The sequence below is a fragment of the Tiliqua scincoides genome, chromosome 7, assembly GCF_035046505.1.
Source record: "Tiliqua scincoides isolate rTilSci1 chromosome 7, rTilSci1.hap2, whole genome shotgun sequence".
Lineage (NCBI taxonomy): Eukaryota > Metazoa > Chordata > Lepidosauria > Squamata > Scincidae > Tiliqua > Tiliqua scincoides.
In genome coordinates this window covers 67680150-67752238 of record NC_089827.1, presented here as the reverse complement: position 1 = coordinate 67752238, position 72089 = coordinate 67680150, and the positions used below count along the sequence as shown (strand labels likewise).

General features: G+C 44.2%; 2 pseudogenes; one reads left to right on the top strand and one right to left on the bottom strand.

The window, feature by feature from the left end:
• Nucleotides 1-15151: 15151 nt before the first annotated feature.
• On the bottom strand, nt 15152-15268 carry LOC136657803 (5S ribosomal RNA; annotated as a pseudogene).
• Nucleotides 15269-36220: 20952 nt separating this feature from the next.
• LOC136657916 (5S ribosomal RNA) lies at nt 36221-36339 on the top strand (annotated as a pseudogene).
• Nucleotides 36340-72089: the final 35750 nt, after the last annotated feature.

Below are 72089 nucleotides of genomic sequence, written 5' to 3'. Positions count from 1 at the left end.
GGGTGCAAAGCACTAAGTTTTGCAGGGAGCCTCACCGTAGCATGCAAGTGGCCCCTCCCCCTCCCCTTTGGAGCCATTTCAGGGGGTGGGAGCAAACAGAGGCATACAGGGAGCAAAACAGAGCTGAATGTCAGGATCAGCTCCAAAGGGGAGGGCGCTTGCATGCTGCGGTGAGGGTTCCTGCAAAACTTAATGCTTTGCACCCCCTCTAGATATGCCACTGCAACCAACAGAATTATTAGGAAAATGAGTGACACTCGTTTCAGAAATCAATTACAGTATTTTTCGCTCCATAAGATGCACTTCCCCCCCCCAAAAAAAAAAGTGGGGGGGGAGTGTGTGCGTCTTATGGAGCGAATACTGCAAAAAAGAGTGCACGTTATGTTATGCTTCATGCCAGTTTATGCTCACATTCACCCTAAGGAGGGGGGGGATCTTCATGCCAGTTTATGCTCACATTCACCCTAAGAAGGTGGGGGGGATCTTCATGCCAGTTTATGCTCACATTCACCCTAAGGAGGGGGGTGGATCTTCATGCCAGTTTATGCTCACATTCACCCTAAGAAGGGGGGGATCTTCATGCCAGGATGGATGGATGAAAATGGAATAAGAATATGGGTTGGAAAGGTGTGGTCCAAACGTCCTGGAGGACTTCTGAAAAAATGGGTGAAAACATAATGAGATTCAGTAAAGGAGAAGATCCTTGTACAGTCATTCAAAAAATGTGGCATTAGCAATGCCTTAGATGGAAGTGAAGATGGTATCTTATATGAAGACAGCAAAGAAAGTGATGTCAGTGATTGTGAGCAAATGAGCTTCATAAATTCTGACTCTAGCGATGATGAGTTCTTGGGGTTTCCAGAAAACTAGAGTACTCAAACCTTTAAGTCTCCATTTGTTAATGACAGTGATAATGGTTCTTAATGCCACTGTTGACTGCTGTTCACTTTACATGGTTCAAATGTTATTCTGTTTATTAAATATTTTATTACACTATTTGGTTCAGAATATTTTTTTCCTGTTTTCCTCCTCTAAAAAATAGGTGCATCTTATGGTCAGGTGCGTCTTATGGAGCGAAAAATGCGGTAATTCCTGGCAAAATGATTACTTCTGAAGTTCCATAATTATTGTTTCTCTGTGGGAATAAACATCATACATAGCTGAATCTCACACACTGTTTTTCTGCTTCAAAAAGAGATGGTTTTTGTTGCCATTGTTTTTTCAACCATCAAAAGGAGATGGTTATGTTGCCATTGATGGAAAACTGTCATTTCTGCCATGTAAAAGAGCAACCTGCTGTTCAAGACAATCACCTTTGTTGCACTGCCGGTAGATGCTAATTAGCATGAAGCGAGAGTGAATAAAAGCAACATATTGACAGTGCAACAAAAAGAGAGGAAATTCATTCTTGGCATTACACATGGGTCAGTCAAAAGTAGAGCTATACATACTCATCGTGACTAACACTTAGCTAGTATCATTAAATGGCCAAACACTAAACTGAACTGCTTTACCAAGCTTGTGCAATTTTCCAGGTGCATACTAATAGCTGCTACGTACTTAATTAAGAACCCAATTCTATACTTACCTCCTGCTGGCAGCACTCCTCTTCCTTTGGCACTGACTGTCATAAAGCACTCAGCAGCAGTTGTAAAAGATGCTCTGAACCTAAGACAGATAATGCTGGATCCTATCTACAGAGCAATCCAGACTTACCTTTAAGCCGGCACAAATCCCTTGCGCCATCCTCCAGGTGTTGCGAACATGCCATAAAGCATGTTTGCACAACCTTGGGAATCAAGGAAGCTGGCACAAGGGTGCACACTGCCCTCCACACACCAGTTGAGGTGGGTTCACACTGGCTGAGGGTGGCTGATGTAGGGGGTTGGTGAGAGTAGGACAGGAGTGTTTCGGGGGCAGGGGAGGGTGAGAAGAGGGTGGCTGCTGGGCAGTCCGGGCCCAGGAGGGGGATGGGACCGCCCTCTAGCATTTTGGCCAGGCATCTGGCATTTTGGCATCTAGGTCGCATTTAGGCGACCTAGAGCACCTGTTTAGGTTGTACAGAACCTGGAGTAAGGGGAATTAATCCCTCTTGCCCTGGGCTGAACCACCAGCAGCCCCAACACTGCACTGGATACGAGGGAGGCCAGCTGGCCTCCCCATTCTAGCACAGGTTAGAATTGGGCTGCCCACCATCTACAGCAGGTACACCTAACTCAAAACCCCCCAGCATGTGGGCCACTATGTCAGGCAACAGTGGTAACCACCCAGCTCCCCTACTAATCAACGTGTGTCACAACCTGACAGAAAGCTACCTTCAATCAAAGACAGAGATAGATTATCAAGGTCAACCCCAAAGGATCAAGTCAGCTAGACTGTACCAAGTCTTGTTGTTCTGTACCAAGTATGTTGTCACATACACATAGCTTAGAGAAAAAACAAACCCAAAAATGCATGTAAACAGTATGGTCAAATGCCCAGTGTGGTGGAGTGGTTAGAGCATTGGATTTAGTCTCGGGAGACCTGGGTTCAGATCCCGGTTCAGCCATGAAATTTATTGGATGTCAACAGGCTAGTAACTATCTCTCAGCTTAACCCACTTCTCAGAGCTTTTATGAATAAAAAAAGTAGAAGAGCCATTACAGCAGCCAGTGCTCTGTGACAAATAATTTTTGTTTAAATAATGAAGAATATTCAAGTTGTGATGCTTAACTACATAAGATCAGCACTGTGACAATTCACAACAACTGCAGTGCGTGATGGCAAAAGCTTTCTAGTCATATTAGTGTAATATTTCACCCTATCAAGGCTGCTATGCAGAGTTTTAAGTGTGTTAATAAAGAAACTTTGCAAAAAACTATTTCATTTTTATTGTTTATCCAAGGATTTATAGACCGTCATATTGTTCTGTACAACATAAATAACCATTAATGCAGCTATCAAGTTTATGACATAATATGATTCTGTACTCTGCAGTCAGATTAATGGCTGTTTTAATAATTCATAAAAGCGTTTCCAATTGTCTTCCTTGTCACGTTCCCTTTCTTAAGGTAGTGGGGTAATAGCCCAATCCTAAATGGCGCCGCTGCTGGGTTCAGCGACATCAAAGAGGCTATTATTGCATCCTGCGGCCCCACAGCAGCTGCTGAAGATCTCCTTGGGGGGAAGGGAACTTTTGTCCCCTTCCCCCTGGGAAAGCCCCAAGCTCCGCAATGGGGCTTCTCAAGTCTGTGCTGGCATTTTGCCATTTTGGCAGGCCTTCCATCCCAACACAGAGTTCAGGATCCGGAGAAGCAGAGCAGATATCTCTAAGCTCTGGGGGGGGGGGGGAATAAATCAATTAATTAATAATCAATTAATGGTCAATATCAGCTATTGTTCTTGGAAGAACTAATTGAAGTGACAGTCAGAAAGCAAGGCACGGCTCTTTCTCATGGAGAGATGAGAGACTAGAGAAGAAAGTAAGTGGCAATGACAAATCAGAGATAAATGAGATTGGACAGGTGGAGCTAGTACAGATTGCAATCTGTAAATTATTAAGTGAGACTGGGAGGCTAGTGGGTAAGAAGATGCTAGAAACAATTTAAATTAACGATTGTATTAAGATGTTAGACTTTTCTGTAACAGTTACAAAAGAAAAAATCTATCAGGTACCATCCAGCTCCATTTAAATCAATAGGAGTGTGGTTGCTGAATTTTCTCAAAATCATTGTTCACTTATCTCTCCCCATTTTTTCCTTCTTAAGTTTTCCCTGGTACAAATATTTCTCGGATGTCTTTCTTGCTTATTTTTGCATTTTGTAAAAATGAAATCGGCATCATGAAATCATTTCTGAACTGGATGTGATATGATTAGTTCAAAAAAAAAAAAAAAAGTCGCTCAAGCGGCCAGCCTCCCTGCTGGAGAATTACAGATATTTACAGTTCAAGCTGAGGTTTACTCAGAAGTTAGTCGCATTTTAGTCACTGGGGCTTACTCCCAGGTAAGTGTGCACAGGACCGCAGCCTTAGGTCGCATCATTTTCATGGACAAACAGCCCAATCCTACATAACTCCGTACATGGTGATGTAGCCATGCCAACATGGTGCACAGCGTCCTGTGGGGCAGTTTTGGGCTGTGAAGGCCTCCTTGAGGTAAGGGGACATTTCTTCCTTTACCCCAGGATAAGCTCTGCATCAGTTATATAGGTGGTGCACAAGTCTGAGTGGACAATGGAAAGCAGATCGAGGCTGGGAAGGGGATAGGATATCAGCAGTGTCACTGCCTCCTACCTGGCCTCAATTTGCCCTCCTCCCATCCCAGATCTCTGTCCTGTTCCTCCCCTCTCTGTCTCCTTCCTGCTTCTGCACTGATTTACCAGTGCTGGGACTCCATCCCTATCTGCTGGTATGCAGACTCCGCCACTTGCAGAGGTGCCCAGGCCATGCTGAATGACACGTTGCACTTTGAGATAGCCGTGAAGTAGCTAATGCTGCCAGAATGCTAGTTCCAGCAGTGTAAGGCTCTTAGAGGACTGGGCACAAATATAGCCCAATCTGAGATGTCAGTACAAATGTGATGCTTTAAAATAAAGACACTAACAATTTTTGCAAGTAGTATAGCAAAATCTACCTTTCAGGTATCTGAAGGATGAAAACTGACAGCCCAATCCTACCTAAATCCCTGTGTGAAGATGCACCAACACTGGCGGGGGCTTTTACTACATCCTGTAGGGGATTTTTGGCTACTGGAGTTCTCCTTGAAGTAAAGGGATGTTTGTTCCCTTGCCCTGGAGTAAGTCCCACCAGCTGCAATGGGTCAGACTCAGACCTGCACCAGCAATAATGCTGATGCAAGTCTGCTTGGACCAGGTCCAGGAAGGAAGTCAGGATTCAGTGCACACTGCTGCCACCAATCCCATCCCCTACTGGGTCTGATCCACTCTCCTCCCCGCCCCAACACTGTCCCATTCTGCCTTCCCCCCTGCCCCTTTCAACCCCTTCCCCACTCTTTCCCTACCCCTGCACTAGACCTACCTGCTCCAGCAGGCCTCTCAACAACCACTAGCACCAGCCAGAAGGTTCCAGCCTTCCCACCGGATGCCTGGCCTATACCCTATTTCAATTCTTTTTACAGTGCTTTTGCAACAGTATGCGCTGATGGAACACATACTCTGTTGGTGCAGGGCCATAAATGTCTCACGTTCTCCTAATAGGTCTTCAAAAATCTGATTAAGAAAAAAAAAATATTTATTGTGTATCCTGAACCACTGCTGCCTCAACCAACACTACTCAAGTCAAATTTAGTTTGCTGATATTATGCATCTTATAAGAAGCTTTTACAGTAATGTGAAATGCACTTTACCGCCACACTCAATTGCTGTGCAAGAAGAATTGCTGAAGGCCACAGTGGCTCTGATGGAACAAGACTGTTCTGTGCATATACGTGATTGAAAAGTGAGAAAAAATCCTCATATGTTACATATTCCCATACTTCAAGCAGAAGCTTAGCGTTTGCTAAAGGAAATAAAAAACCAATTAAATAGTTTCTTTTTTTTTTGTCTGGAGCATGATAGCCTATGAATGTGAGATGGCAGTGCAGTTTATCTTGCTATATATTCAAAAGCACACTGTAGATTTTCCCCTGGGGGCTGGGGATAAGAATAGGCCCTCAGTTTGGCTGTACTTGTCGTAAGAGGCGACTAAACAGCCACCGGGCAGATGGGACTCGTCAGCCTGGGAAGGCAGCTCATCTGAGAGAAGGAAAACTCTGATCCCAAACCTCCACTGCCTTGTGGCTACATCCAGTTATAGAAAAGGCTTCAGGAGTCAACCTTGAGGCAAAATCTGGAGCCGGAGTCCCTGAGGCAGTTCATGACTGAACACAGTCACGTTCTGGCAACTCCTGTGACGCCGCTGGAACCAACCGTATTGGCCTCTGTCTTTCCATTGGACCATTTCAGCGATGTGGAGAGGGGGGATTTGCTGCCTGGGTAACAGCCTATCCTCCATACCTACTTTACCCAGGCTTCGCGCACTGGAGAGGACACTGTTCCAGAACCACCATTCAGAGCGCGACACCATAGTCTTCCGAGACTGAAGGATGCCAACTCACTGTAGATTATACTATTATTTTACTAACAGACCAATCCTTACCCGTGCTGGAACGGGCAGGCCAATGTAGGGTTGGGGTTGACGGTGGCTCAGCCTGGGGCAAGGGGAAGCAATTCCCTTTACCCCAGGTAACGAGGCAGCAGCTTCAATGGGGCTACTTGGATCTGCGCCACCTAAAGAGGTGCTGCTCAGAGTTGCCCAGGAGTGGGGTCAAGATTCAGCCTAAGTGTCAAATCCTGGCTTCACCCCCTTCTTGACCCTGGTCTACCCATGGGCTCGCCCACTGCCCACCCTCCCTCCACCCTGGAACACCTATTTTCTGTCCCCTGCCCTTCTCAAGTCCCCACGCTGGCCTTACTCAGCTAGCACAATCTTAACCATGTGCCAGCTCCATGGGGCCTGCGTTGGCCTCCAGAGGTGATAGAGATTTTAGAGGGTTAACCTATCTTCTCTTTGAGAAAAATAACTGAAATTGGAGTCAAGAGAATGACTATTGTTTCCCTTAAAAACAGGATGAGTCGTTATGTCAAGGTGACCTGAGCAAAGAGAACGTGTAGATCATAACTTTCCCAAAAAAGGAAATTCCAGGCTCTTATGTAACCAGAGTTGTGGGCCTGGAACTTTTTGTGATGCAGAGCAGAATGACCCCCCCCCCTAGTTAGAGCTGGAGCCATGCACCAAACAATGTCATAATATGCCCAATAAGGAGGTGGAAGTGACATACAGTGTCACATGGATAACTTGTTTGTTTCAAGGTATTTAATATGATTTTCTGGGTGTGGTTCTCTGAGAAACAGTATGGAAAGCAAGGAGTAAACATCTGTATCCAAACTCAATCAATTAGTCTGTAAATAGTGTAAATAAAAGCCTCTAAAGTCTTTTTAAAGGTCTGTGACTGTTTGGCATTGCGTCAGTGACAAGAATCCAAAAATCTTTCCATCAGAGGCTAGTATATATCTGACCTCCTCCTCTCCCAGTGTTGCAAAAGGCCAGAGCAAGGGACTTGTGCTGGCCCAAGGGCCAGTTAGGGATTGGGCCCTAAATTAACTGAAAGAAAGATTAAAATCTAAATGAAGAGTGGATGAACTCTTATAACAACCATGTTCTTGAAAGCCACAAGAACAAATAGTTCCAATTGGGCAGGAGGTCTGGACTAGAGGGTAGAGCCTCCGTCTGCCTGAAGATAACATCCACAAGGTCGCCAGTTCGAGGCCACCGGCACCATGCGACCTTGGAGCAGCTGACAAGCTGAAGCCGAGCAATTCCATCTGCTCTGAGCGTGGGAGGATGGAGGCCAGAATGTGAAGCCAGATCGGAACGAAACACCTTGAATGTAGTCGTTCTTGAAAGAAAGAACCTTCTTTGAAATTGTAAAAATCCCTATTTAATAGGGATTTAATAAAGCCTGCCTATGTAAACCGCCTTGATTAAAGTCTTGAATAAAGACCAAGAAAGGCGGTATATAAATACCTGTTGTTGTTGTTGTTGTTGTTGTTGTTGTTGTTGTTGTTGTTGTTGTTATTATTATTATTAATTGGTGGTTATGACATGGCAAAGACCCTTCCCTTGAGATGTGCTTAGCTCCACCGAGAAAGTCAACCTCACAAAATTATCAAAAACTGGACAACTGGTCAATTGTTTCAAAATGCGTCCTTGGAAGTGAGGACAACAGGCTCCATTCAAATTCACTCCTGGAACTGCTATTGGCCCAGAGCATACAGGAACAGTATTGTGTCTGTAGGTTTTCCCCTCCGTGGTGAACAGCAGTTTCTGCGTTTCTACAATCTTAAGTTTCTTCAGTTCCAGGAGCTTGGTTTGCATTGGAGAATCAGTGCTGGGTAAAAAAAAAAAAAAATAGGCCTTTCCACTTCTTCAACCTGTCGTGTTCTGCTGGTATGAACCCATAAGGTTTGACAGGTAGCAAGACAAGTCAAAAATGTAGAATCATGGAGCGTTCCACATGAGCAACTTGCTTTGACAAGGACCAGAGCTGGAATGAAGTTTTAAATACTTCCAGGCTCAGGTTACCTTCATCCATGGAGAGATTTATAGAGCAACCCCCTGACCTGGAGTCTTGCACACTACTACATCAGAGGATGCCTGGTCCTTTTTTGGCACTGTTGTGCAGAATTGGGGGGGGGCGTTCAAGTGCCTTGGTGTAGAAGAGGCCAGTTCTTTGAGACATCAGGCTCAGTGGCTGTAGGCTCTGAAGTCTCCAGCTCTGGATCTATGGTGTTTCAGTTTCAGATTCTTCAGTTCTGGCTTGGTAAGTCCAGGTTCCATCATGGTGTCAAGCGCCTGGGATACAGGTTGTACTTCTGATCTGGCTAGACTCCCCCCCCCAACTACTCTCCCACCATCAGGGATGGAGTCTGAGCTACTGCTCCATGTCGGAATCATGACACTGTCAATGCAGAGGTCATGACACAAATCAGCTATTTTCAGAAGAAGAAAACTATGTGCAGATCTGACCTGATTACAGTTAACTGTCCGTGACACAAACAGATAAGTGTAATTATTCCACAATTCAATCAGAGGGTTTCTCAGATGGAGAAGTGGGGATCCACTTTTAGAGGGTAGGGTCCAATTTAGGTAATCCATGTGCGGCTCTGGTGTTCAGACCTTCTTCTTCTTAGTGATATTAAGAAATTCTTAAGTGTTCTACTTAACAAGTTCAGAACAGTAAATTCTGGTTGCTAGAAGTTGCGTGTTAACCAGAGAGGTTAAGACACCCAGGGAGGGATCTCAAAGCAAGTCTTGCAGCACTCAACTTCTAGTACCTTACCTCTTGCATGCCCCGACACCCTGGTAAGGGTGAAGGGTGCCCTCTAGAGACAATGCTGGGCTAGATGCAGTCAGTTGACTCAATCTGGATGTGGCCAGCTGAGTCCCCTAGAGTTATAAAACCTTGCCCTCCAAGCCAACTTTTTTTCATGTTGCAAAAATTTCAAATCCAAACTACAAGTGGCTATTTCAAATTCTCTGCACTGAATTTATTTAACTGCAGCATTTTCACCAAAGATGTTGACCTTTCTTTCTTATCGTCCCCCATCACTAGCTTCAAGAAGACATCTACATGCAGAAAACATATTTTCCCAATTAATATCCCCGTTTTGCCTCAGTGGTAAAAAAAAGCATCTCTTGAATGCAAATAAGCAGCTATAGATAGTCAAGTATTCAGGAAGTGGAAAATGAGCCAGGGAGTCTTGCAGGATTTTGTCATCTCTAGAGCCAAAAAAAAAGTCTTTCTGGGAATTGTGAAATAGCACGGCTGTCACATGCCACATGCGCATTTAAAGTCAGTGATGTCTTCAAGCACACGTATGTATTTATTTCAAGGATGGAATAGCAGAGATTTCTACCTAACTGGTTACATGGTTGCATTCGTTTGTCACATCAAGCAATAGAAGGAGGATTTCTCACTCAGAAAGCACATATTATGAGGTCTGAAATGATTGCAAATTCCAGCCACTGGGGGAATGACGTTTATGCTGCTCATGCAAGCAGAGAGACAGCGTTCTGGGGAGATCAGTGCATGGGTGGAAATAGGATGTAGTCCTTTGGTGGCAGAATACAAAAGAAGTGGATAGCCCAATGATTTAAAAATATACAAGGAAAGAATATGCAACCTCTTCGTAGGATCACCGCTACAGAGGTCAAGCATTTGCCATGAGTACAGCTACCTTTTATATTTGCTGGCTGAAACTGCAAACAAATCTGATAAAAAAGCAAAACAGAAACTCTTATCAATGTCTCAACAGGAGATTATTAATTAAGAGAAAGAGAAAAAAATACCATTGCAATGCAAATATTTACCGTAAGACAAATGTACCGAGAGGCAACAACAAAATGGTTTATGGTGTCTTTGACTAAGTACATAGAACTGCTTGTTATATTCAGCTAAAACATTTCCAAAAGAAAATGCATACAGTTCACGGTACCGTTTCAAAAACTAATCCCGCCCCCACTGGTGCAGCTGCGCCAAAAATAGGTGCGCTGTATCCAGTGGAGGAGCAGAACAAGACAGTGATGGGGGCAGGAAGGATGGCAAATCAGGCCCAGGAAGTGTACTGCTGAATCCTGACCCTCTACCGGGCCTGATCTGCCTTCGTGGCGCAATGTGGATGTGCGCCAGCAATCAAGCTGGTGAAGGTCTAAGTTGACCTATTGAAGCTGCCGGGTCTTACCTTGGCACAGGGGGACAAGTATCTCCTTACCTTGAGGAGACCTCTAGCAACCAGAAACTTTCCACGGAATGGAGAGGAAGCCGTACCGGTGAGGCTGCATCGTTGCTCGGGGAGTTTAGCTGTTGGATGACTTTTGAGTAATCCAAATCACCCATCTATGCACATTACCAACCCAGCCAGTTTAGCAATGCACATAGATTACAGGACATTACTGGGACGAGGAGTGAAAACATGCATGTAGTGTGAGTGCACACACCCATAATTACTTTGGGTTGGTCATGTGGTATAATGTATCAACCAAACTAGCCCCTTCAGAACAAAGTCAGGCCATAAAAGTGTACAGCAAATCAAGATATAACTGGCTATTACAGAAGAAAGGAATTCTCCATCTTCCATTCTATTTAGGACCTAAAGAGATCTGGTAGGGGAAAGAATGTTGTTGTTGGCAACCTTCAGTCTCAAAAGACTCTGGTATCGTGCTCTGAAAGGTGGTTCTGGAACAGCGTCTAGTGTGGCTGAAAAGGCTGATTCAGGAGTGACAATCCCTTCCACACCGGGAGCAAGTGCAGTCTGTCCCTGGTCTGTCTCCCTGGCTATGGGCCTTCCTTCTTTGCCTCTTTGCCTCAGTCTGTTGGCCAAGTGTCTCTTCAAACTGGGAAAGGCCATGCTGCACAGCCTGCCTCCAAGCGGGCCGCTCAGAGGCCAGGGTTTCCCACCTGTTGAGGTCCACCCCTAAGGCCTTCAGTTCCTTAGAAAGGGGAAAGAATGAATCAACAAAAATCATAGTAATTATATTGGCAGAACTGGAGATTAATCTGGAAAGCGTGCTAGGTAGAGAATACGCCATTCAAAATGCTGACACTTATAGAAAATGTTTTATTTGTTGAAAATTCCTTGTTGGAGAACTCAGAGGTACCAAACTTACTGAAATGCATGCGTAAGCTGCTGTTTATTTTTAAATGAAGAAAAACATGTAATTATTTTTCCTCCCAGGGAATGCTTAATTGGCTCTTGTTGATGTGTGTGTCTCTGTGTGTTTTTTTAAAAACCAAGCGAATAGAACACAGTGACAAAATTTGCACAAATAAGCACTCTTCCTTCTGAACTAAAGAGCAGGCTTGAACTGGCATTAACCAAGAAACAGCCATGAAATCAGTGGGGACATCTCTTTCAAGTGTCGAAGCAGAAGAAGTGAGGACTCAAATGTCAGCGCTCTGCTAAACTCACTCCCATACCTTTATTCCATCATTTATTACTTCTTTAAAGAACAATTATTTCCACTCCATAGATTTTTGTAGGACACTCACCTCCCTTTGGCTAGAGCGTGAGACTTCATTACATGCATTAGAACCTGCATCGCTGAAATGTTCAATTAGAACCATTCTGATCAAAACAAGTGAAGATACAGTTTACAATTGTGAGGAACGAGTGTGGTATTTCAACATCAACTACTAAAACATGAGAATCCGAGTGGTCCAAAAAAGGGGGCTTGTTTCAAAGCATCCGCTCTTAAACATTCTGGAGATGAAAACAGACCAGATTTTGTGTGCATTTTACATTACATTTTTCCCCCCACTGCTTTGTCTCCGAGTGCTATTTATTCTGATTCCTCTAAGCAAATCCAAGCTATTTGTAATCCAGTTAATTGAGTCCCTGCTTCAAATTTCCTGCAGACATCTATTAAATGAAGCTGGGGACATTACAAGACGTGGCAACCACTAGACATGCACATTGTGCTTCTACAAGGTCCCCAAAGTATGAACATAAAAACATTTTTTGTTCTACAAGGTTGTGTATGAACTACAGTTGTAGGTGTATTTTTCCACAGTGGAAATGTTCAGTGGCCACCTTGAGCAGGTTACTACCAGACTTTTTTCCCCAGATTTTGGGACTTCCATGATTTCCCATTCAATCTGAATCCCCTACAACGGAAGAGTGAGTCTATTTGGCTAACATATTGCCTTATTGGCTCTGTATTACACAATGTCTTCATTTATTATGAAAATCTAATGAAAATCTCTGCAGTCCAAAGACTCCCAGAGATGCTTACACAGTTCAAAAACACAATGATCAAATCAATTAAAATATTAGAACGGCACAGTGGCAGAGTCAGCATAAAAGTCAGTGTAAAAGAACAACAATCTAAAAGACCAGAACAAATGAACATGTCAACTAATACCAAAAAAATCCCACATATCCCACAAGCGAGTCTCAGCTTATCATTCCATGGCCAGGATACTACAGCCAAAAGCAACCGATTCCCAGTCATTACTTCCCTTGCTTTCAAGTGGAGAAAAAAAAAAATCATCTGAGAATGATCTTAATAGAGAAGGAGAAGAACTAGAGAAAGTGGTCCTTGTTTGGGACTTTAAAAGTAAGGATGCTCTTTGAAGCGTGTTCAAAACAGACTGGTAGCCAGTGCAAGCAGGCACCATGGCGCCCGGGATGGTAATGTTATTATGCAATGTTGTGATGTCACTTCCAGAGGTGGAGGCCTCTTCCTCTTCAAGCTCAGTGAACACAAAGAGAAGGAGGCCATAGTGGCAGTGGCTTCACCATACCCCCTCCTACTCCACTAGAGGCCTCCAAAAGAGGTGTAAGGGCACAGCAGCCAGACTGGGAAGCTGACGAAGAGGCGGAGGCCGGTGTGGTGGCCTCTCAATCTGCTTGCCATGCCCCCTCCTTTACTGGTAGCTTGAGAGCCTCCAAAGGAGGAGAAACAGGCATGACTGCCAGACCGAGGAGCCATCAAACAGGAACAGGCAAGCATAGCAGTGACCATGGCTGGTGCTGTGGTTGCCTCTTCCATCGCTGCCATCTTGGCTGGGCCTCGCGCAGCACCCCTTCTGGCATGGCACCCAGGTCAGACCACCCCCTGCCCCTGTTTGCTATGCCACTGAGTGAGGTAATCCTTTGTTCAGGATTACTAAGATATGTTCCATTCCACTGGTCCCTAGCAGCTGTATTTTGTAGCTGCTAAGCTCCTGCATATGTAACTATTTTCCTCCGGCAATGTGCTATATTCATATTAGAAATGATGAAAATGATTAAAGGCTCCCCTGAATGGTTGCAGTGAGACAACTGCAACACCATTTGCGGTGAAAAGGGTTACATATCCGATAATGGACTCTAGTTTTGAAGGCCCAATTTCCTCGACTGTAAAGAGACAGCTAATGTTTGACACACACCACCAACGCACTTTCCATTTTGCACAATTTCACCATTGAAACGGATGACACTCGGCTAGATGGGCTAACGGTGGATTCTGACGGACTCCAAATATTAGTTCACCTTGTAGCGAGACCAGCAAGCATTCATCTGTGCCATGACTCAAACACAGCTTGACAGGAGCGTCGATGTAGCTGCTGATTTGGATTTGGTTACTTTGAGTGAGATGAGAAGAGGGAAGCAGAGGGTGGATTTACAAAAAAAAAAGAAAGAAAGAAAAGAAAAGTAAATCTGAGTTAAACACAGCAGGGGAGCCTGTGTCTGTCAGTTTCAATGTACAATTTTCCCTCCGCAAGAGGAGGCATAAGATCTGAATGAAAGCTCGTAAACATTATAGTTAATTTATAACCTGAAACAAACAACAGGTCTTTTAACTGATTGACAAGCCAAAAGGGAAGGATAAGAAAAGTAAATGAAAACACTGCAGGAATGGACAGCTTTGTAACTGAAAATTGAAAAGGTCACTTAATACGCCTCACTGTAGTTTGTCTGAATGGAATCATTATCTTATGGAAATCTTAATTTGGAGACCAAGCATGGGAAACACTGAGTGTAATGAAAGCAGACTTATGTGTTGAATAGACCTAGCATAAAATTGGCACAACAAATACGACAACTTGAGTCTTCTGAACCCCGATAACATTGCGTCTATACCAGGGGTGCCCAAACCCCGGCCCTGGGGCCACTTGTGGCTCTCAAAGACACCCAATGCTGCCCTCAAGGAGCTCCCAGTCTCCAATGAGCCTCTGGCCCTCTGCAGATTTGTTGGAGCCCGCACTGGCCCAACGCAACTGCTCTCATCGTGAGGGCGACTGACCTCTCGCGTGAGCTGTGGGTTGAGGGCTCCCTCCGCTGCTTGCTGTTTCACGTCGGTGATGCAGTAGCGGCAGCAAAGGAAAGGCCAGCCTTGCTTTGTGCAAGGCCTTTTATAGGCCTTGAGCTATTGCAAAACCTTCATTCATTCATATAAGTTCATCTTTAACATATTTATGCAAACTCACGCTGCAGGAACCACAGCTCCTGCGAGAGGTCAGTGCCACGAGAGTTGGGTGGGCCCTTGCGCTGCCAAAGAGGACAGTGGGGGGTATGGACACCCCTGGTTCTATACAGGCAAAAAAATTTCTCCTGGAACTCGTCTTATGATAATTTGATTGATAGAACACAGTCAGGAGTACTTCATATTATCTTTATTTCAGTGATCCTTAAAACAATTCAGGCTGCAATCCTATACACACTTACCTGAGAGTAACAGCTCAATCCAGCACAAATTCCCCTGTGCCCACGCAGCGGTACCAGAGCAGTGCTGTGGGAGAATTGTGCATGGAGGTATCTTCAAGGTACAGGACATTTGTTGCCTTGCACTGGGATAAGACCCATCTTGTGCAATGGGTCTACTTGGGCTCATGCCAGCTAAATTGCTGGTGCAATTGATTTGCATTAATTTGTGTTGTCGGTTCAGGTCTCAAAGAGGAATAGGATGAGACACACACTGGCAACTCCAATCCCACCCCTCCTAGGCCCAAAGCACCCACCCCCATCACCATCCCTCTCCATTCCATTCTGCCCCCTCCCCAACCTCCCCCTGCCCTTGCTCATCCCAACAGGTTGGTTGGCAACCTTCAGTCTCGAAAGACTATGGTATAAGCCTACAGCACCTGGTATTCCCAGGCGGTCTCCCATCCAAGTACTAACCAGGCCTGACCCTGCTTAGCTTCCGAGATCAGACGAGATCGGGCATGTGCTGGGTAACAGTTGCTGCCTTATGGCATTTCTGTGCACACCTGCTTCTGCTGGCATGCATGGGCATGGCCTTCCCACCAGCACACCAAACACTATGCAATCACAAAGTGCTTTATGGCACTTTAGCACTGGCAAAGCATGCGCTCTGCCAGTGCAGAGGTTTCCTAGGATTGTGCCGCTAAATCTCATTGAGAACAATGGGACTTACTTCTTAGGAAACTTGCATAGGACTTGCAGACAGTTTACAATTCCCATTTTATAGCTGGGGGACTGGGACAGTGGCTTACGTGAGGCTACCTATCAATTTCAATGCAGTGATAATATGCATTGAATCAAGCCTTTGAATCAAGGCTTCCTAGTTCAAAAGTTAGTCGCTCAGTATGATGCTGTACTAGCTCTCAGTCCAGTAAATGGGAAGCATGTAAGATTCTGGAAGAGTGTAAGGAAGTAAGGACCCAATCCTATACTCTCCTGTGCCGGAGCTGAGCTCCAGCACCAGTGCTGGGTGCCATAAACATTCTGTAAAGCATGTTTAGCACCTCCAAATCATACCCCCAGGGGCTTTCATAACCCCTGAAAGTTGACTTAAACATTGGTCAATTTCAGGAAAGATATTACCTCTTTTTAAAAACTTTGAAAGTCTTCATTTCTGAGAGCAGTAGCATCAGTGATGAAAGTCCCACTCCTCTGCTGGACACCATCTTGTATCTTGGAATAATCATGGAACTTCATATCCAGTAAAGGGTCTATGAAATAGCTGCACTATGAACTGCCCTAGCTGTGCAATGAATTGCAGGAACCATAACAGCTTCCTCTATCTACTCCAGAGTTTGGCCAGAGTGATATGATTTCATTTTGGTCTCCACCAAAATACTACAGGGCAAAACCAAGAAGTTCCAGGTATCCCTGTTGGTGCAGTATGTACATTTGTGTAAATGTCATGGGAAGAATACTAAATATAAGATTCAAAATGGAAGAAATGGGAACAGTTTTTTTACAAGATACATCACAATTCGGACATAGTTCGGTCCCATAAAAGGGCACAGTTTGGACTTTGCCAATCCAGCTATAACAGGGTGGGCAAACTTTCAACTTTAGGGATCCTGGATATTTAACAGTTGTGTAGGACAGAGGATTTCAGCATGCGCAGCTTGTCATCTGTGAGGTAACAAGCTGCACCTGCTGAAATTCCCTCTGCTACACAATTGTTAAAGGTCCAGAATCCCTAAAGTTAAGAGTTTGCCCACCCCTGAGCAATAAGATTCTCTAACTGGATAAACCAGAAATACGAAAAGGCTATAGTTTACATAACATGGAGATCATTGTAAAATAAGACTTGAACAAAAGGGAGTAACAAAGAAAACTAGCCAGTCCTACAAACCACTGCTGGAAAAGGGGCCATAAAGCAGATGTTTGAATTCCCAGAAAACTATCATTGCCATGCTAAAGAAATTCATACATAATCAATTCCCTATCATAAAATATATAGTGAAAACAAGGTAATAAGGCAAATGATCTACAGCCAAATGCATCATGGAACAATTCCCATTCTCACAGATATTGCATTACATACACGGAGCTTTCCATTTTTCATTGCAGTCTGAGATTGGAATCAAAACGAGAACGTTCATAATGGAGATTGACATGGAAAGATTAGCACTCTAAACACTGAAATTCCAAGCCTGGTAAAATTAATAGAATCAATATCCTACTTGAATCCAAATTTAAAGCTACAACCTTTTGCTAGAACAGTAACAAGGAGTGAGATATAAAATCTATTAATCTTCTCTCATCAGCTAGCAAACTCTAGCGCAATTGGATAAAAGAGGAAAAATTGCTATGATTGCTAGCATTTAACAATGGTATAGGCACTAAAAGAACAGTGTCAGCACTCAAATCTAAAGGAAGCTCTGTACTTGGGTGTGCCAGACAGGGACAGAGTCTACTTACCACCACTGGACTCTGGTGGTGATGGGAATTGTAGTCCTAAATAATTAAGACTCAAATAGTCAGAACTCCTAGACCAGGGGTGCTCACACTTTTTTGGCTCGAGAGCTACTTTGAAACCCAGCAAGGCCCAGAGATCTACCAGAGTTTTTTTTACAATGTTCGCGCCATCATAACATATAACATTTATGTGTACAATGTATGTTGGTGTACCTTGAGCCCCACTGAGTATAACAGGACTTACTCCTGAGTAGACATGCCTAGGATTAGGCTGTGAGGCTGCAATCCTAGCCACACTTACCTGGGAGTAAGCCCCATTGAGTACAATGGGCCTTACTCCCGGCATTTCCTCCCAGAGGCACCTGAAGGGGGGGGTGTCCGGCACTCCGCGATCTACTCATTTTGCCTCGCGATCTACCGGTAGATTGCGATCCACCTATTGAGTACCCCTGTCCTAGACGATCCTAGCTAGTACTTATTTTGGAATTGTAGTCCTAAGGAGTTAGGGCTCAAACAATCAGGACTCCTAGAAAATCCTAGTTTAGTTCAATTTTATTTTATTTTATTGTGGATTGCACTGTTTTTCAAAGTGCAGAAAGCAGTATTATGTCTCTATTCAAAATTTACATTATAATGATAAATTATAATCACTTTAAATGTGAACTAGGTAGGTGATATAGCTGGTATAATGCAGTCACAGTCATGCATTACCCATGCACCTTCTCCTCCATTAAATGATAACTAAACCCCAAATAAAACAGTTTTATTTTTTCACATATTTTGGGGTTATTTGTTGTTGTTTTTTACAAAAATGAGAAGTGCAGAAGAAAGCAGTGTAATGTTTTTATTTCATGATCCCCTGTTTCTTCCACCTCTACTTATGATCCAGTACACTCTTAATCTTTAAAGTGCTGCACGGTTCTTTTCTGGCTCACGCATGTACACAAGTGAAGACAGGCAGGAGATCGGGAAGTCATTTGTCTATGTGTATTGACCCTTAGAGATCTGGATAGCATCGTTTCTCATGGTTAGAATGAGAAATAAATACAAACAGAATTCAATTTGCTGGACTAATACATTCTCTGTTTACGAGAGACAAGTAAAAGCTGCTAAGCATGGTTAACAATTATTTACATTTAGGAAAGGGAGTATTTACAGGTAAACATGCAATTTTCCTACCTGAATGCTCAAGACATCTTGATGAGGATAACTTTGAGGTGAGTCAGGACAAGGAATATAGTTGCACTGGTCAAGCTAGTCAGACCCCTATGGCTGAATGTCCACTCCTTTTCAGAAGAGCTTTATAGTTAATATACTGAATTGTCTCTGAGAAAAATCAAAAGGCCCTCAATTTACGTATCAGTGAAAAGTGACTCTCTGCCTGGACAGAGATGTCTTTGGGGACTTTGTGCCATCTCTCTCTCTCTCTCTCTCTCTCTGTCTCTCTCTCTGCTTTTCCCCCTTGATAGTAGCTGAACTAGCACTAGCTATTTGTGCCAGATACGAAGATAAATTGGTGGCTGGAGGCCATCTTTCTAATTTACTCGAGATTTCCTGATAGCCTTGCCCTTCTAGTATCTAGCATTACTGATCTAAATTGACAGATCAATCAGGCTATAGCAACATGCTCTTCTAGACGTCTGACCAGCAATGAAACAGAGCCCTTTCTTGTCACCGAGCTGCTCAGGCTGTTGTCCCTGGGTAAGGTCAGCCCCACCAGGATTCCATACCAGAGGCCTGATCAATCCTTGCATTTGGAGCAGTGGCTGCTCCCAAGTAATCTATTAATGCAGGAATTTAAACCCAGACGTTAAAGCAGGCTAATAAATATCTTCTTCCTTCCTTCAAATTGAATTAAATTATAAGTGACACAGTAAATACGAGTGCTATACTATCACACTGTGCTCTAATGCTATTTTATGTAATAGAGTTTTATTCTTTTAGCACAGTGAAAAATCTGACAACAGACTTCACTGTGAAAAGTTGATGCATTTTATGACTTCCATACTTCGAAGGATAGATCTGATTACTTATACACGGACTGTTTTCTATCAAGGTCTGGGTTTAAACAGGTGATCCTTACATAGTCCAAAGATTCTTGGTTCACAGAATGAACATTAAAGCGAGAATCTTACTAATAAATGAACATTCCCTTTCGCTGGAAGCTACATACAACTAAAAACTGCAAAGCTCTTCCAATTAATTTCTCACATAGAAAGAACTATCTCCTCCATGATAGAGTGTATACAGTCTGCCCTTTATATCCATGGGGGGTGCATTCCAGCACCCCCTGTGGATATGCAAATCAGCAGATATGCAAATCCTCAGCCACTTCCACTTTGATGAGCAACTGGAAGGCCAGAGAAAGCCACTTCAAATGATGAGTCACTTTCCTCCAGTGTCCACGGTATTTGTTGTGAGCCAAATCCAGGGATGCCAGATCCGTGGATGCCAGGGGAACGCTGTATCCCTGGTGCAGTATCATGGCACAGTAAACATTGTTCCAATATCATGGAATTTTCTCAGAAGAAACAAACAAAAGGCAAGGCTTCTCCTACACCAGTCAGCTATAGCAGGGTAAGGGCCCAACCCTAAACAGCGCTCGCTAGCTTACCGCCAGCGTACACTGTCGCAAACGTGCCATAAAGCACATTTGTGAGCCCTTAGAACCAGTGGCACACCAGTGCTCCACTGCTCTGTGATAGCCTGAACTGCCGGGTGGCAGAGAGGTAGGCGGGGGTGTGGGGGGAGGCGGAAAGGAGGAGCTCAAGGGTGGGGGGAGGTGGGAGATGGCGAGGATAGAACAGGAGGGAGGCGTGCAGGGGGAGAAGGCAGGGGGAGGGTGGCGGGACTGATGGAACTCAGCTCCACTGGATCCTGAACCCTGTGTTGGGCTGCGCAGCCCTACACAGAAGCTCTTGATTCTACAGTAGCCCAAGGGTTGCCCACAGAATTGAGTAGCCCCATTGCAGGACTACTTCCATTCCCTGGGGGAAGGGGAACAAAGTTCGCATCCCCTGAGGAGCTGTTGGCATTTCGGTGCCACAGTAGTCCCAGCGGAACGGGCAGCTCAGGATTGGGCTGTAAGGGATTGCCCTGATGAACCAAAAATTTTGGCATTTCCTGGGGTGTGCGCGACCTGAGACCTCTTGCCATTGGTTTGATTAAAACCTCACAGCACTGGCCTGGGTCATGCTGTTTGGGTGTGAACCCAGTTCCATGTACATGTGCAAACCAACGTGCAAAAAGACCATGGCAGGCAACAGTTGCACTTTTCAGGATACAAGGCTCTGGATATCTAGTGCAAAATCTTAAGCGGTAAAACTCTTAACAAACCATTACTGCCAAAAGACATATCTCTAACTCTATTAGAAGTTGATTTCCAGTACTGTCTTGTTTAAAGTCAGACGTGATATAGGCTTAATGAGGCTACATTATGGAAGGAGTATAAAATAAAATTCAACATAAATCCTTTTACGTGCTCAAGCAACTCTGCTATGGATTTTATCAGACAAAGTCGAGTTGTATGCCTTAATTATTATACCATTTCTCCCCCTCTCCCAACTGCCAAGATAAAGAGAAGTATGATTGAAGCCAATGGAAATGAAGTGTAAAATATTCATATCCAATTATAATTTATTTTACACACAATCAATCTGCTATTTTCATTCACTTCAGCATACAGATCTTAGGTTTTATTATTTATCCAGTTCTTTCACTAACAGTGCAATCCTGTGCATGTTCACTCAGAAGTAATCCTCATTGAATTCAATGGAATTTACTCCTAGTAACTGTTTATAGCATTGTTCATATGCTCTTTTCCAAACCTTTTCCTATCATTGTTCATTATCCAATCCCAGTGGTTCCCAAACTGTAAGCTGTGGCTCCCCAGGGAGCCATGGAAATCAGCCAGGGGAGCCATGAAATCTTTGTGAAAAGCCGGCCACCCCCTACAATGTATAGGATTGTAGCCCGAATGGGGAGCCACAGTCAATGGCCCACTAGGTCAAGGGAGCCACCAGTCAAAAATGTTTGGGGACCACTGTCCAAGCCTATCATGGAGAACACCACCGCCATGACATTCAGAGCTGCTGGTGCAAATGGCTGGAGGCTCCACACAGATGCATCAGCATCTCTCAGTCAGGGGTGGTTCGGGGGACGATCAGGGCAGGGAGTGGACCAAAGCAGAGATGGTTTGGGGGGTTGGAAGGGGAGGATCTTGGCAGCAGCTGTGTACACCAAGATCCTATTCCCCTTTCCCCAGCCTCATACACCCTTTGAGGTTCCTTTGACTTTCTCAGTTTAAGCACAGCATTGTGTCTTTGTAATTGTCACATTTACCTTATGTTCTGAATCATATCACGCTGATTACAAAAAAGATCCAAGTAAAACAGGCAGCCCAATCCTGAGCTGCCCAGAGCTCCTGAACCCGGCAGCTCCATGGAGGGCCCCCGCCGGATCCTGCGCCTCCCGCACCACTGCGGGAGGCTGCTCGGGAGAAGGGGAGATTCGCCCCCTTCCCTCGAGTAAGGGAAGCAGCCCCGCAATGGGACTACTCACTTTAGCGGCGACCTTTTGGAGACTGCAGAACTGCAGAACCTGGGCAACTGTGGCATGCTTGCCCAGCGCCGGCTGGAGCTGAGCTAGCTCTGGCGGGAGCCCGGCGGTAAGCCCTGCAAAACGTGCCTTATGGTTTGCGCGGACCACAGGATCAGGCTCTTATTCATTTAAATTTCACTCATTGGTTTATCAAACGGATTTTTTTTCAGCCTGCAAAAATGTGTAAAATATACACTATGTAGCCCTAATACCGAAATGTTTGGAGACCCCTGTTATATATCATTAATCTAAACACAGGGAAAAGTGACATGATTGGAGGTCATTCATCTGCTACCAAAGAGAAGTCAACTTCCACCCTGGGATAGTTTACCTTGTCTGTGGAAGGCTCAATTTTAAATGTACAGATGAAACAACTATACTGCTGTTTGAGGAGGCAGGGAGACCATTAAGAAAGCCTTCTTTCTGAGCATGTCCCTCAGCTAATGTAGCTTATAGTGATTTGAAGACCAAGCTACACATGGTGCCCACTGGCACATAGCTGACCCTTATGTGTTATCAGTTACAAAACGCAGCAGTAGAGGGTGAAGAAGAGGCTGGCGAGAGAAAGTCAACCCAAAATATAGTTTTAGGACATAACCAGACCAATCCTACTTAATTCCGTGTGTGGCGACGTAGTGGCACCAGCATGAACTTCTCTTCATCTTGCAGGGGATTTTAAGCTGCTGGAGGTCTCCATGGAGTAAGGCAGGGATTTTCAAACTGGGGCGTCGCAACGCCCCAGCCTGTGGGCCCTGGCCTCTGCCCCCTTAAGGGGCAGGGGCAGCCTGGAGGCAGGGAGGAGGCAGCAGCGTGATCCCCAGGATCGTGCTGCTCAGGGGGGCTGCAGGAGCACTTACCCAAGCCTCCTGCAGGCTCCCCAGGGTGCGGGGAGCCTGGTGTGAACTTCTGTTAGGGCTCCCAGCAGCAGTGAAAGTGAAAGTGGAGCGACCGCGCTACACATCCGCTTTAGTGGAGGCAGGGCACGATCGCTCCACTTTTACATGCATTGCTGCAGGGAGCTCTAACGAAGGTTCGCACCAGGCTCCCCACACCCTGGGGAGGCTGCAGGAGGCTTGGGTCAGTGCTCCCAAGCCCCTGCAGCCCCCTGAGCAGCGCCATCCTGGGGATCGCACCACTGCCTTCCACCTACCCTCGCTGCCTCCCCCCCACGCCCGCAAGAACTTTCAATGGCTCAAACTTCCCTGGAGAGTTTGAAAACCACTGGAGTAAGGGGACAAGCCTTAGCAGCTGCTGTATGGGGCAACACAGACCTGCACCAACTCGAGGACTGGCACAAGTTGCTCTGTGAAGGCTCAACCGGTCCAGAAAGGGGCTTAGGATTTGGCATGTGTCCCCATGTCTGATCCTGTCCCCATCTTGATGCTGATCCACCCGTCAACACCCTGTTCTGCCCACCCTTCCCCTGTTCTGCCCATGCCCCATCCTGTTCGATCCTTTACATACCTTCCTCCAACTTCCTGTGCTGGCTCACTTCCTCCAGTGGGCCTCCATTGGTACGTAGAGCTTCCTGCCTGCAACAGGGTCAGACCATGTCCACTTGCCTAGTCACATTTTCTATGGCTGTAAAGGAGGTTACATCAGCAGAATGCACGCTCTACCAGTGTAATCTTTCAATAGGATTGGACTGAAGAACTACCTTTTTAGCAAAGTTCCATGTCATCCTATACTTTGTTTCTAAAAGTGGCTCGGCAGACACTTTGTGAAACTCAGAAGCAACACCTGATGGAGGTAACCCGCCATTAATTATTTTGCATCTAATAATGAAAAGCATATATTATTTGGCCTCTGATTATGGGGCTTTCCTATTTGTCATCATGGATAATTTTTTTTTTTTTTTGATGTATTTATATAGCACTTTCAATGGACACAATGACTCATATCATCTCCATTGTGATGACATTGTGCACCAGCAGTTTTATGTAGATTTGATAAAGCAAGAGGATTAAAATGGAACCCTCAGGCACTCCTTAGGACAACTCTCATGGAAAGGACCATTAATCTCTCAGCAATGCCTTCTGCAATTGACCTTCTGGAAAGGAGCAGAGCTGCTGCAGAGAAATGCTTGGAAGTCTCCATGAAAGGTCATCTTGAAAGTCTCTTGAAAGATCATCTTAAAAAAAAAATGCAATGGTGGAGTGGAAAAGAAAACACAAGAACCCAGATCTTGGTGCCAAAAAGTTGGGATGAACTGGATTTATTGGCAAACAAAGGAAATTTCTTTCTGGTTGCTTCAACATAAAAATATTCAGGTGTTCTCTTGTTTCTCCTAACAGATCCATGGTAAATATTGGAACAAAAAATATATAGTAAAATTTATTTGTTTCAGTATTTATATAACACTTTTCTCATATACCCAAGACAGTTTCCATAGACAGGCTAACAATAAACCCTTTCCCCCCTTGGGGTTTTTGCAAGGGTTATTCTATTAGAGAGACCTATAGAATCCCCTGATTCTCCTATGTTTCTCTTCACAGTGCAGTCTCCATCCTGGTTCTAGGTCTAGTTTTCCAAGGTTCCACAGGCAAATCAAGCCTCAAAAGGGCTCTCAAGATGTTATCCATTTCTTGCCAGCTGAGGCTGCAATCCTATCCACACTTACCTGGAAGCAAGCCCCATTGACTATGATGGGACTTACTTCAGAGTAGACAGGCATAGGATTGGGTTCTGACTCCTCCACAAATTATTATTATTATTATTTTATTGATTTATATCCCGCCTTTTTGCCCCATGGACACACATGGACGGCCTACAACAATTAAAAATGCACAATTAGCAATTAAAAACAATAATTAAAACAGTTTACAAATAATTAAAAATCTAAAACAAACCCAGTGGATTCTAATATAAAAAAGAAGGAAAGCCAGCCAGCCTGTCAACAGTTAAAAGCTTTTTGAAATAAAAAGGTCTTCAGTCCACGCCAAAATATTAGCAACGAGGGAGCAGTTCTCAATTCTAAGGGGAGGTATTCCAAAGTTTGGGGCCCACCACTGAGAAGGCCCTCTTCCTGGCCGCCACCCCTCTCACATCTCTTGGTGGCGGCACAGTCAAAAGGGCCCCCCAGGTGATCTAAGAGTATGGGATTTATCAACAGCATTCCAGTCACCATTCAAGGCCAGGCCAAAGAGGATCCTGTTCAGCTTCTTCAGGCAAGGCAGGCAGCTCAATTTCCAGACCATACTCCTGCCCATTGCGTATTACTCTTTCTGAAGATTTTACAATGTACAATCCTAACATATTCAGTGGCCTTATGATATTTTTCTCATTTTAACCCCATTGTAACTAATACTGAAAAGTGCACAATACTGAGAAATAAATGGAATTTTAAGGACATTCTATGCAGGGTGGTGGGAGAACGTTTTGTTCACAATCACTTCGTAACTGGATAACTTCATCATATTAGAATCCTCAGTACGGCTGAAATGCCTCTCTAAAGACTAGCCACATAACTAAAGAGATGCCCACTTTCTGTTATTTTATTATCTTGCCACCCTCCCACTGCACTGCAATTCGAGGAGACGAATTGGTTGAAGAACGAAAGTCAAGCTGTCCATCAACCCAGTGAGCAAAGCAAAAAGGTGCATGGGAATTGTTTGCACGGGATCTGTTGCAAAAGATGCTTCTGAAAGGTTGACCTTTATCAGACACTTGACTGCCTCAAACACCTTTCCTCCTAATTTATGTGTGAAATGGAGCAAAAGACATTGCCTCTGGATTATGGGCAGGTCATCTCTTCAGTGTGAGCAGCTATATGTTTTTTTCAGGGCCAAACCAATCAGTGATGTCAAATGGAGAACCACACCACAGCTGCCATTCTGGTCCGACTCACTGAAAATATCAGCCTCTCAACATGGCCAAGAGTCTCTCTTAATTTCATGGTTCTTGTAGAATGCATGCCACTTTTGTGAAGCAATGAAGCATTTTTAAAGCATTTTTTTTGAAACAACAGATGGAGTACATTAAAAGCTTTTTAATGACCTTTTTCATGCAGGGGATGGATAGAGTGGATAGAGGGATGCTCTTTTCCCTTTCACACAATGCCAGAACCAGGGAGCATCCACTAAAACTGAGTGTTGGGAGAGTTAGGAGAGACAAAAAAAAAGTTTTTGTACCCAGTGTGTGATTAGTCTGTGGAACTCCTTGTCACAGGATGCGGTGGTGGCACCTGGCCTAGATGCCTTTAAAAGGGGATAGGACAAATTTCTGGAGGAAAAGTCCATCATGGGTTACAAGTCATGGTGGGTATGTGTAAACTCCTGATTTTAGAAGTACACTACCTCAGAATGCCATGCGCAAGGGAGGGCACCAGGATGCAGGTCTCTAGTTGTCATGTGTGCTCCCTGAGGCATCTGGTTGGGCTACTGTGAGCTACAGGAAGCTGGACTAGATGGGCCTTTGGCCTGATCCAGGGGGGACCTTCATATGTTCTTATGACCTTTTTCAGTATTTAGCTGCTGTGAAACCTATGAGAGCCCGCACCGTGTACAAGGGAACTTCCAGTGATCATAGTTCTATGTTCTAATTTGGAACTTGAAAGGCAAAAAGCATTCTTGGGGGGGGGGGGGGGGAATGATGCTACACACCAATTTCCCACAGTTTCCCATACTGATGCAACATCAGGGCTATTGTGAGAAAGAGGAGATGAAGAAGAAGAAAGTAAGAATGAAATAGAGTCACCACCAAGGTAACCCACCCCAGACTTGTAGGATAAGACTCATAGAAGATTTTCAGGCATCATTTAAAGATTTTGTATAGTTTTCTTTTTTTTCATGGAGCAGATGTGTGGTGTATTGAAAGAGGACAGCAGGGGCGCTTGTGTTCCTTTATATGTGCATGCGAGAGAAACATGACCTCATGGGGGAAGCTGGCATGGCTCAATCAGCCTCATCATTTTGTGTGATGATTACTTTGGTTTCAGATATATGGTTTCAAATACAGTATCTCTGGACTTCGGAGAAAAGGCAAAGAAGTACCTCTATGCATGAACTCTCAGTAGACTAGAGAAGCAAATAACTGATTTAAATTAAACATTAGAAACTGGCCTTGCTAAATCAGTTTCATCATTTGGTATGATTATTCTTTATCTCATGTCGCTTTGGAACATTTTGGTGCTAAGTATTTCTGAACTTCAGAGTTAAAGCAAAGAAACATGTCTAAGTAGCACCTCTCAATAGATTCCACAGCAAAGAACTAATTTGAATTAAGCCCTTTGAAACAAACTTTGAGAACCTTTTCCCTCTAGAGCTTTCTGCATTTGTTTGAATTCTGACAATGTTCAGTACTATGGAGGTATGGCAGTTGTTTCCTAATAAACCATTGTCTGATTGTAAATAGACATGCAATCACAACCATGTGTGTGGATTATAGATGTCCTTCACAGCTACACCGGAGAGTTCTGAGCAGTGGCGTAGCTAGAGGGGGTGCAAAGCACTAACTTTTGCAGGAAGCCTCACCACAGCATGCAAGCAGCCCCTCCCCCTTCCCTTTGGAGCCATTCCAGCTGGTGGAAGCATGGAGAATGGCTCTGATGGGGAGGCCCCTTGTACTTTTCAGTGAGACTCTCTGAAAAACTTAGTGCTTTGCACCCCCTCTAGCTACGCCACTGGTTCCAACCACAGGCAAAAAGGTGTATTTTTAATAGTTAATCTACAGCTGCGGAATCAAAGCTATGAAATGTACTTCCAGGTGGGTTAGGATCCAACACCAACCAAATTTCTAAAGGGTTTTGTTCTATATAGAAGGTTAGTATACAGCCCCTTGGCAGAATGCATTTCCTCAACTCCCGCCTTTCTCCCCACCATCCAGAAAAGCTTCACATATTAAAAATAAACTTGTTCAAAAACAGCCTTTGTAGAAACATGCAACATTTCAATAGAAATGGGGTGAGAGGAGGGGGAAAAAGCAGTATGTGATCATAGCTGATCAGATTTATGTTGATAATGATAATAAAAGCTTCTACAGTCGCACAGAACCAAGAGATATGTTTAGCTCTTGGTGTTCTTCCCAAATAGATATTATTGATCACTAAGTTTTAATCAAATTGTTGGAATTTGTTATCCTTTTTCCATGAAGTCAATGGCTCAACACCTTAGGGCCAAATCCTATCCAACTTTCCAGCATTGGTGTAGCCAAGCCAACTGGGGGTGCATTGTATCCTGTGGTGGGAGGGTAGTTATGGAGGCCTCCACAAGGTAAGGGAACATTTGTTCCCTTGCCTTGGGGCTGCATTGCAGCTGCACCAGCTACACTTCTTAGTCATCCCTTATTATACCCATCCCTTTTATTTCTCCCTAATGGTCAATAAGAATGCTGGAGCTCAGTGCTGGCACTAGAGGCCTATAGGACTGGGCCCCAAGTATCATTCTCCACTCCCTTAAAGGAATAGCTAGTTAACTGGGAAGTTCATTGGAAACAAAAAGTAAACACCACTTCATGGAAGAAGTCAACCTCACCCCATGAAATTCACAGGTATGCAAGAACTTTTCATAAAAACCACCTTATGAAAATCTTTCTATACATGCACAGGATGCTTTTAATTTTGGAACAAAGCATTTTCTGCTGGAAAATGCTCTGAGTACAGAATGCGATAGTCTGAATAATAATAAAATAATAACAATAACTTTATTTTTACCCCGCCTTTCTCCCCAAAGGGACTCAAGGCGGCTTACAACAGGTTAAAAATTCTGAATAACAGAATACATTCCTAGTATTTGGGCAGTACATTCTATAACCTCCAGGGAAGTAGTATCTACCATGAAATGTCACATCCTAAAATTTCTGAAATAGGATATTCTCCTCGAGTTGTAGGGATGCAGTTTAAAAGCACATCACCTGTTGAAGGCAGCTGAAAGCTTAGTGAGGTAAGGAACCATTTAGGCAGGCAGCAATTTCTATTTCATCTTGTCCATGAAACTATATTTTCAGCACCGTTCCAAGACAACAATGGCATTATCCTGTGCTAATGTAAAGATAGCACATTATCATTATCGCTGTCTGCTATACAGACGGAAAAGCATATCTGAATGTAGAATCTAATGTCATTTCATACCAACTTGGGAGCGGGAGGTCTGAATCTCCTTGCATCACAACTAAGGGATAAGATTGCATTGAAATCATCTATAGTTGGAACAAATAGAAGATGGCAACATATAAGATAGTATGTATGTGACAAATACAAAGAAAATAAAGGTCTCTCTTATTTGTATATATATATAGATTTTCATAAGACTTATGACACAATCAGGACCGTAATCAGTGCTTATTTTTCCTAGTATCCAACACAGGGTACCATTCTCTATATAAGAAATCTTAAGGAAGTAAGAACACAATCCTAGGCATGTCTACTCAGAAATAAGCCCCATTATAGACAAAGGGGTTTATTCCCTGGTAAGTGAGGTTAGGATTGCAGCCTAAATAAGCTAACCATGCCACCTCTTCCAAACCAGCCTTGCTACAAAAGATAAGCAAATGTGTAGGAAACATGACTTTGGCAGCAGTTTTTCTTATGACTGAATGACAATGAATAGGCAGGAAGTGTTAAGGATATAGTGGAAATGGAAAAGGTGCAAAAGAGAGCGACTAAGATGATTACTGGGCTGGGGCACCTTCCTTATGAGGAAAGGCTACGGCGTTTGGGTCTCTTCAGTCTAGAAAGGAGGCGCCTGAGGGGGGACATGATTGAGACATACAAAATTATGCAGGGGATGGACAGAATGGATAGAGAGATGCTCTTTACACTCTCACATAACACCAGAACCAGGGGACATCCACAAAAATTGAGTGTTGGGAGAGTTAGGGCAGACAAGAGAAAATATTTCTTTACACAGCGTGTGGTTGGTCTGTGGAACTCCTTGCCACAGGATGTGGTGACGGCATCTGGCCTGGACGCCTTTAAAAAGGGATTGGACAAGTTTCTGGAGGAAAAATCCATTACGGGGTACAAGCCATGATGTGTATGTGCAACCTCCTGATTTTAGAAATGGGTTATGTCAGAATGCCAGATGCAAGGGAGGGCACCAGGATGAGGTCTCTTGTTATCTGGTGTGCTCCCTGGGGCATTTGGTGGGCCGCTGTGAGATACAGGAAGCTGGACTAGATGGGCCTGTGGCCTGATCCAGTGAGGCTGTTCTTATGATCTCACTGTAATGTTCCAAGATGGCCACTGGCCTCTGGGCAGGATGTGACCTTCAAAGTGATTCTGTCTAGCCTTTGTAAGCGTAGCTGCAGGGCCTCTGAGAGAAATTTTATCAGGGGGTAAAAATTTTCTTTTGAGTCTCTTCACAAAGCGGTATGAAACAAAGCAGAGGGAGGATGGTGACAGCCAGAACAGTTTATGGAGCTCCGTCTACCAAGGTTCCCAATGTGGAGCCCAGCTCTACCTGCCCACATAGTGTTGGTAGCTAGATACAAAAAACCCAAACATTTTGTATTCATGGTTCTTTGGTTCATGACCCTCTGTAAAATCTTTCTAATATAGAAAATAGTTGCAGAAAATTAGCAGTATCATATTAAGGCTCACACTAGAATGGAAAGTGTCCTGTGCTTACCAAAACTTACTTCTGCAGCAGCTGTAGTCCTGCAGCTGTGTCCCTGAGCTCCTATGCACTTCTTCATGATAAGCGGATCCACAAGCCAAAGAGCTACTACAGCAGGCCAGTTTCCTCCCAGATTTGACACTGTGTTGAGGACTGTCACGCATACATTCCACGGCCCGACGCACATGGCTTGTGGCAACAGCCACTGCTATGCGCCTGCAATAACACCTTCAATTTCCCTTGTGGGCAGTGAGTCTGGGTGAGATAGGAAAATGTAAGATCCCAGGAAATTTCTGGGCCCCCTCCTTTGGCTCCTGGGCCCCGTTTTTGGCCCTGGGCCCAGGTACAAATTATCTTTAGAGTGCCCTGCCTACCTGTGGTTCTCAACTGACTGAGAATTTTCCTTAGCTGTAACTCTGTCTGCTCAGTTTAGAACAAATTTTTCTCCTTGGGGTAAGCATTAAGTCTAATGTTATCTTGTCTTTTAAGGTGAATGTTCTCTTACACAGAGGAGACCACTGCAACTGCCCACACCCCACAGGATACAGCAGTAGCCGTTTTGGCATTGCTGCATTGGTTCGGGGGGGGGGGGAACATAGGATTGGACTGGGTATCATGTTTATATCTCTTTCACTGAAACAAATGCAACTTAATTTCTGATGGATTGCTCCCAGTGTGATTTTCCAAGAGTAGTTATCCTATCAAAGCAAAATCTGTTTCTAATAGAATGTTCAAATATGCTTCTTTTAACAAGGGTCATACTTGGGACCTGGCTACCTAGAAAACCATGTCCTGAGAGATCCTGCCCATCCACTGTGGTCAGTGAGAGAGATCCAAAGTATACATCACCCTCTAAATTCTGGTTTGAGGGAATGAGGGGATGGGCCTTCTTTGTGGTGGCATCAGGACTGACATTAAACAAACTGACACAGGGCCAAATCCTATCTAACTTGCCAACCCTGGTGTAGCTGTGCCAAGGGGGTTTACACTGCATCCTGTGCGGAAGGGTAATTATGGAGGCCACCACAAGGTAAGGGAACATTTGTTCCCTTGCCTAGGGGCTGCATTGCAGCTACACCGAGGCTGGAAAGTTGGATAGGATTGGGTCCTAAGTCACTCCAAATTGGTAGAGATACCTGCCCAACTCGGTTTCTCTTGCACTCTGGGTACAGAAAGAGGAGAGGGATGGAATGGAAGAGGGAATGCAGAGGGAAGGAGAGAAGTAGACTACAGTAACTTGAGTGAAACGAGTTGTGCAATTCTTTTGTCCATGTTTAGTCTAGCTTGGACAAATCAAATGATTGACTCCATCTTTTCAAAACAAATCCAGCATGTTCTTCATAAAGAAAGAAATCGGAATATGAAGTGGTGATGTCTTTATCACTGCCGCGAGAACAAAACTTTAACGACTAACAGTCTCAGATCTAGTATTTCCTTGCTATCCCATTTATCTTGAAAGTTGTTAAAATGCACTTAAGATTCAATTAAGTTTCTGTGTTTAGTTATATTATCAAGCACGGTTTTCAAAGCTCAAATCAATCCTTTTCCATTCAGGCTTCTGATTTGGCATTAATATTAATTGATCTGCCACTGGTTCCCAGAACTTCAAGCATAAATGATTAATTTTTTATCGTATCTCAGGTCATTAATCTATCTTTCTTTTGCAATAACCAGCATCATGTGCAATCAAGAGACTGAAACCAGCGTCTGAAATATTAATGCATTGGTCCCTATCGATGAAACTGTGGGCTTAACACTTCTACTTCCTGACAGTTACAGAATATTTTTCTCTACGGGCCAACTACAATAAACTGAAGGACACAAATTGCACCCCATCAGGCAACTTTAGACATTATTTATGTGAACTGAGTTGAACATCAGGATGTTAACACATAGCGTTTCCTACTGAAACAGTTCTAATGGTGAAGAACAGAGATTTTCCACCCTGGGCAAACAATATTATTGGATTTCTAGGATATCAATTCAGGTTCTAAGGCTCCCCCCCCCCTAAATTATACTAGACACTCCTTTTGATCATTTTTTTGGGAGGGGGGGAGAAAAGCTCCATTTGTACTAGAAACTAGTGAGCACTTCTAAGAGCTCCTCTCCTGAGCACACCTGCTTGCTTTGGTTTGTGTCTTAACACTCTTTAGACTCTGTCATTTTTGTGTTGTGGAAAACCTATGCTGGATTGGGCTACCAGCCAGAATGCATTGCAACAATGGAAGCACAACAGCAAAAGTGCATGGAATGTTCCTTTGGTTGCCATTTTGTGTACACCACAATTCCACCACTAGTTTCTATTGCACTCACCAGAGCAAGTAAAACAGAGGTGGCAGCAGGGAGGGGGCCAAACTGAGTGGGAAGAGGGGTGTGACAGCAGGAAGGCAGCAGAAGCAATGGCATGTGCTAGATCCTATCCCTTTTTTCCAAGCTTCCCACTCCTTTCTTCTCCTTGAACTCACACTCATTACAGAGCTGATACAGGTCCAAGGACACCTATTGTGGAGCAGGAAGCTTACAGAGGGGTAAGGGGAAATAACCTCCCCCTCAACCACCACTGGATACAGCACAGGCATTTTTGGGATGGCTGCATCAGTGGAGGGAATGGACAGAATTAGGCTCTGAGGCAAATTGTGCTTAAGCAACAGGTGAGCTGTCCAGCCAAGAAGTTAGACTATTATACCTGGAGCTGGGCATTATGAAGTGTTGCAATCTTATAGCTGTTTCTGCAGCTGCTGTGTTCTTTCCTTGAGCACCAGCAGAGCCTTAACCTGGAATATGCTTTAGTTCTTGCTTACATCTCCCACGTAGGGCCCTGGGATGGGAGACCTCATACTGCTAGATACGCACTGTGACTTTTGGGTTTTCACTTGAGACTGGGCTCATTGGCCATCTATGCCCCTTCAGGCTTGCTGGTGTTGAAGAAGAATCTGGAGAAGGGTGCTAGAAGGGGAGATCAACTACCCTGATTCAGCAGATTGCCCAGGCAAGGCAAATTCCAGCCTTTGGATTTCCACTAGGATATGCCAACTCCCCTGGGTACCAGCAAATTCTGGAGCTACCAGTGGAATCTTTTTGAGTCTGGGTGTAGGCAACTAAAAGGCTGTAGTGGGTTTTAAATTGCCATTTGCTGCTGTGGGAGGGATACCTGAACAAATACTTTTTCTTTTTTTAAGTCCAGCAACATGTGCAGAGTTCTTGCTCAGAGATCTCTGCTTGATGTCCAAAGGTATTTTTGATACCTTTTGTATAGATGCAAATAATAATATGTGGTCAATACTGGCAGAACAAACATTTTGATGTGCCCAAAGCACATTGCTATAACAGATTTTATAACAGGGCTATAACAGGGCAGGAGGTCTGGTCTAGAGGGTAGAGCCTCCGTCTGCCTGAAGATAACATACACAAGGTCGCCAGTTCGAGGCCACCGGCACCGTGCGACCTTGAAGCAGCAGACAAGCTGAAGCCGAGCTATTCCATCTGCTCTGAGCGTGGGAGGATGGAGGCCAGAACGTGAAGCCAGATCGGAATGAAACACCTGAATGTGGTGGTTCTTGAAAGAAAGAACCTTCTTTCAATTGTAAAAATCCCTATTTAATAAGGGATTTAAATAAAGCCTGCCTATGTAAACCGCCTTGAATAAAGTCTTGAATAAAGACCAAGAAAGGTGGTATATAAATACCTGTTGTTAATATTATTAATTATTATTATTATTATTATTATTATTATTTAAAACCTGGTACCCTTTTATTAGTCATTTTTTCCTTTAGCCAAGCTCTACAAAGTGTATAGAAACTTAAGCATGGATTAATCATTCTGTATTAATGAAACAGGTTATATTGTTACAGCAACAAATAACTCTTTGTAAGGTTTAAGTACTGTTAGTAAGCACTGTAATGAAACAAACCCTTCCTTTCATTAAACTTCAGTCTCCAGCCCTGCATTACTGCAGCCATCACAAGGTCAGAATAATTGAAGAGAGGGCAGCCAGCAAAATTTTTGTCATTAAACCATATTTTTTATTCTACCTCTGAGTTTTACATATGTGAAACTAAACAGGTCACCAAGTTAACATTGCAGAAAGACTTGTTATGAAACGATGGAATTATCCAGATGCGTGTATCTTTTGTTTCAAATGTTAACAAAGAATTCATCTCCTTTTTCTAAAAGAGTACTGTACTTCTGCCTTCTTTCTCTTGAACATAAGTGGTTATCTATGTAACCATCTGCATTATGCTGCTTGTTGGAACTAGTACAAAAGTGGTGGCTTTTCATGAAAACTTTTTTATGGTTTTTTCATGAAAACCTTCACACAATATGCCAAAAAGTCCCCCCCCCAAAAAAAAAACAACACACATTTATTTTTTTTTAAATGGGATACATAATCAGGGATTGAAGTTATGGTAGCTCTTGACTTCATCTTGTTTTGTTTTGTTTCTCAGGTTTATTGAGCTTATGTTGAGTTTCGATTTCGATAAATCTTTATTGGCATATTGGGAGTCCACAAACAATAGCAATATAACACAGCAAATAAATGCAACTTTACGGGGTATTAACTTCTGGTCTTTGCCTTGGAAACTACTGCTAAAAATTCCGCCACCAAACTGATGATAGAAGAGGAATAATCACTAAGAAGAATTGGGAGAGGATCAACAAGGGAGACAGGAAGAGAAGAAAGAAAAGGGTCAAGTAGGTGAGACCTGAGATTATGATGGACAGTGCACCGAAAAAAAGATATGGTCCAGAGTATCTGGTTCAACTGAACAAAACAAACATAATCTACCTGAGCGCGGGATTTGAGAAAATCTCCCTTGGTGTATGACAGATGGGAATATGTTCAGTCTTGCTAACATGAAAGCCCTTCTTTCTCTTGGATTGGTAAGTTGAACAAAATAATTCGCAGGGCGGCCAAGTTATGTTGAGTTTATGTTTACAGAGCTAGAGGGCAATGAATAGCCAAGTCATAGTTGTGGCTCTAGCCTAAAAGTTGGTGGCATCCATGGTTCACCCCAGGCCATGACCTCAGTGCAAATTCAAAAAATCAGCCATCAGTGCTTTCCTCACCTTGTTGGGTTACTTAAGTGGATGGGTGGTGGTCCACCACTGCAGAGTAGGCTGCTCAGGGGGTCTGAGGGGCCTCATTCTGACACCTGCCCCTGGCCTGGAGAGCTCTCTGCGCCGGAGCCTCAGCCCCTTGGGTACGTCATCCTGCCCTGACGCCCTGCCGAGCGGGCAAGGGGGAAGGCTGGGCGGCCGGGGGCCCCAGCCTAGGCATGTCTACTCAGCAGTAAGTGCCATTCTAGCTACCTAAAAGCACTGGACCTGGGTCTCTGGATCTTTTCTACTCAGAGAAGCTGGTAGCTACCTCACAAATGGCAGCCCCTGGTTCCTGCAGGTTCATTCCCTATTCAGTTTGCAGCATCAGTTGACATGAGGCAACTCGGACGCGTGCCAGCAATTTCGTAGGCGCAGATCCAAGTTGCACTGTTGAGACAGCTGGGGCTTACCCAGGGTAAGGAGACAAATGTTCCCTTACCTCAAGGAGCCTACCAGCATGGGAAATTCCCAGATAGGATGCAGCCTGGACTGCACTAGCCCCACTGCATCAGTGCAGAGAGAGAGGGTGGTGGGACAGCATTCCAGAGGTGGGGAGAGGGCGTTTCATGGTGGGGGAGGTGGGGCAGGAGGTGGATCAGGCCCGGGAGGGGAGGTGGATTGGCCGAAGTAGCACAGGCCAATTCCTAACTCCAACTCCTGACCCAGGCAGCCTTACACAGGATATGATTGGGCCGTGAGTCAGTCTTCACATTTACTATAATGAATTGTCTGTTGTTTAAATGCATGATGACTGGAAACACCTATAAAGAAAATACCTGTGGTAGTCACACCCTGCACATGCCTGATCTCATCTGATCTTGGAAGCTAAGCAGGGTTAGGCCTGGTTAGTACTTGGATGGGAGACTGCCTGGGAATACCGGGTGCTGTAGGCTTACACCATAGTCTTTCGAGACTGAAGGCTGCCAACCATTTTAGTGCATTTACACTGATTTTAAAAAATAAGCTCTAGTCACCCAGAGTTTTATTCATTGTGCATCAGTGTTATAGAGTTGGAAACGGAGGAGGGAGAAATTGCTTTCAATTGTTCTTGGTAATTTAACATTTTAAGTAAATGTTCACCTCTTGGGAACTGGAAAAAAACAAAAACAAATCAGTAATAAAACATGTTTAGTACATTATATTTTAGGCCTTGGAAGGAAATTAATGGACACTACATAGGCTGGAATGAGAATCTATTGTGTGGATCCCATAAAAGTTACTACCGTATTTTTTGCTCCATAAGACGCACCTGACTATAAGATGCACCTAGTTTTTAGAGGAGGAAAACAGGAAAAAAATATTCTGAACCAAATAGTGTAATAAAATATTTAATAAATTATAACAGAATAACATTTGAACCATGTAAAGTGAACAGCAGTCAACAGTGGCATTAAGAACCATTATCACTGTCATTAACAAATGGAGAGAGTACTCTAGGTTTGAGTACTCTAGTTTTCTGGAAACCCCAAGAACTCATCATCGCTAGAGTCAGAATTCATGAAGCTCATTTGCTCACAATCACTGACATCACTTTCTTCGCTGTCTTCATATAAGATAGTCTTCACTTCCATCTAAGGCATTGCTAATGCCACATTTTTTGAATGACTGTACAACGATCTCCTCCTTTACTGAGTCCCATGATGTTTTCACCCATTCACAAACTTGAGTGATGGTGGGTCTCTTCATTCGTCCAGTAGATGTCAGATCATGATTACCAGCAGCCATCCATTTGTTCCACTCTTCTCTCATTAAGACCTTAAATGGCTTGTTGATGGAAACATCAAGAGGTTGCAACTGGCTGGTAAGACCTCCGGGAATTACAGCTAGATGAATCTTCACTTCTTTGAAGCATTTTTTTGTTGGTTCACTAATATGTGCTCTAAACTGGTCAAGCACTAATAAGGCAGGTTTTTTCAGAAGTCCTCCAGGACGTTTGGACCACACCTTTTCAACCCATATTCTCATTCCATTTTCATCCATCCATCCTTTCTCATGTACATGTACAACAACTCCTCGCGGAATCACTTCTTTTGGAAATGTTTTCCTTTTGAAAATCAACATGGGTGGCAATTTGGTGCCATCGGCACAGCAGGACAACACAGCTGTGTAATGGGTCTTCCCATGCCCTGAAGTTTTCACAGTGATGGTTTTGGCACCCTTCAGATCTACAGTCCTATTAGATGGCACATCAAAGGTTAGCGGGACTTCATCCATATTCCCAATCTGGCCAATTTCAAAGCCATTTTTCTTCCTAGCATAAATAACAAATTTATGAAAGGACAGAATCTTAGATTCATATTCTTTTGGCATTTTTTGCGCAATTCTAGTTTTGGTCCGCATAGCAAGACCACATCGCCTCATAAATCTGTAGCACCATGATGGTGATCCTGTAAAATCCTGAATGCCTTTCTCTATAGAAATGCGTTTCGCTTCAAATATGATCATTTTTGTCGAGACAGAGAAGCCATTATTCCGGTGACGTATGATCCATTCTTTCATGTGCACCTCCAACTGTGGCCACTTTGCAGCATGCCCACGGAAAGTGTGCTTACCGGTACTTTTATCTGCTTTTTGCAGCTGATCCTCCTGTTTCCTCCACTCTCTAATCATTTTTTCAGTTGGAGGAGGCCCAAAATGTCTCTCCGCTGCTCTGTTTCCATGGTCCTTAGCATATTTTACTACCTCTAGTTTAAAAGGAATTTTATATGCTAGCCTTTTCTGCTTTATCATCCTTGCACTGATAGAATGAGGTACTGTAGTATTTTTCTGCAAGAAATGAAGGAACTGTCAATATCATTTCTTCAGTGTTTACCATTGAGCACTAACCATTTGCTTTAACTTTTTTGCTGCAGTCCTATACACAACTTTCCTAGGAGTAAAGCCCATTAAACACAACGGAGCTTACTTCTGAGTAGACATGCATAGACTTGTGCTGTTCTGACGTGTGCCTGGGCTCCTGCAGGTGTAGGACACTCCCAGGAACATCCACTTCTCAGTGGGTTCTTGGGACTGGCCCATTGTCTCCGACCCCCCTTTTGGGGGGGGGGAGTAAAGTCTATTGAATTTGGGAGAGGGTTTACTTTGGAGTAATAGTGCTTAGGTCAGACAACAGGCTGGACAAAGACCTGCCACTAATTTCACCGACTCTCCCCCTTTCTTCCGAGTAGGCTTTTTTCACAATTTCCTTCTGTCAGCTGCTTCAGCTCTCAGTCGGATCCCAAGCAGTGTCTACTCGCAAGTCAGTTCCCCAGAGATCCCTGAAGCCTTTGAGCATAATCCTCTGCTTGAACATAAGAACATAAGAACAGCCCCACTGGATCAGGCCATAGGCTCATCTAGTCCAGCTTCCTGTATCTCACAGCGGCCTACCAAATGCCCCAGGGAGCACACCAGATAACAAGAGACCTCATCCTGGTGCCCTCCACTACATCTGGCATTCTGACATAACCCATTTCTAAAATCAGGAGGTTGCGCATACACATCATGGCTTGTACCCCATAATGGATTTTTCCTCCAGAAACTCATCCAATCCCCTTTTAAAGGCGTCTAGGCTAGACACCAGCACCACATCCTGTGGCAAGGAGTTCCACAGACCGACCACACTCTGAGTAAAGAAATATTTTCTTTTGTCTGTCCTAACCCGCCCAACACTCAATTTTAGTGGATGTCCCCTGGTTCTGGTATTATGTGAGAGTGTAAAGAGCATCTCCCTATCCACTCTGTCCATCCCCTGCATAATTTTGTATGTCTCAATCATGTCCCCCCTCAGGCGTCTCTTTTCTAGGCTGAAGAGGCCCAAACGCCGTAGCCTTTCCTCATAAGGAAGGTGCCCCAGCCCTGTAATCATCTTAGTCGCTCTCTTTTGCACCTTTTCCATTTCCACTATGTCTTTTTTGAGATGTGGCGACCAGAACTGGACACAATACTCCAGGTGTGGCCTTACCATAGATTTGTACAACGGCATTATAATACTAGCCGTTTTGTTCTCAATACCCTTCCTAATGATCCCAAGCATAGAATTGGCCTTCTTCACTGCCGCCGCACATTGGGTTGACACTTTCATCGACCTGTCCACCACCACCCCAAGATCTCTCTCCTGATTTGTCACAGACAGCTCAGAACCCATCAGCCTATATCTAAAGTTTTGATTTTTTGCCCCAATGTGCATGACTTTACACTTACTGACATTGAAGTGCATCTGCCATTTTGCTGCCCATTCTGCCAGTCTGGAGAGATCCTTCTGGAGCTCCTCACAATCACTTCTGGTCTTTACCACTCGGAAACGTTTGGTGTCGTCTGCAAACTTAGCCACTTCACTGCTCAACCCTGTCTCCAGGTCATTTATGAAGAGGTTGAAAAGCACCGGTCCCAGGACAGATCCTTGGGGCACACCGCTTTTCACCTCTCTCCATTGTGAAAATTGCCCATTGACACCCACTCTCTGCTTCCTGGCCTCCAACCAGTTCTCAATCCACGAGAGGACCTGTCGTCTAATTCCCTGATTGTGGAGTTTTTTCAGTAGCCTTTGGTGAGGGACCATGTCAAACGCCTTCTGAAAGTCCAGATATATAATGTCCACGGGTTCTCCCGCATCCACATGCCTGTTGACCTTTTCAAAGAATTCTATAAGGTTCGTGAGGCAAGACTTACCCTTACAGAAGCCATGCTGACTCTCCCTCAGCAAGGCCTGTTCGTCTATGTGTTTTGAGATCCTATCTTTGATGAGGCATTCCACCATCTTACCCGGTATGGATGTTAGGCTGACCGGCCTATAGTTTCCCGGGTCCCCCCTCTTTCCCTTTTTAAAGATAGGCGTGACATTTGCTATCCTCCAATCTTCTGGCACCGTGGCCGTTTTGAGGGACAAGTTGCATACCTTAGTCAAGAGATCTGCAACTTCATTCTTCAATTCCTTAATAACTCTAGGGTGGATGCCATCAGGGCCAGGTGACTTATTGATCTTTAATTTATCAATGAGGTCTGAAACATCTTCTCTTTTAACCTCTATCTGACTTAACTCCTCGGTCAGGAGGGGCCGTACGGGCAGCGGTATCTGCCCGAGGTCTTCTGCCATGAAGACAGATGCAAAGAACTCATTTAATTTCTCTGCCATCTCTAAGTCTCCTTTTATCTCCCCTTTCCCTTCCTCACCATCGAGAGGGCCAACCGCTTCTCTGGCGGGTTTCCTGCTTCTAACATATTTGAAGAAACTTTTATTATTCCCCTTAATGTTGCTGGCCATGCATTCCTCATAGTCTCTCTTGGCCTCCCATATCACCTTCTTACATTTCTTTTGCCACAGTTTATGTTCCTTTTTATTCTCCTCATTAGGGCAAGACTTCCATTTACAGAAGGAAGCTTCCTTGCCCTTCACAGCCTCTCTAACTTGGCTGGTTAGCCATGCGGGCACCCTCCTGGATTTAGTGGAACCCTTCTTTCTTTGCAGTATACACCTCTGCTGGGCCTCTATTACTGTTGTTTTAAGCAGCCTCCATGCACTCTGGAGAGATTGGACTCTTTTTACCCTCCCTTTCAACCTCCTTCTAACCAGCCTCCTCATTTGAGGGAAGTCCGCCCGTCGGAAGTCAAAAAGGCTAGTATTATAATGCCGTTGTACAAATCTATGGTAAGGCCACACCTGGAGTATTGTGTCCAGTTCTGGTCGCCACATCTCAAAAAAGACATAGTGGAAATGGAAAAGGTGCAAAAGAGAGCGACTAAGATGATTACGGGGCTGGGGCACCTTCCTTATGAGGAAAGACTACGGCGTTTGGGCCTCTTCAGCCTAGAAAAGAGACGCCTGAGGGGGGACATGATTGAGACATACAAAATTATGCAGGGGATGGACAGAGTGTATAGGGAGATGTCTTTACACTCTCACATAATACCAGAACCAGGGGACATCCACTAAAATTGAGTGTTGGGAGGGTTAGGACAGACAAAAGAAAATATTTCTTTACTCAGCATGTGGTCAGACTGTGGAACTCCTTGCCACAGGATGTGGTGATGGCGTCTAGCCTAGACGCCTTTAAAAGGGGATTGGACAAGTTTCTGGAGGAAAAATCCATTATGGGGTACAAGCCATGATGTGTATACGCAACCTCCTGATTTTAGAAATGGGTTATGTCAGAATGCCAGATGCAAGGGAGGGCACCAGGATGAGGTCTCTTGTTATCTGGTGTGCTCCCTGGGGCATTTGGTGGGCCGCTGTGAGATACAGGAAGCTGGACTAGATGGGCCTATGGCCTGATCCAGTGGGGCTGTTCTTATGTTCTTATAGGTTTTGAACCAATTACAGGTGGGTTCCCATTCATTCCAATATGCATTTTAGTTTTGATATATTGAACTTGATGGGGATAAGAATAGGCCCTCAGTTTGGTTGTACTTGTCGTAAGAGGCGACTAAACAGCCACCGGGTAGATGGGACTCGTCAGCCTGGGAAGGCAGCTCATCTGAAAGAAGGAAAACTCTGATCCCAAACCTTCACTGCCTTGTGGCTACATCCAGTTATGGAAAAGGCTTCAGGAGTCAACCTGGAGGCAAAATCCGGAGCCGGAGTCCCTGAGGCAGTTTATGGTTGAACACAGTCACGTTCTGGCAACTCCTGCGACGCTGCTGGAACCAACCGTATTGGCCTTTGCCTTTCCATTGGACCATTTCAGCAACGTGGAGAGGGGGGATTTGCTGCATGGGTAACAGCCTATCCCCCATACCTACTTTACCCAGGCTTCGCGCACTGGAGAGGACACTCTGTTCCAGAACTACCATTCACAGTGTGACACCATAGTCTTCCAAGACTGAAGGATGCCAACAACATGGAGCATGGTATGTGACTGCATTTGGGGAAAGGTTACAGATCTGTATTTTTAACAGGCTACTATGTATATGCTTTTAACAATGATAATCAATGGGGCTTACTCCCAGGTAAGGGTGGATAGTGTTGCAGCCATCCGGATGCTAGGGACTTTTTTTTAAGAGATCAGTGACTGTTTGGGAGGGTTAGGAGGGTTCTTTATTTTAAATAAATTTTTAAACTTATTGTAAACTTTTAATTTACTTGATTTGATTTTGTTGAATTGGGGGTGTTAAAAATTTTCCAGCTTCATGATGTCACTTCTTGGTTAATGACATCACTTCCATTGGGTCCCAACAGATTGTCATTCTAAAAAGGGGGTGCCAGTGCTAAAACGTTTGAGAACCACTGCCATATATTATACTTAGCGGAGCTTTAATGCTTCGTTTCAGTCTTACTCTTCAGTGACATCCACTATTTATTGTGAACCAAACCTGTTGAATTACGTGCTGCAGTTCTCCTATAAGCTGATCTGTGTCTATCAGCGTTTCTCAAACTGTTTGAGCTCTTGGGACCTCCTCCTAAACTTCTCCTACCTTCTAGCCTCTGCTTCCTTCCAGCACAAACCAGCTGTTCTACAGCCACACCCAAGGAGAACCTTGCATACAATTATCTGTGTGCAAATGTCTGCTAGACATGGCTTTCATCATGCCACTGGCACTGTCATATTTGATTTTTTTCCCCCATAAATAGTATGCATGGGGGGATTTGCATCACACACACACACACACACACACACACACACACACCATCTTCCATGAATATGCTGTTTGCCCTGCAATAAAAACTTCCATCAGAATAAATGGAACTCTTTGCCCCACTCCAAAGAAACAGTATGCAGGGGATGGGAGGGAAGCATGGGTGGGTGGAACAGCACAGAGTATGGGTGAACCAAGATAGTGATGGGGGAGGAAGGAGGGAGAATTGGGACCAAGAAAGGGGAGGTTTTGTTGACAGTGCCACATGTCAAAACCTAACCCCTTTCTTACGCTCGATTCACCTTCATGGGTCCGCATGGACTTGCTTCATCAATATAACTGGTTCAGGTCTAAGTAGACCCACTGGGCCAGCAGGGGCTTACCCCAAGAGAAGAGAACAAGTGTTCCTTTGTCCCAAGGAGGCCTCTGGAAGCCAGTACTCCTCCACAGGATGCAGCAGGAGCCACACTGGCACAGCTACATCACTGTGTGGGGAATTATGGTGGATTGGGCTGGTGGCCGTCTGCTAACAGGACCGCTGTCATGTGAATGCATTTGTGACAACAGAGCCAAGTTCCACTGTTGAAAAATGACTACCAACAATGTGCAGTGTTTTGTTGGTGGCCACTTTGAGAGGTGTCCCTGTTCATCGCTGTACACCACTGCAGCTGCCAGAGCAGGTAAGACTGCAGCAGGGATGGAGAGGGGCAAAACTGGGGGGGAAGGCGCAGGGATGGGGAGAAATGAGGGCTGGGAGGCTGTAGAAGAAGCGGATCCAGCAGCAATGGCGTGCGACAGATCCCTCCATTGCGGTTCCCCACCCCCCTTGGACTTGCTCCCGCTAAAGATCTGGTGCAGGTCGAAAGAGACCCATTACAGAGCAGGAAGCTTATGGAAGAGTAAGGGGAGTTAAATCTCCTTTCCCCTCCAAAGTCTCCCTAGCTGCTCTCCCCACTGTATACAGCATGCTTCTTTTCGGACATGGCTGCACCAATGGGGGTGGGGATTGAGCTGTAACACTACTCCAGAATCGTATCCCACTCTGGAATTTTGCTCCCTCCCTTCAGGTAGTCTGTGCTCTCAAGGCAAACTTTTCTTCTTCCAGCTTGCAAATCACAGTGGATACAGTGTCACCTCTCTGTTGGTATTCCTAGTGCCTTCTGAATGGTTCATGTATATAAGCCTCAGTTTCTCTTGTGTGCGTAGAGATTACATTTGGCTTTAGTACCCATTCTGAAGCACAGCTGAGTGAACTGTGCATCGTGCAAGGACAGCCAAAAGCTGCACTAAGAGAACTAGTTCAATCACCTGTACCTCAGAGGAGAAAGTGACAAGGGGTCAGTTCACATGTTTTGCTGTAACCAGGTACAAAATGTACCTACGACCCCATTCCCACTGGAATGACTGTACTATTGGACAGAGTGTATAGATTCACAATCCAGACACAACATACAGACTGTGCCTGAGTTGAACGGAAAAGAAAGAAAGGTCCCCTGTGCAAGCACCAACTCAGTACTTGGGTTGCCATTGCTTCTGTGATGCTTCCATGGCAGACTATAAATGGGGTGGTTTGCCGTTGCCTTCCCCAGTCATGTTACCTTTCCCCCAGCATGCACTGGATGGAATATATGAATAAATGCATCCCAAACCAACCATAATTATGCATAGATACATAAATGCACCCAATAGCCTTAGAGTCGCAATGATTTACAGGTTTGGCTATGCCTTGTCCCAGAGGCGTCACCAGGGTTTGCGTCACCTTGTGCGAGAGCTCATTGTGTCACCCCCATAATGAACCTCTTCCTGTACCAGACCATACAGAATAAATTGCAATATTTTACACACAGCCTAAACGCAGTGGCATCACTACGATTGGTGCAGCCCCCTCAAACCACTCGTTAGCAATGCCACCGCCTGATCCAAAACCTGAAATGCTAGTGCAGGCTAATGGTGTCATCACACCATATCAGCACTTGAGGTTTGTGACTGCCGTCCCTCCCAGTGCTTCTAAGAAGGAGCTTAGAACCCTCCCACTCCTTCACCTTGATGGCGAAGGTGAGAGGCTGCCCAGGGATCTCTCTCAGTAGTGTTATCGAGGAAGGCCGATCCTTGCTAAGGCTGAGCATGGGCTCCAAAAGCAGTGCCAGTTGATGATGCTCACGTTCTGTGTCGTTCTATCCCTGACCCAAGACCTTCCAAGAACAGGCACAGAATCAGCCCTACCAGGCAGGGCCTCGGAGAGGAATTTTATCAGGGGGTACCAAGTTTTTTTGGGCCCCTTTGCAAAGGCGGAGGGGTGAAACAGAGTGGGGGAGGGTGATGATGGGCAAGCAGAATCGGGACGGGGGCAAAACAGGATCGGGGGAGGGTGGAGACAGCTGGAAAAGTCTTCTGAGCCCTGGTCTACACACCCATGTGGCACTGGCAGATAAATACAGTAATACTGAAGACCGAACACACTCCTAAGTATATATGGCTTGCCAATAGCTGCAGCTGCATGCTTGTGGTAGTGTCCCCAGCATCCCATGCAGGCAACAAGTCCGAGTAGATAGGAAAATGTAAGATCCCAGAAAATTTCTGGGCCCCTCCTTTGGCTCCTGGGTCCCCCTTTTGACCCTGGGCCCAGGTACAAATTAACCCCTTTACTCCCCCCTCCTAGGCCCTGCTACCAGGACTCACTGCAAGTTCTATCCACCTATTCATAAATGTGAACAAAACAGTTATTTTACTTTAATAAGGTCTTCATTAATTTTCTCCCTAAAACAATGCATTGAAGGGGTGTGATGACCAAGAGCAGCTGCAATGGCCACATTTTTGTGTCGTTAGTATTCACGTTCTGGGAAGAGGTCATCCACCACGAAGAGTTTTCCGTTTCTCCACTTTTACAAAATACATGTGATGAGTGTGACTCAGCACTCATCTTCTGGGGTATCTATTATCTAAGTTCTGTAGAAAATTATTTTAATTGCTGATGAGTCAGAGAGGAGCACTAAGTGCATCATATACTCATCCCAATTTGCCCCTTTAATAACTGTTGCAGCATGTGATGTGCTTTGTGACACGCATTTTTTTTTTGTTGCTGAATTAAACTTCTCCAAGAATTTGTAAACTAATAACCGCTCGATCTTGAGCTGCCTGGAGTGCAAGGTTGCCGTGGCGATGAAAACGGCTGCCACGGCATCTTACCCACAGCTGGGCAGTCACCGGCGGTTCTTCACGGGAAGGGAACATTTGTCCTCCTCTTCCCCTGGGTAAGGAAAGTAGCCCTGTAACAGGGCTACTGTATTCTGTGGCAGCTCTGCAGCTGCTGCAGATCCAAAGAGTTTTGTGTCAGGTCGCACTGCCCGATATGGATCTCAGGATCTGGTGGAGCTGAGCTCCCGCCTGCTCCCTCCCCATGGCACATCTCCATGTGCTGGGTGCAGCTGCAGATAAAGAATCTACCCAGGGTCAAGAAACCACTCTCTTTTCTGTTGAGGGCCCACTCCACCTCCTCTTGTCTGTTGAGGGCCCATTGTCTATGATGAAAAGCATCACCTGTTGAGTTTGACCCGTTCAGTTCTCCCTGGACCCAAAGTTATGTCCCACCATAGCCCCTCTGAGGCCAAACTGTCAACACAAGAACATAACATAAGAACAGCTCCACTGGATCAGGCCATAGGCCCATCTAGTCCAGCTTCCTGTATCTCATAGCGGTCCCTTGGGGCCAGGAAAAAGAAACCCCCATGGTTACAGTATGTTGTTTCCTATACAGAAGTAAATAAACTACATACACAAATCCACCTTTTCATACGTGGAAACTACACACATGTCTGTTTTGTCGTGATATATTTGCGTTGGCTTCCAAGCATATGAGGTCAAAGGAGAATGAACACTCACATGATTTTCAGATGTGAAATGTGTTTGTTTCTTTTTCCTAGAGAGATTTATCTCCTTGTCACAAAAGTCATATAATAAACAGCCCCACTGGTAATTTCAAATATTGTGGAAGGAGAAGTGTACAGCTACACGTTAGGTATACACTGTTTGCAGATGGGATTGGGATTGGCTGTTGATGCCTGTTCTATATCCACATAGTACACATGCATAGCCAAGTAGAAAATGTGTGCATGCCTCATCAATCTGAAAAATGCAAGCATTTACATTTAACAATCGATGGAGTAACACATATAAATAAGCTCATAGAATCATGGAAGAGACCCACACGGTCATCTATTCCAATCCCCTGCCTGTAGCAGGAAATCTTAGAACAGGGATGTCAAACTCGTTTCATACAGAGGGCCGAATTTAGCATTCATGGTGCCTACTGAGGGCCAGAAGTGACATCATTCAGCAGAAAGTGACATTAAGCAGACAATGGCCAGAAATAAGCACTTTGTTCTTACATAGAAGCTCATTAGCTGCAAATGACAGAAGATGAGCAAATCTTGTTCATTTTTTCAGGATATGAGAGAGCCCAATTATCAAGCTGGGAGAGCCCAATTATAATGAAGGTTGGATGAACTGCTTCTGGGGGCTGCGTTCGGCCCGTGGACCTTATGTTTGACACCCCTGTCCTAGAGCAGCTTCAGCCGGTGCCTGTCAAGCCTTGATTGAAGACCTCCAGTGAGGAAGGATCTGCCACATCCCTCTGCAATCTGTTCCATTGGGCCCTCACTTGCTGAATTGTATTATCTGTCTTGCATTCCCTGACACTGGTTCTTAGCTTGTCCTAGATATAAGAATAATTAGTGGGTTTTTGTTGTTGTTTGTTTGTTTGTTTTCCCATCCTCTGAAACCTGCTTCATTTTCCCATGGATCTTGATACTGTGAAAGCTCACACCACTCTGATACCTAACAGTTCTACAAATGTGAGAACAGGTGCTAGAAGAGCACAATGTGACTTGGATAGTGTACCTGGTCATGCACCTTTTGCACTTCTTTAACTGCCAACCTGGGAGATGACAAAAAAATACACTTTGGCTCTTCACGGATTCAGTGGGAACTGATTGCAGGATGGGTGCCAAGTCTTGATGGGAGGTATTTTTAATTCCTATTTTTCTAGGGAAGTATTTTATTTACAGGAGAGGAAGCCAAGCAATGTGTCTTTGATCATCTTTCATCTTCTAGCAATTTGTGAAACTTAAAAAACTGAGAAACAAAATATTTACACACTTCTTCTTTGATTTGTAATACTTGTCCTGGATATTAAGCACATTTTTTTTTTTTTTTTTGCTTACAAGCATCTCTTTTGTAGTAAATATGTCATATACCATAATGGTCAACATAGATGTGATCCAAACACATATTTGACACTTCTATGTATTTTTTAAAGGTAATAACACAAGGGGGGGTGAAATAATGGACCAAAACTATGGCAGAAGGTTAGGGTTCGAACCCTGACTGCATCCCTCACATGCAGGGGTGTAGCTAATGATCGCGTAGCCCGATACCAAACTCAAAATGATGCCCTGGAAGGGACAACATGCCTGGGCTTTTAAAAAAGTGAAAATTGGGGGAAATCCACCTCTCCCCCGCAGCAACTTGCTGCCAACTTGTTCTGTCACCTCCCCCTTCAGCTCCCCACATATTAACACCTTATTGGTTCCCTGCTGTATCATAACATCTAAATTGGTTCTTGGAAAAATCAGTCTCATTGATCAGTTTTGAGTTAAGAAAATCCAGTTTTTGTTACATCATGCAGTTGTGTTTTTATTTTCTGGTTATTTGGATATAACTTTTGATATAATATAGAATATTTTGACTTGGTTTGTTTCATTGTGTTCTGCATTAAATTCCGCATTGAATGGTATATAAAAATGATGGTAATTGATGAAAATACCAAGGTTTTCATAATTTTGGCCACTAATGTCAGGCTCAAGTTGTTGCCCCCCTCAAGCTTGTTGGCTAGTACAATTGCTACCCCTGCACCCGCTTAGCTAAGCTACTGCTCATGTGCATTATTTTTAATGGAAAAACTCTTGCATCGCTTTCAACACATGGAGGTACAATTCACTAGTTTTGGGTTATGTCTCGTTTGACCTTAATGGCCTTGGGTGAACCAGTATCACACAACCCATTAGGGGGCCCTGTTTCTTGTGATAGTCATCAAGCAGAATAAGAGATATGCAAGGTGTTTAAGCTACACTGCTCAGGTGAATAAAATGGACAGCCCACTACTATGTGTGTTGGCTCAGTCAGAAGTAGGTCCCACTGTGTTCCACGGTAAGTGTGCATCAAACGGAAATCTAAAAGGAGCAGCAACTGTGGCAGTATCATGCTAGTGGAGCTGGATGTTTTATTATGTCTTCTCCATAGTGAGCAGTATACTTAGGGTCATAACCTTAGAAACAGGTAAGTAGGCAGTTTAATAATGCCCAAAACCACATACTCAAAAGGATTCTGTGGATGAGTTTGGGTCATGCTCAGTGCTTTACGCAGTGTGCTATTGGGAATGCAGAAAGGATTTTTGTCCCAAGTCAGATTGGCTAGTGCTCATTGGTGGGTACCCTCCCTGAGAAGGAGGTGGCTTAGGCTGTATGAGTCATCTGCAGCAGATCTATTTAATTTGAAGATACCTGTTGCAGTGAATCGATTCTATACTTCTTGCACATCATGGAACATTTATTGGGAGGGGTGACTAGTGGATAGGTAGTCCTGACACACACTTGGGGGTTGGAATGGACTCTTAATTTATTCCAAAGTCAGAGCAATCCCCCCTCCCATGGCAATAACAAAAGCCTAGTTGTATTTTAGGGTCTGCTTTAAGAAGTTCTTGCAAACTTTAGATCCTTGGTTTAAAATCAACCATAGTGAAATCTGATTGGGATGGGGGAATGCATGATGACCATGGAGAGCTGCAGGGATGGGTATGGAACTATCTGTGTAAAGTGAGGATGAAAAGAATTGAACTGGAGCATCCTGCCTTTGTTCCATGCTGGATAAGCAACGCACTCTGACCAGCTAGCAAACAGAGCCTGCAGATAGAATCAATGATTTCATGCTGGGATCTAATAATCCTCAAGCTATCTGGGGCATCAGAACATAGCAATTTAAGGTGTGTTTCTCCTCTTCAACTCAAGAACTATGCAAACATTTGCAGAGGACAGAGATCATTAGTTCAACTTGACACTACATATGCTCACCCATTGACAAAATATGGGGTGCATCTGGGTGGATAGTTGACTCCATTCCCCCCCCATGCACACTACTGCTGATCATTTCCAGAAGTTCTAGAATTGTCTTTTCTTCTCTTTTCTCATGGGAATTGGGTAGGAAAAAATCCATTCACACTGAAAGATCAGGATCAAGCCATACCAATGAAATAAGCACAAGATCTCATCACTGCCCACTTCAATTAAACCCTCATGCCCACTTTGATAGTTATGAGAATATCTCTTCTTGAGTTTAAATCACCTGCTAGCAGTATCTTAGATTTTTTTTTGTCGCAGAAAGTAAGGCACAAGTTCAGTGACTGAAGTTCTATTTTTTTCCTCTCTGCTAAACCTATCAACAATGTCACACACCCACCATTTCTTTCACACATGGCATTGTTTGGGCATGTGCGCGCTAAAACAGCGAGATCGGATGTGGTAAGTAGTGCAAGTTGCTGTGAAACCAGATCGGAGATGGAGAAAAAAGTGTATGCAAGCAAGTGTAGGATAGCTATACAACATACAGTGCTTGAAAGAAGAAGCTATTGTCTTCCCCCCCCCCCAACTTCTAATACATTGACACAAGCCTAGAGAGGTAGATTAGCAGCAATGCAATTATAAATGACATGCACTCATAAAACCATAAATGCTTATCAAAACACTTGTACTATCCCAGATTAGCGAAATAAATCCAGCCAGCTGTTTAGTAGTATTTAGCTGATTCCAATCATTCCTATATAAATAATTGTCATCAGCTTCTAAATTAACCTCTGCCTGTTATTTAGTTCATTTCATTATGCACACTGTTTGACTGCTTAAAACTGGTTATTGGATTGTTCATACAGTAGCCCTTCAACTCCCAGTCAATTAAGCCCTTTATTGTATCTGATTTGTTGCAAGCAGTGTCACAGCTAATCTCCTAAATCCACATCCATACAGGAGCTTTACATTTGCTTAGTTGATTTCAGAAGAGGGAGAGTCCAAAGCAGAACCCCACAGAGGAGAATGACTGTGCTGAACAGTCGCAATGCTCTGCTGAAACACGGACACAATTAGAAGTATTTTTATACCAGACAAAAGAAAGGAATTGTCCTTTTGTTTTAAAAAATCAAAAACACAGAGCATTGTGCACAGAGCACACTTGATGGCTGGTATGGGGTTGTGCATTCCCTGTGTCACCCCAACTCATGCTCCTTTAGAAAAAGTAAGAAGGGGCCACAAAAGGAGATCCGGATGCTCATTTCTGTGACAAATGCACAAGTGCGCAGGCACAAAAGTATTCCAAAACATTTACAAAGTTTGATCGGAATCAAATGACCCAACTCACGACACAAGTACTCATCAAAACTCTTTTCCTGTCTGTTTTTTTTTTCCCCTAAGCACATAAAGTCCATGCAAAAAACGGAGGAAATTGCATTAGATTATCGATCCGAGTTACAATCTTGTCAATCTGGTGCTCAGTCTTTAGTGAACACCCCGTAGGCGAGCGATGCTCTTTGTGCAAAGTAGCATTTTGCCAAATGAATACACGTGTTCCCCCCCCAACCCTTCCAATGAATCTCCTTCTCATAACAAAGCATTCCTTCAATATAGTAAAGCAGCAGAAGCCCCTGGATTCGATAGCCGGTCCCCTTCCCCACACAGGTTTGATTCATCACCTTTATTTTGAAGAAAAAAGCTTCTCTTACCACGGGAGGAGAGAAAACAATTCGTTCAGCTACATCCAAGAGGGCTTTGTGCACGCAGGCAGTGTGAGTGATTCTCGGGCCTCACACGAAAGCAAAATAATTGGCTCTCAATGAAGAGATGTAAACATCCATCATAATGGCACTGGTGCTGAAGCTGAAAGCTACCTCAGCTGTTCTATGTACGCTAGCTGGAAGATGATGTCACAAACATCAACCGGGTGTACTCTCATTGGCTTCTGTTACCTGGAATCATATCTTAACCCTAAGCTGCCAGCTGCAAATTTGAATGTGGATCACTGTTCATTTGGGAACGGGGCAGAGACAGGCATCTCTCATTCTGGGAGATCGGGAGTAGCAGGTGCATATCAATTGCAGAGGAGTGACAAGTTTAAAAAAAAAATCCCAAACTTAATTTGCCTAAATTATTAAATTGGAGCCTCGGGGAATTGCATCTTCATAATCTGTTTACTAAACGACAGTAATCATCCAAATACTGTACAGAATGGATATTAAAGGAAAGGTTAATGAATAGCATCTGGAGGTTTCAACATTAATGGGCCTGCATTGTCTCCGATTACGGCACAGACATGCAGTTAGAGACACGCTTCAAAAGAGAGAAATGAATCTTTCTGCTCTTACGAATGAGCCTGCCGAAACAAGTGTTGACCTTTTTTTAAGTTTCAAAAACTTAAGTTTTTCTTTAAAAAAAAAAGAAAAAGTCTGTGGCTAAACAATCAAGGTGTACAAATCCAGATATTTTGTTGTCAAATTGGCAAGAAATGCAGTGCAAAGCGTATGTCATCTAACAGGGAGCAGCTAAATGTAACGATCAAGATTATGTCAAAATATGAATTGACATATTAGTCTAAAGTCTATGCTTTTCTCTTTCAGCAATACATGTGAATCATAACACACCGTCCATAAATGACACAATTACAACTACGCTCCTACGAAGTTTTAAAAGTGATCTGAGCAGTTATCCTTTCTGCACTTTCCTGGGCATCATCATCATCACCACCACCACATTTTTATACCGCCCTTCCTCCAAGGAGCTCAGTGTGGTGTGCATGGTTCCTTCTCCCCTTTTGTCCTCACAACAACCTTGCAGGTTAGGTTAGGCTGAGCAATAGTCTCTGGTCCAAGGTCACCCAGGAATCTTCATGGGTGAATCTAGATCTTCCAGGTCTACATCCAACACCAGAATCACTACATCATCCTGGCTCAACTCACTGAAGAGGATGGGACTCATTGCTGAGTAGACAAGTATAGGATGGCACTCTAAGGGCGCAAACCTAACCCCTTATGTCAGTGTTTTCCAGCACAATGCAGCTCTAAGGTAAGGGAACAAACATTCCCTTACTTTGAGGAGGCCTCTGTGAGTGACACCCAACTGCAGGATGCAGCACATGTCCCATTGGCACCGCTATGCCAATGCTGGAGAGCACTGACATAAGGGGTTAGGACTGTGCCCTAAGTGGTATATATTGTATACACTCAGACATAATATACCATTTTATTTATCTCAATGGAACAACACCTGCATGGAATAAAATATGAAGCACTCCATCTACATTTGAATGCAGGGTGTCCCTTTCAAAAGTCAAGAATTGCTCTTATTCCGTAGGAAGAAAAGTCCAGAGTTTAACACTGCATTGTTGGAAAATATTATCAAGGTGTGGGAATAAACGTGATAAACAACTCACCCTCTGCCTTATGGTCCTTTCACAAAGTTGCCCAGACTTGGGAGATTAAATTCCAGGGACTTAATAAACAGCAGCTCTGTGTGGAGATTCAGGCACTGGCCTATTAGTCAAAATGTACTTGAGGCCAAAGAGAAAACCTCCCCTCATTTATTTCCGCCTCAGAACATGGGAGCTCAGATGGAAATGTATATAGAAAGAAAGGGGGGGGGGAAGATTCATTGCCATGCAAAGTGACATAAAGCTGAATTACAGATCAGAAAGATGGATCTGGACAATGGGAATGCCAGCCTTGGGTTTTCTGTGATTAATGGTCAAGGTAAGTCACAGTAATTGCTAAGGAGATATGAGTCATGAGTAAAAGAATTATTTATAAAGTCAAATCTGTTTAGGCATATCGCATGTATAAATTATGTCCCTTTGAAAATTTAATGCTATAAATAGCCAAGCTTGCGTGGGGGGACACTCTTGATAGAAATCTCACTGTGTGGCTGGCTTGTCTCAGCAACAACTTCTGATTTCACTTATCTAAGTCCTTTCAACCTGAAGAGTCCCACGTCTGTAATCCTTTCCCTTATTGCAGTGTCTGTTCTGTTTGGTTGTTACTCTTTCCTACAGAAAGATGCTGGAAAACAAGGCTCTGATTAGATTCCAAAGAGTTAACCAGGCTCATGGAAGCACCTGTGTATAGAATTGACAAATGATTGGGGGAGGGGACCTAGGTTCACCAACTGGAGTGGGGGGGGGGCTTGGAGGTCATTGCATTGTCAAGAAAAGATGCAACTCCACTACTGGGCTCCATCCTGACATAAATGTCTTTTCAACTTTTTTTGAAATCAACTTTTTGTTCCATAAGGCAGTTGCGTTTTAGTTTTCTGGTTGGTTGGCCACAACTTTTGCTAGAAAACAGATATTTGAATATGGCATGTTTAATTGCATTCCGCATTAAGTTACCTTTCCAATGACATAATATGATGGTATTATTCATACATATCAAGATTTTAACAATTTTGGCCACTTGTGTCAAGCTCAACTTGTTGCCCCCCTGAAGCTTGTTGCCCAGTGCAACTGCTACCCCCTGCACCCCCTTAGCTACGCCACTAGGCTTACTTCTGAGTAGGCATGCATAAGATTGTGCTGTTAACCACTATGCTACACTAGCTTTTGCCTTGACCTGCTCTGGATTCTGGCTCTTAGTCCCCATCCAAAAACCAGACTTGTTTAATGTTAAGAGTTGGCATCACTATTCGTGTGAACCTTGAACCATCCAGTGACAGTCTGGACAATGGGGGAAAGAGTGGATGAAACCACTTTTACCATAGAAAATCTGTCTCTCTTCACCCTGACAATCATCAAGTTTACAGTATCCTAGATCCTTCTGCAAAGAAGGGAGAGCTTACCCTTCCCTACGCACACTTCTATATCAACTTCTGCTATTCTGTTGGCCATCCTCTAAAGCCATTTCACTAATGGCCCAATCCTCTCCAGGGCCAGTCTGTGTGATGCGGGGATGCTGGTGTAGCCTTTGCTATGTTCCATGGGCCAGCTGGGGAGATCAGCCAAGAGAGATAAGTAAAGAAAGCTTTCACTTACCTCTTTCATAACTCCCTGGGCCCCTATGGGCCTACTCAGAATATGCCAGCCATTTTGCTGGTATAGATCTGAACTGCCTCAGGGAGCATGTTAGGTTCAAGACAAGGATTCCAGATCTCATAGACTGCCACCACCAACACCTGTCCTGCCCCAATCTACCCTATTTCACTTTCACTGGCAACATACCTGTGTTTACATCCAGTCTATAGCTCACCACTGGTGGCCCATGGCCCAGCTGCCTCACTGTTAGCAGAGGACCACAGATTAGCGGAGTGAGTGGTGCGATGGTGGCCCAAGCAACATGCTAGAAGATCATGAGATCTGCCAGCACATCATCCTATCAGATCCTATCCTACCACATAGGATTGGGCCATATGCTTAGTAAAATCTTTATTTATAAAAACATTCAGCTTGGTCCAGATTCAGATTATGTCATCTTAAAAGTCAAACCCAGCGCAAAGCAAACCTAAAATAAGGAAACTGCTGACCATTGCCCCCCAAAATGTTATAGAACTGATTTATAATGCTACATATACATTGTAACATTTAATGAAATAGCAATTTATGTTTGACACAATGGAAAGCTTGACGGTTACAAAGTGACTTGGCTAGAAAGCAGCTAAATGAAGCTGTCATCTCATGATCATATTCAATGCACTCAGTAATCAACACTGCACCACTTCATGGCATACAAGGAGATTAGCAACATTTCAATTGCCTGAATTGAGGGGCATGAATTTATTCAGTTGGCATCCTTCAGTCTCGGAAGACTATGGTATCGCGCTCTGAATAGTGGTTCCAGAATAGTGTCCTCTCCAGTGTGCAAAGCCTGGGTAAAGTAGATATGGAGGATAGACTGTTACCCATGAAGCAAATCCCCCCTCTTCACGTCGCTGAAATGGTCCAATGGAAAGGCAGAAGCCAATATGGTTGGTTCCAGCAGCGTCGCAGGAGTTGCCAGAACGTGACTGTGTTCAGCCATGAACTGCCTCAGGGACTCCAGCTCTGGATTTTGCCTCGAGGTTGACTCCTGAAGCCTTTTCCATCACTGGATGTAGCCACAAGGCAGTGGAGGTTTGGGATCAGAGTTTTCCTTCTCTTGGATGAGCTGCCTTCCCAGGCTAACTAAAGAGGCGACTAAACAGCCACCGGGTAGATGGGACTCTAACGAGTCCCATCTACCCGGTGGCTATTTAGTCGCCTCTTACGACAAGTACAACCAAACTGAGGGCCTATTCTTATCCCCAGCTCCCATACACACACACACACACACACACACACACACACACACACACACACACACACTGTATAATGGAATACTGACATTGTATGTTATCGATATACAATAACTGCATGCTAAAATTTATAAATCTCTGCCAGCTATTTTTTGCTATTGATCGCTTGCATGAAAAGCAAGTGTATGATACACTTAAAATAGTCCAGAAAGTCCTTGCCATATTATCCCAGTTTTTAAAGATATTCTTAAAAAGCAGAAGAACAAAACAGCTGACATGAAAAAAAATGATGCACATCTCTTTCACATATGGCACTTACATAATGAAGAAGGTTTACATATATAACCTCTATATGTAGAACATATAATCATTGCAGTCTACACAACAATACAATCCTGTTCATGCTTAACGGGAAGTTAAATCCTACTAGTTTCAATGAGACATACACAGAATGCACAGAGGCTCACAGTCTAACAGTGCAATCTTATGAAGGTTCACTTAGAGAACTTATGCCCCCTTTAAGCTAATTAGCTCCCCTTCATTCTCTAACAATTGTCCTAGTTCTGCACTGCTGAACCCCACCACAAGGGTAGCTCACCTGTTCAACCTGCAGAGGTCCTCCTTCCTCCCCTCTCCTGCCAGCAGCTTCTCCAGCCACTGCAGCAACACCTTGGTCCTCAGCTAGCCTTGGGTATGGCAGCCACACACCAGTCTCCAGAGTCTCCAGCAGTCTCCAAAGTCCATTCACCCATCTGTCCTTTAGTCAGTTAGTCCATCAGCAGTTCATCAGCCATTAGTTCCTCAGCCCATTAATCCCTCAAGCTTTCCTCCTACTACTACCCACCAAACTCTCCCTTCATCAGGTGCTGCTTTTATCCCTTAATGACCTGGTTGCCTCTGGTGGCTGCACACTCACTGCAATCTAAGGCCCTGGTGTTAACCCAGTGCTTGCCTGCCAGAACAAGGGGCCACTGCTGACATCACACCCTATCTCCTTGAGGGATCTTGAACATTTCCATTAAATACACTACTTTACACACTGCCAGGAATGCCAGTAAGAAGGACTGTGCCTTCCTGCCTGGAGCAGATAAGTCCGTGGGAGAGGCAGGAAGGGATAGGGGAGGGCTGAATGTGGGTGGGAAGGGGTAAAACAGGGCAGAGAGAGGGAGGGGGTAGCAGATCAGGCCCAGGAGGGTGGTTGGATCCCACTATTTCCCTTTCTGGACCAATCCAATGGCATGGATCCATTCAGACCCGCACTAGCTATTTAGTTAAACAATTTTTGCCCAACACCACATAAACACAACAGAGATCAAACGTGTACAGCTGTAGGCTGGGCAAAAATGGGTTAACTCAGGCCCACCACACCATGCTGCTGAGGTTTACCCCTGAGTAAGGGAACCATAGTTCTGCACTGCCTTCTCCTACCATAGGATGCAGCAGTCACCATTTTGGTGCTGCTGCATGGGCAGGAGGGGATAGGGTTGGGGCGTTAACAAAAGGGGAGCCAGCAGGAAAAGGAGACCACTACTGTCTCTATGTTCTCATGCCAGTCATCACCATGGGATCCGGCCATCATCCATTCTCACGACATGGCCGAGCCAATGCAGGCGTCTCTGTTTCAGCAGATCTCCTCTATGGAGAACTCGTGCAAGGAAAGTGCCCTACAGGTAGACCATAGCTGCGATACAAGGACATCTGCAAGAGGGATCTGAAGGCCTTAGGAGTGGACCTCAACAGGTGGGAAACCCTGGTCTCTGAGTGGCCCGCTTGGAGGCAGGCTGTGCAGCATGGCCTTTCCGAGTTTGAAGAGACACTTGGCCAACAGTCTGAGGCTAAGAGGCAAAGAAGGAAGGCCCATAGCCAGGGAGACAGGCCAGGGACAGACTGCACTTGCTCCCAGTGTGGAAGGGATTGTCACTCCCGGATTGGCCTTTTCAGCCACACTAGACGCTGTTCCAGAACCACCTTTCAGAGCGCAATACCAGAGTCTTTCGAGACTGAATGTTGCCAATAACATCACCATGGAGAGCTTCCTACAAGCTGGGCTGGACAGAGAATGGAAGAGAAGGGCTTCTTCTTTAACTTGACTCACTCCACTCTGTTTTGAAGGGGAGCCTGTCACTGAGACAAAAATGACCTGGGTGGCTTGAGTCGCAGCCAGAGTAAGGGGTGCACAGGTCCATGTGCAATGACAGAAGCATGCGGCAGGCTCTACACACTAGTAGGTTCTCCCCCACCCCAATCCATGATAGTGACTGTAACTTAGGCCCATGTTAACCAGCTATGTCCTTGTTGCCTACACTGTTTCAAGCACACATCTTAATGTTTTACTTCATTTCAGGACTTTTCAAAAGGCTTCTCCACTTGACACCACAGAAACATCTTCGTTTAGGTCCCTTCTCTTGAAGTCATCTACATTTCTGTAGTCTTGATTGTTCATGGTCTGTCTTGAAATTAGCTTTTCCTTTCATGAGTGCGGCTTAAAGTATTTGACCCTATCAGAGAGCCTGCCCGGCCATATGTCTGATTTAATCTTCCCCACAGCAAATCTTATTAAATTCTTTGGTATAATATGCGATGTGATCCCATGTCTCTTTTTTACTGCAGGGCTTTATGATATCTTCTTTTTCTTCTGAATATTCCAGGAACCTCCTCTGTTTAAAATGAACCTGTTCCTTGAATCAGTTTATCATCCCTCCACCCAAGAGTAAACCTACCTGCTTTAAATGCTGTGCTCCTACAGGAATCAAATGTAGGGCTGGAGCACCAAGACGCCTGGAGAGAAACATTCGTATTTGCAGCATATGAGTTTTTAATATAACAGGTGGTCCTTGTTAATTCCTGAACGCAGCCATTTCTTCTAAGCCTCATGGACACATCTGTATGCGTTAATTAAGCATTCGCTGTCTGAACATCAAAATCCCTACTCAGGCATTATGCCTGTGTGTGTGTGTATGTGTGTGTGCGTGTGCGCGTGTGTGGTGTGTGAAAGAGAGAGAGCGTGCACACAAGCCTAATCAGGTCTACTCAGAAGTATGTCCTATTTTGTTCAATGGGGCTTACTCTCAGGAAAGTGTGGTTAGGATTGCAGTCAAAGAGAGACAGACAGACAGACAGACAGACAGACAGACAGACAGAGAATGGGGAAACAGAAGCATGTCAGATACCTATGATCCTGCACTAATGTGCCCACTAAACACACACCTTAGCCTCTGCAGATTTGACACTCATCTACAGATGGCAGCGCTGAATGCAGGGTAGAACTATTTATTTATGTATTTATTTTTTAAAGTTTATATCCTGTTTTTCTCATGCCAAAGCAAATGCCCAACACAGCTTACAAATTTCCACCTTTAGATGTGCAATATGTACAAACAATGAATAAAGTCATTAATAAAAATGATAAAACCACGCATAGGGGAACTATTTGGACCAAAACATTATTATTGCAGACAGTGGTGTTGCTGGGGGCGCAGGGTGGTTGTGGCCATACCAGGTGATGCACACAGGGCGGTGACACCACTATGTGGCCAAAAAATTTTAAAACTTGGTATTTTTGAATATTACCATCTTGTTATATACCATTCAATGTGTAATTTTGTGCAGAATGCAATGAAACACGTTGTGCTGAAATATCTCTCTTCTATCAAAAGTTATAGCAAAGAAACCCAGTGGGGTGGGGCAATGGTACACACCCACCCCCACCGTGCAGGGCGTCTCCCTGCCCACTGCATGGGAGGAGGTCCATCATAGGGGTGATGCGCACCCGGTAATACAATCCTAGTGATGCCACTGATTACAGAGGCACAGAGGGAAGATTTCAACCCATCACTCAAACGCCACATGCAACAGAAATGTTTTGTGCTCTTGCCAAAAAGCCACAAGGGAGGGTGTAGTTCTTAATCCCCCTGGTAGGCAATTTCATAACCACAGTTCCACGACAGAGAAGGCTCAGAGAAACTATGAACCTCAGGGTTTCACATCATGCAGTAGAACACTCTGTTCATTTGGTAATAACTTCTGCAGACTAGGGATGTGTGGTGAGGGGAGGTAGGGGAGGCAGACTCTGCCCCGGTCCTAGTCCAAGGAAAAAGCCATTGCATCCTCTGTGATTGTGCATGTGTTCCACCCACTTTCCGATGGTACTTAGGGTCTGATTTCTGCTGTGGCACTTTTCTGTAGAGTACAGTGGGGCTGGTCGACCTCCCCTTACTGCACATTCCTGCTCCAGACAAACACTGAATGCAAGAACGCTTGAGGACTGTGGTCAGCAGGCTTGTATACCTGAGAGCATGGCTGACCAGCATGCTTTAGTTTGCTTTTCCCAGTATTCAGTGAAAAGAACTATAATCTCCTAGGACTGGGGGCTGGTAAATATTGACTCAAAATCAATACTAACATTTTGTTCTCCAGAGGGTTACCGACATGAAAACCCCAGTGAACGGACAGTAAGTGAAGGTACAAAGAATTAATATAAGCTGAAAATTAGAAGGCAGGTAAAGTACCATGAACAGTATGCTAAAAAAAACAAACAAAAAACCATTAAATCTCAATGGACCTTTGATTTATACGGTCATTGGCACTTGATGAGATCTAAGGTCATGAAAGAATTATTGTCACAACATATATTTCTCCAGGATCTGTCAATGCTCTTAATAATTATACTTTTTATTTTTCTTTCAGAATAGCATAGTTATGCAAACTAATTAATTGCAACAAATATCAAGAAGAACCACAAATATCAGCAATAGCTAATTAATTGCAACAAATGTCAAGAAGAACCATCAGAAAAACCATGCTACATTCTACCTTACGCTTATGGTGGAATAAACATCCACATGTTGACAAAATTATAGATGTGTCTAAAAGAGTGAACTGAAACTCTCTGTACAGCAAGATTTGTAGTGAATAGGCTACAAAAGCTGCAATCTTATCGACACTTACCTGGGAGCAAGCCCCACTGACTATAATTGGGCTTTTTTCTGAGTAGACATGCATAAGATTCGGCTCATAATCAACTGAAAGATGTCAGCAGCCTGATCTTTCATATTGACAGTAGAAAAATGCTACACACGTAAGAGGGTTGTAGTAGCTTTTTGCTGAGGTGTCAAATGCATCAGTAGAAAGAAGTGTAGTTTTCTGTGTCAAGTCTCAGGGTCTCAAAGGAGCAATTTGATGATGCATATATTGGGCAGGCAAAGTTGATGCATATACCAAGAAGAATGAGGAGCAATAAGGAGTGGAACCAAGGAGTCCGTTTCTGTGTTGTTGGTATGTTTGATTTGGTTGCATACACACAAGGTATATGCAGTCAGTGGAGGCAGGCAAGGCACAGCCCCACCTGGGACCCCAGACAACACAGACCTGAGCTCCCAGACACAACAGGAGATATTCTCTGGTTGTATCCAGGAGCCTTTCTGAGGCCCACAGAGCCTGTGTGCGGTCTTTGCGTGTTTCAGAAAGCCTCCCGGAGGTGTTTCAAAAGTACTTTTGGTTTTTGCCAAAAACCAGAAGTGCTTTTAAAACACAGCCAGGGGGTTTTCTGAAACCTGCAGAGACCACACACAGCCTCTGTGGACTTCAGAAAGGCTTGAGACGTGACTAGGACAAAGTTGCAGTCACATTTGGAGGCCTAGTGACCCAGAAGTGTTATGTCATGTGATGTTCTGTGCCTCACTGGCACAGAAAATCATGACACATCACTCTCTTACACACAGAGGGTATTGTTGTGACTGTCGTATAAATGTCAAGCACAGCTAAGAAGTTCCAAGCTTGCTTATTCTTTAAGCTAGCCATGTGCACATGTCTGTCAGAGAAGAAGCTTTTTATGAAGCTGTGTGAACAACACTGTTCTGTGACATAAAGCACAATCCTAAGGCAGGGTCAGAGATGTGCATCTTGCATGTGGCCTCCATCCCTCTGAGTTCTGAGAACAGAAGAGCTCGTGATCCAGTCATTCCCCTACAACTGTCTGGGATTAGATGGTTACTCTTGGAACTGGGTAGGAATTTTTTAGGTTACTCCAGATTGGCGCTTGGAGTTAAATTTTTCACCTAACCCAGATTATCCTTAAGGTGTCATGTTTAGGTAGAGTGGTAATGGCTGGCAGGTATACTGCCAGATGGGGAGTAGGAGTAAGGATTTGGTGTATACCCTTAGTAAAGAGAACCAGTCTCAAAAGGCTGTCTGGTTCAGGGATGCAGGCAGGTGATCTTTCAGGCTTGATGTCTATCTCAAAGGCTGACTGGCTTGGGGTAGGCAAAGGAATTCAGTTTCCTTGACCCCTGTCAGGGAAGGGAACTCCCAGGAGAAGGCAGGCTGACCCAGGGGAGTAGCACCTAATGGTTAGCATGCATGCATCCCTTCCTGCTTCCCACTTTTTTTCTTTATTGGACTAGTAGCTGAATTGGGAAAACTCTTGGTAGATTTACCTGCTGCCACCATCCTTATAGACCTCTTCATGCACTGTTGTCATTGTAGTGTTCATTTTGGTTTTTCCAAGATTTCTTGCTTCAAAGGAAATCAAGACAGACTGCTTCTACTCAAATTCCCAAAGGAGCCTCCAATTAATGGGGAACTACACATATAAAAGTATTGCCCATTGCCTAGCAAAACCATATTCCTCTGTCTCCTGCAGGCCCATAGCTTCACTCAGACAAAGGAAACAAAACAGATGGCAGCCTCTCAAAACTTATGTTCTGACTTTTTTCTTGTCTCAAAACTTTTTCTCCCCCTTAATAACAGGGGCTTTCCCCCTTCTAATTTATTTCTCCCTCCAAAAAAGAACACTGCAGGAAAATTTTGGATCTACTAGAAACACAAAGGTTTCTTCCTAAACTGTCCTTGATGTTGATGGGGCAGGAAGTCTGGTCTAGAATGTAGAGACTTCATTTGCCTGAAGATAACATCCACAGGTCGCCGGTTCGAGGCCACCGGCACCGTGAATGGTGAGACCTTGAAGCAGCTGACAAGCCGAGCCGAGTTATTCCACCTACTCTTTGGTGTGAGTGAAGAAGCGTCTTGGCTGCCCTCCACGTGAGAGATGAAGGAGCTGCTTGTCAGCTTGCGTGGGAGGAAACTGGAGGCCAGAAAGTGATACCAGATCAGAAAGATCCATCTGAAATGTTGCGGTTCTTGAAAGACAGAACCTTTCTTCAGTTGTACGGGGATTTAGAACAGCCTGCCTTTGTAAACCGCCTTGAATAAAGTCTGAGGAGAAATCTGACGACCAAGAAAGGCGGTATATAAATACCTGTATTATTATTATTATTATGTTGGCAAAGATTAGTTTTCAAGATCCGAAAACTGATGTGGGAAAATGTAAAAGGATTTACAAGAAACTATTCTTACAGAAGTTGTGGCATTTTCCTTTCAATCAAGGCCCTTTGCTTATAATTGCATTAAATTTCAGGGGGGAAATTGCTTTAAAGATGGCATCCCAATGACATCTGATTCCATGGAAACTGTAGAAGATATATTATGAGGATATCAGCACTCATTGGCACTAACAAGGGTGAACTTTTACATATGTGGTGGATTTGGGAGAAAGGAAAAAACAGCTGGGAAAAATAGTAACAGATGCCAATTATGAAATTCTCAATATCCAGTTAACTCTACCTTCTGTACGTTTACTTGCTTCTGTGCAACACTTTCTATCCAATAATGATCTGCTACCCTTACAAAATATTGTGAGAAGAGTGACTAACAGAGACAGAATGGCTAAACAAAATTTGGAACCATTTCTTGCTAGTCAGATCAACAACATTTTGTACCACAAACACAAATTATCTTACAGTATGTCGATCTTGAGGATGCCCTTCCCCTCCCCTTCATTGCGGGGGTGTTGTTGGCCTGTCCAACTCTCAGAAGAGGCAGGGTGTGACCATTATGGTACCTAATTGGGTTTTGCTATGGCTAGGGGCTGGCCCTGGTCAGCAGGCAGCTGGCTTATCCTCTGTTGGCTCTGTGTGTTCCAGCCTTCCAGGGAAGATGAAGGAGGAACATGCAAGTGGCAAAATCCTGCTCATATGCATCCCAGGCATTAGTATCCCTGGACATTTGCATCTGGGTTTGTTTTTTTGTGTCCAGGTCATTTGCATCCCACCATAACTGGGCAACAAATAAAATATAACTGGGCAACAAGTCCCATATTATATATCCTAAGCCTCTCATCTCAGCCCTAACCCTACCTTTGCATTTTGAAAATAAAATCTAATATAAATATGCACATCCTGAGACACAAATGCCTGGGACACAAAAAGAATGGCTGCACATGTCCAATACTAGGGTGGATTTGATTGGGATACAGCTGTCCAGGATGCAGTGGTCCTGTCACTAAATGGTGAGCTGCTGGGAACTGGAACGAAGTGTGCCTTTCATAGCGCTAGAGCACAGATGGTTGTGCAGCACATTAAAAAGATAGGAAGTGCACGCACAGATAGGAAGTACACAAACAAAGATTTTCTCCATGGTTGGGTTTGTTGGAGTGGGGTACTCCTTAAGGGTGGTTTGGTAGTCTGCTGCTTTCTACAGACTGTTGGCCCAGAAACACAGCCGAAGAACCCAGGAAATTCTCCTGGACGTGACATCACAAGAGGCAAAGACCATAGAGAAGACCATAGAGGTCAGTGTGCCTTGAGATGAAAAATGCTGAAAATCGCTGGTCAATGGCAATGACTTATCAATCAACATTTTGTCCTTGAGTTCTTCAAGGGAAGTGATATAGGGCAGACATTATATGAAACTCTAATTGGGGGTGAGGTATAGTTTTGGGACATGGTGAGTCCAGTGCAAGACTTTAGAGATAGTTTCCTCTGTAGTCAGTGGAGCCTGTTCCCAGAGAGGATGTGTAAGACTGCAACTTAGAACCAGAACCGCCCAAATCAGCAGTCTTCACCTGTTCAATATTTTTGTAAAATATTTTTTTTATATAAAATAGATTGTATTGAAAAAAATAGTAGCAGAAAAAATTAAGTTTCTAGATTAGAAATTAGAGTTCCTGCTGTGGGATTTCTAACCTCATAATAACCCTTCACCCTGAAATATCAGCATCTCAAGCCCAGTTTTATTCATGTTTCAATTTATGCAAGAAGACACAAATATTTTTATTCATGTTCCATTTCATGCGTAACAGGAATGGATAATGCCTATTTTTTTCCCCCCAGAAATGGGCATTATCTATTCCCACAATGTCTGCATTGTTGAGCTATTTTGTCCTTCTTGCACCAAATTATTATTAATTATTAATTATTATTATTAACAGTATTTATATACTGCTTTTCAACAAAAAAGTTCACAACGTGGTTTACAGAGAAAAATCAAATAACTAATGGCTCCCTGTCCCAAAAGGGCTCACAATCTAAAAAAAGATGCACCAGCAGACAGCCACTAGAAAAGACACTGCTGGGGTGAGGTGGGCCAGTTACTCTCCCCCTGCTAAATAAAAGAGAAGCACCCACTTGAAAAAGTGCCTCTTAACCAGTTAGCAGGGGTTAGTTAGCATGGGAAAGTTAGCATGGGAAATCATCCCATGTGCAGTCTATCAAAAGGTAACCCTAGCTATTGGCATTGACCAGCTGGAGGTCAGGTCCTATTGGCTTTATAAGGGTTGTAATCCATGACCACTGAACGAGCAACATTTAAGTATCACCTAAACTCCTCATCATTTGATTGCTAGGGTAGGGGATGGTAAAACTCAGATTTGTCAGTCATCAGGCAAAAAGGTGATTTTGTAGGTGGCAGCATTTAGTTTCAGTATACTTATTAAAGAAAAAAAAAGATTGAAATGAGAAACCAATTACAAAATTCAAAGTCGTGACAAAACATCAGATCATCTCCTGATCTAAGATTGCAATCCTATGGACACTTTCCTGAGTAAGCCCCATTGAACAGAATGAGAGTTACTTCTGACTGACTTGCATGGGATTGTACTGTACATCAGGTTCAATGGCATCCACTGAAAATTTGTTTTGGGGGGGGGGGGAAATACGCATTTGTACTTAAAGCTTTCCAGTTGCATGGTGATGACAACATGTTTAACACAGAGCACACTAGTGTAAGCTGCACTGATTTTTTTTTAGGTGATGTCTTCTTTAGTCCTATAATGTCTTATCTAGTATGGAGCCCAACCAGGAACTAGTAGGAAGCATACTTAATTACTGTGCCTACCTAGTCTGAATAATTCAGCAACAATGTGTTTCGCATGCTGTGACTGCTCTAATGGGTCACAGACATTGCTTCTGCTCCCCGGTTTTGGCACACAGCCCTTTCCAGAACCCTGCTGTTCCTTTTCGGCATGCATTATTCAACATCAGGTGGTAGTAGTTCAAAGTCACTCATTATGTAAAAATGATAACAGGCCACAAATGTAGAAGGATTGTTCCAAAAAGGATCTTCACTCTTTCAATTCAAAAGACCACAGAAAGATCCTTTGGTCATTTACAGCCCAATTCTATGGGTCCCAGAAACATTGGGTGCAGTGGCGCCAAAATAGCTACCATCCAGGCACCAGGTTGGCATCCAGCAGGCACCAGGTTGCTGCCAGAGGTCTTCCATTTTTGTCCCCTTCCCCTGAGGAAAGGCAATAGCCCCATAATGGGCCTCCTCACAGCTGAGGAGCTGGTCCAGATAGGTTGAAAAGCCTGACATGGAAGTTCTCCTATCGTGGAGGACAGGATCCAGCGGAGCAGGGCTACACTGGTCCCAAGCCCCTCCTGGGCTGGTTCTTTCCAATGGCCTAGAACACCTCCCCCCACCCTGTAAACCTGCACTGCCATCTAGTAGGTGAACTTACCACTGCTAGTGCCACAGAGATATCAGTGCAGTGCTGAGGCCCAGTGCTGACTGGTGCTGGCTGTCCCTTCTCTCCAAGTGCCACAGATGTGCTTTATGGTACATTGCAACACCCAGTGCCGGCGCTGGAGCTCAGCGCTGGCACTGAGAGGGGTGCCATAAATGTGCCATAAAGCATGTTCATGGCACCTGGAGAACAGTGAGTGCTAGTGCTGCGCAGGAACTTGTAAGGTGCCAGGCCCAGCGCCAGCAGGATGAGGACATGCCACCTCCAGGGGTAAATGAAACCCCCAGGCGGTGGTATGTCCTGGGGGGGCAGAATGAGGGTGGGGTGGGGGGAGAAACCAGGGCAGGAGGGGGTGGGACCAGTGGAGGTCTGGCTTTCTGGATCTTGAACTTGTCGGGTTGGAAGGCCAGACATGGAGGCTTTTGGAGCACAGACATGGAGGCACAGACACAAGAAAACCCACTGCTGGGGTTGGAACTTTCCTTGGGGGAAGGGGGACTTAATATATATATTAAGGGGAGTTGTCAGAACAAATAGATGAATTTCCTGGTTTAAAAGGAAAAAAAAATAGGCCACCTCTCTCACACTATTCAAAATGATTTTTTTTTTCTTTTAAATCATTGCTGGTTTGGTTCCCTGTTGTAAATGAGCAAAGGTTTTACAGCTGTGATTCTAAAAAGATCACCTAGAAATAACTGATAATGAGACCTATGAAAACTGTCACATGTACATATGGCACCTTTAAATTAAGGGCGGTTTAGATTACCCAGGGTTTTTGGTGATTTTTTTTGTCTTTTAAACAAAGCCTACTGTTCTAGTCTATCTGACCTTAATTAGTATAATTGATAATAGCTTTAGAGTTGCATGCCATTTTAATCATGTAGTTACACCACTCTTGACAGAAGAAAAATGAAGTCGCAGCTGGGAGTTATCTATTAATAGGGAGGTGACAGAGAAGTAGAGGCAAAATTCCTCTTTGCTGAGAGTTTGGGCCTTGCAAAGTAATGAACGCCTAATGTGTTTTAAAGAGTTGTGCAGTGATCTCTCCAAGGATCCGAAGGACACCAAGCATGAGGATCAATGTATAGTGGGAATTTGATATCATTAGAGAAGTGTGTGGCGAGAAACAGTGTCTAATATGAACATGAAAGGATGTTGAAAGATTATTCACACCACAACATTTTCATTTCCCAGGCTTCAGTGCTTAGCGTCTATAACTCCTAATAGATTTTAAAGTCTTGGAGATCCACCAAGGTCAACCAACCTGTAAAATTCAGAACTATGTATTTTCTGTGGTGACTTTTTCAAAAAATACTGAGTCCAATAATGTATGCTTTTCAAAAGCATGTATTTTAGAAAGGTTTCACTGTACAATCAAAAAGAGTTATCAACATTTCTGTATTTCTATGGAAAAGGGGTTTTTTGGTCTTAAATTCAGAGGAATGGAAACCTTAGGTGGGGGAAAGAAAGGGGAAGACTTTCTGAGCAAGGAACAAAAGCTGCCACATTGAAGTGCCCAGAATTCCATTTCAACATTTGCTTCTTGAAGGTCTCTCCATTTACTTTAAATGTTGCTCTCACCCTGGGCTTCCAGTGCTGTGGACTGTTTGCAACAAAGGAAAGCTCTTGCTCACCAGGTGGGTTTTATCCATCTCTGACTGATCTAGCAAAAAAAAAGAATAGCTTGCCCATGGCACTTTGCTCGCATCATACTGGGAGAAAGAAAGATGTCAGCTTAACTGCCAATTATGGATAAAATATTACACACCACGATGTTTCTTTATGGCCAAATAGCTGAGAAAAAGCCAGTGCTTCCATTTCCTTTTTAATTGCCTTAATTCTTTCAAAACAATATTTCTTGACTTGTGCCCTCTGACAAAGCTGTATGACTTGCTGTTATTTTTACCATGAGGAGAAATCCTTGGCTGAAAATAATTGCCAGATTTTTATTGGGCTTTTTCGTTGGCCACTGAGCAGCACTTGTCAAACTTCCAGGATCTGACCTGAGCCTACAGCAATTTGCAGAAAAACCAACAAGTGTTCTGTCTCATCTTGAGGACCAGTGACATGAGTTTTCATTCACAGGCTCATGACTACCTTGTAAGATAAATCAGTGATAGGGAAAAACTCTGATCCCAAACCTCCACTGCCTTGTGGCTACATCCAGTTATGGAAAAGGCTTCAGGAGTCAACCTCGAGACAAAATCCGGAGCCGGAGTCCCTGAGGCAGTTCATGGCTGAACACAGTCACGTTCTGGCAACTCCTGCGACGCCGCTAGAACCAACCATATTGGCCTCTGCCTTTCCATTGGACCATTTCAATGACGTGGAGAGGGGAGATTTGCTGCATGGGAAACAGTCTATCCTTCATACCTACTTTACCCAGGCTTTGCGCACTAGAGAGGACACTGTTCCAGAACCACCATTCAGAGAGCAATACCATAGTCTTCCAAGACTGAAGGATGCCAACAGGGAAAAAAATGTAGCTGGAGAATGAGTAGAAGGCACATGCCATATTTCTGTTACTGAAGGGTGAGCAAACTTAGCCCCATAACTGACCAAGCTGGGAGGTTGCTTGGGGACGGTATACAAGGGCGCAATCCTAATTTCCTGGAACAAGCAGTATCCAGTGCAAGTTTTAGGTAGTCAGAGGCTCAGCCAAAGGCAAAGGGAAACTTTTTTTCTTGCCACTACAGTCCCGATGGGGCTACCCGGAACTACAACACCTCTGGAGGTGGCACAAAATCGAGTAGACAGGGACTGCCCTGTGCTGTCTGAGAACGGTCAGGATCCAGCATAACTGCTGAATCCTGGCCCTGCCTCATGCTCCCCGCCCGCCCGCCCGCTTGCCCGCAGTCTGACCTGCCTGCTCACAGTCCCGTCCACTGCCTGCCTGCCCTCCCCCATCCCAAAATACCTCCCTCCCACCTCCTCCCTGCCCTTCCCACACACACCCCGACCCCCGTGCCAGCCTGGAAAGGCAGGCACAAACTTACCCTGCCGTGGCTGGATGCAGCACAGGGAGGCCGACGCAAGTCTCTTGTGCCAACCTCCCTGCAGTTTCATCGTCACTAAGATGCTTTCGGCACCTTTCACAACAACACTGGGATGGCACAAGTGACTTGCGTCGGCCCAACCGGACTGTAAGATTGCACCCTAAGTTGCTTTCATTTCCTTGAAAGAATATCAGGTTAAAAATACATTTAATTAAAATTAAGAAACAACCATCAAACATAACAAACCATCCCACTGTTCTAAAGAAATGCATTGTTCTAAAGAAATGCATCCCACTGTTCTAAAGAAATGCATCCAAGGAAACTCCTATTTGATTTGAAATTGGATGCATCAACACACAGCCTGGCACTGACAGAATAGCAGCATAGGTGTCAAATGAATTTCCCCAAAAAGAGAATTGCACAGGTGTGGCCCTACAGCAGAGACAGTAGTTCTGCAGTTCTCTCGGCACCATCTATCTTACCTCTGATGGCAGGAGCATCTGGAGAGGAGTCTCCAAGGAATGTTTTAGTGTACAGGTAGGCAGCTGTGGGACCCAAGATACACAGGACTTTGAAAGGCAGATACCAACACTTTGAATTGTAGTCAAAAATGAACCAGGAGCTTCTGAAGTCCTTTAAGAACCAGTGAAATAGGTTTGCAGAATCTGGTCCCATTCAATATTCTCACAGTTTTATTTTGGACTGATTGTAGTTTCGAAACAACCATCAAAGCCAGCCCTATGTCAGTGCATTGGCGTTATCATCAATTGTGAATGCTACTAGGACATGAGTAACTGTGGCCAAGTTAGCTCTGTCCAGAAAAGGTTGCATAGTGCACAAGCTACAGCTGGTGAAATGCCACTGAGGCCACTTGAATGTCTAGTGACAAAGCTGAATCTAGAAATAAACCCAGCTGAAAACGCATTCTTTGAGGAATGCAACCCCATCTGGAACAAATGAACACCATTATCTTGAGAAGATGAACCATCAATCCACAGTACAGTCATTTCTTGGTGTCCAAGCGCTCTGTTCCCGCAGATTCACTTATCTGCAGGAACTAAAAGTGAGATTTACCTCATGCCATTTGCGGTCTGTTCTTGCCTATCTGTGGCCATTTGAACATGAGCTGGGCCATTCTGTAATCCCAGCATCCACAAAAGTGGTTGGCATCCTTCAGTCTCGGAAGACTATGGTATCGCGCTCTGAATAGTGTTCTGGAACAGAGTGTCCTCTCCAGTGCGCGAAGCCTGGGTAAAGTAGGTATGGAGGATAGGCTGTTACCCATGCAGTAAATCCCCCCTCTCCACGTCGCTGAAATGGTCCAATGGAAAGGCAGAGGCCAATACGGTTGGTTCCAGTGGCGTCACAGGAGTTGCCAGAACGTGACTGTGTTCAGCCATGAACTGCCCCAGGGACTCCGAGTGGCCATTTTAATCCTGCAACAGCCATTTTCAATCTTGCATTAGCCATTTTAAAGCCATCTGTGGCTGTTTTGAAGCTATCCATACCATTCTGAAGGTATTAATGCCTATTTGATTCTCCTCCTAACCCCATAGGATTGATTCCATGTCCACAGCTTTGGAATCCACTGGGTTTTCCAGAAACCTAACCTCCATGGATACTGAGAATTGTCTGCACCTCCATTGCTATTGAGTTTCAGTTTATTGGCCCTCATTCAACACATTACTGAGTCCAGGCATCTATTAAGCACATTCACTGCTTCACTGGACTCAGATGTAAAGAGAGACAGAGCTGAGTATCATCTGCACACTGCAGCTCATGTTCCCAAATTCTCCTCTTCCAGCAGCTTCCTGTAGATGCTAAAAAAAAAATGGAGGGTAAGATGGAAACCTTGGAAATCCCATTTATAAATGCTATGGAGCCAAACAGAAGTTACCAACAGTAACTTCTGGAAATGACCTTCCAGAGCAAACCAACATCCCTTC